This window comes from Oncorhynchus kisutch, linkage group LG15, assembly GCF_002021735.2.
Source record: "Oncorhynchus kisutch isolate 150728-3 linkage group LG15, Okis_V2, whole genome shotgun sequence".
In the NCBI taxonomy this organism is placed as follows: Eukaryota; Metazoa; Chordata; class Actinopteri; order Salmoniformes; family Salmonidae; genus Oncorhynchus; species Oncorhynchus kisutch.
In genome coordinates, this window is record NC_034188.2 from 26110805 (window position 1) to 26182893 (window position 72089).

A 72089-nucleotide genomic window follows, 5' to 3' on the forward strand; every position below is an offset into this window, starting at 1 on the left:
ACTACAGGAAAAGGAGGACCGAGCATGCCTCCATTCTCATCGACGAGGCTGTAGTGGAGCAGGTTGAGAGCTTCAAGTTCCTTGGAGTCCACATCACCAGCAAACTAACATGTTCCAAGCACACCAAGACAGTCGTGAAGAGGGCACGACAAAACCTATTCCCCATCAGGAGACTGAAAAGATTTGGCATGGGTTCTCAGATCCTCAAATGGTTCTACAGCTGCACCATCGAGAGCATCCTGACTGTGTGCATTACTCCATGAAATGGCATCTGCTTGGCCTCCGACCGCAAGGCACTACAGAGGGTAGTGCGTAAGGCCCAGTACATCACCAGGGCCAAGCTTCCTGCCATCCAGGACCTCTTTACCAGGCGGTGTCAGAGTAAGTCCCTAAAAATGGTCAGTCTCCACCACCCTTGTCATAGACTGTTCTCTCTGCTACCGCACGGCAAGCGATACCGGAGAGCCAAGTCTTGGTCCAAGAGGCTTCTAAATAGCTTCTACCCCCAAGCCATAAGAGATTCTAATCAATTGTCTACCCCAATTTGCATTTCCCCCCACACTCTTTTATGCTGCTGCTACTCTCTGCTATCTATGCATAGTCACTTTAATAGCTCTACCTACATGTACATATTACCTCAATTACCTCGACTATCCGGTGCCCCCGCACATTGACTCTGTACCGGTATCCCCTGTATATAACTTTGCTATTGTTATTTTACTGCTGCGCTTTAATTTAATGATTTCTAATTATATTTATTATTTATTTTATTATTTCTTCCTTTTATTTCTTCCTTTTTTAAGGTATTTTTCTTAGAACTGCATGGTTGGTTAAGGGCTTGAAAGCAAGCATTTCATTGTAAGGTCTACAACTATTGTGTTTGGCACATGTGACAAATAACATTCGATTTGAATTGAACAGCATTCTAGTTTGCTCAGTTTTTGTTAATTCTTTCTACTTTGTCAAGTAATTCTATTTTTGTTTTCTCATGATTTGGTTCTCTTTCTGTTTCTGTCTGTCTCTATCTCCCCCTCTCTCTCACCACCATCTGTCTCCCCCCATCTCTCTCCCCCATCTCTTCCCCCTCTCTCTCCCCCATCTCTTCCCCCTCTCCTTCTGGCAGGATGGAACAGCTCAGCTACAAAGGACCTTTATGTATTTGAATGTTTTCTTGCTTTTTTCAGTCTTTTTACAGAAACCCAGGCCCCCGCTTTAACGATTATAGGCCAGGCCTAGAGTCTTGTTGAGAAAACATCTCAGGCTCGTCCATCAATGATAACACATTATAACCTTTGACCCGTACTGGTTGTTACAGTGGTTGGAGAATGGCAAGTAGGAAGAAAAGTGGGCTAATTCAGAAAAGGTCTGTTCCATCATCTGCTGTGACCTGATGACACGAACACTGTGAGACGCTGTGAGACCATTGTCGTGGGAAAGCAGAAAAACAAGGCCATGCTACACTCTCATGACGATCCCTACAAACCCTCAAACAAATACACACACTGACCATAGACACACTTTCCCTGACAGACAAATACACACACTGACCATAGACACACTTTCCCTGACAGACAAATACACACACTGACTGTAGATACACTTTCCCTGACAGACAAATACAAATACACACACTGACACACTTTCCCTGACAGACATTATGGACACTGAGCGTAGACACACTTTCCCTGAGTCTCAGAACATGACATGATTATGACATGGATGTTCTTTCTCACACAAACACACGGACACAAACACAAACACACGGACACAAACACAAACACAAACACACGGACACAAACACAAACACAAACACACACACACGGACACAAACACAAACACACTAGACATAAACCAAAGACAAATCACCTCAAATATGTCTCATTGTGAGTGTACTGTATATTGCCACAGGCTCCTCAGCCTTCAGACACTTGTTATCTTCTACCCTGTTCTCTTTCCCCCCTCTCTCTCTATATATCTCCCCCTTTCTCTCTCTCCCTTCTCTCTCTCTCTCACACTCCCCCCTCGCTCTCTATATCTCTCTCTCTCGCTTTTCTCTCTCTATATCTCTCTCCCTCAGTCTCTCTCCATATCTCTCCCTCCTCTCTCTCCCTTCTCTCTCTCCCTCTCCCCTCTCTCTCCCTCTCTCTCTCTCTCTCTCTCTCCCCGCTCTCCCTCTCTCTCTCTCTCTCTCCCCTCTCTCTCTCCCTCTCTCTCTCTCCCTCTCTCTCTCTCTCTCTCCCCTGCTCCCTCTCTCTCTCTCTCCCTCTCTCTCTCTCTCTCTCTCTCTCTCTCTCTCTCTCTCTCTCTCTCCCCCCGCTCCTCTCTCCCTCTCTCCCTGTCCCCCTCCCTCTCTTTCCCTTTCTTAACCAGCCTGTGTAGAATGTACTTAAGCCTGTGTTTCAGACATAAGGAAGTGGATGGCGGCAAATGTTTTTATTTTAAACTTGGACAAAACAGAGATGCTAGTTCTAGGTCCCAAAAAACAGAGATATATTCGGTTGGATCTGACAATGGTTGTACAGTCACCTCAAATAAAACTGTGAAGGACCTTGGCGCTACTCTGGACCCTGACCTCTCTTTTGACGAACATATCAAGACTGTTTCAAGGACAGCTTCTTTCCATCTACATAACATCAGAAACTATATGTCCAAAAATTATGCAGAAAAATGTATCCATGCTTTTGTTACTTCTGGATTAGACTACTGCAATGCTCTACTTTCCGGCTAACCTCAGTTAGCGCTAAAGACGGCTGCTAGAATCTTGAGTAGAACCCATCAATCAACTTTCTGATTTGGTCCTGCTGTACAAAACTACATGTACGCTACGATCACAAGACTCAGGCCTCCTTATTGTCCCTAGAATTTCCAAGAAAACAGCTGGAGGCAGGGCTTTGTCCTACAGAGCTACATTTTTACGGAATATTCTGCCTATCCATGTGAGAGACGCAGACCCGGTCTCAACCTTTAAGTCTTTATTGAAGACTCATCTCTTCAGTAGGTCTTATGATTGAGTGTAGTCTGGCCCAGGGGTGTGAAGGTGAACGGGAAGGCACTGGAGCAAAGAACCGCCCTTGCTGTGTCTGTCTGGCCGCTTCCCCTCTCTCAACTGGGATTATCTGCCTCAAACCCTATTACAGGGGCTGATGTCACTGCCTTATTGGTGCTCTTCCATGCCGTCCCTAGGAGGGGCGCATCTCTTGAGTGGGTTGAGTCATTGATGTGATCTCCCTGTCTGGGTTGGCACCCCACCTCGGGTTCATGCCGTGGGTGAGATCTTTGTGGGCTATACTCGGCCTTGGCTCAGGGTAGTAAGTTGGTGGCTTGAATATATCCTACTAGTGGTGTGGGGGCTGTGTTTTGGCAAAGTGGGTGGGTTATATCCTGCCTGGTTGGTCCTGTCTGGGGGTATCATCAGACGGGGCATCATCAGACGGGGCAACAGTGTCTCCCAACCCCTCCAGTCTCAGCCTCCAGTAATTAAGCTGCAATTGTTACGTTTTTCTTGCGGTGAAGGAGAGTCGGACCAAAATGCAGCGTGGTATTCTTGATACATGTTTAATGACGATGAAAAAACGAACAATACAAAAACAACAAACGTGAAAACATATACAGCCTATCTGGTGCAAACAAACACAGAGACAGGAACAATCACCCACGAAACACTCAAAGAATATGGCTGCCTAAATATGGTTCCCAATCAGAGACAACGATAATCACCTGCCTCTGATTGAGAACCACTTCAGGCAACCATAGACTTGACTAGATAACCCTACTAAGCCACAATCCCAATACCTACTAAAACCCCAAGACAAAACACACCACATAGTAAACCCATGTCACACCCTGGCCTGACCAAAATAATAAAGAAAACACAAAATACTAAGACCAGGGCGTGACAGAACCCCCCCCCCCCCCCCCCCCCAAGGTGCTGACTCCCGGCCGCACACGTAAACCCATAGGGGAGGGTCCGGGTGGGCGTCTGTCCACGGTGGCGGCTCCGGCGCGGGCCGTGGACCCCAATCCAACAAAGTCTTAGTCCCCTTGCATAGCGTCCTTAGATTGGCGACCCTCGCCGCCGACCTTGGCCTAATAACCCTCACCAAGGACCCCACTGGACTGAGGGGCAGATCGGGACTGAGGTAGCTCGGGACTGAGAGGAAGCTCAGCACTGAGAGGAAGCTCAGCACTGAGAGGAAGCTCAGGCAGGTAGTAGGATCTGGCAGATCCTGGCTGGCTGGTGATTCTGGCAGATCCAAGCTGACTGGCGGATCCTGGCTGAATGGCGGATCTGGAAGATCCTGGTTGACTGGCGGATCCTGGCTGACTGGCGGATCTGGAAGATCCTGGCTGACTGGCGGATCCTGGCGGATCCATGCAGACTGGCAGCTCTGGCTGCTCCATGCAGACTGGCAGCTCTGGCTGCTCCATGCAGACTGGCAGCTCTGGCTGCTCCATGCAGACTTGCAGCTCTGGCTGCTCCATGCAGACTGGCAGCTCTGAACAGGCGGGAGACTCCGGCAGCGCAGTAGAGGAGGAAGGCTTTGGCAGCGCTAAACAAGCGGGAGACTCCGGCAGCGCAGAACAGGCGGGAGACTCCGGCAGCGCTGTAGAGGAGGAAGGCTCTGGTAGTGCTGGACAGGCGAGGCGCACTGTAGGCCTGATGCGTGGTGCTGGCACTGGTGGTACTGGGCCGAGGACACGCACAGTAAGCCTGGTGCGGGGAGCTGCAACCGGAGGGCTGGTGCGTGGAGGTGGTACTGGATAGACCGGACCGTGCAGGCGCACTGGAGCTCTTGAGCACCGAGCCTGCCCAACCTTACCTGGCTCGATGCCCACTCTAGCCCGGCTGATACGAGGAGCTGGTATGTACCACACCAGGCTATGCACCCGCACTGGAGACACCGTGCACACCACAGCATAACACGGTGCCTGCCCAGTTTCTCTAGCCCCCCGGTAGGCACAGGAAGTTTGTGCAGGTCTCCTACCTGGCGTAGCCATACTCCCTGTGAGCCCCCCCCCCCCCTGCCTCTGATTGAGAACCACTTCAGGCAACCATAGACTTTACTAGATAACCCTACTAAGCCACAATCCCAATACCTACTAAAACCCCAAGACAAAACACACCACACTAAGACCAGGGCGTGACAGCAATAGTTTATGTGTTGGGGGTCTACGGTCAGTTTGTTATATCTTGAGTATTTCTCCTGTCTTATCTGGTGTCCTGTGTGAATTTAATTATGCTCCCTCTAATTCTGTCTCTCTGACTCTCTCTCTCTCTCTCTCTCTCTCTCTCTCTCTCTCTTTCTTTCTTTCTCTCTTTCTCTCTTTCTCTCTTTCTCTCTTTCTCTCTTCTCTCTGAGAACCTGAGCCCTAGGACCATGCCTCAGGACCTCCTGGCCCGACTCCTTGCTGTCCCCATGCTGCTGCTCCATTTTCAACTGTTCTGCCTGCGGCTAAGGAACCCTGACCTGTTCACCCGACGTGTTACCTTGTCCCGGAACTGCTGTTTTTGACTCTCTCTCTCTCTCTACCACACCTGCTGTCTCTAACTCTGAATGATTGGCTGTGAAAAGCCAACTGACATTTACTCTTGAGGTGCTGACCTGTTGCACCCTCTACAACCACTGTGATTATTATTATTTGACCTTGCTGGTCATTTATGAACATTTGAACATCTTGGCCATGTTCTGTTATAATCTCCACCCGGAACAGCCAGAAGAGAGCTGGCCACCCCTCATAGCCTGGTTCCTCTCTAGGTTTCTTCCTAGATTCTGGCCTTTCTAGGGAGTTTTTCCTAGCCACCGTGCTTCTACATCTGCATTGCTTGCTGTTTGGGGTTTTAGGCTGGGTTTCTGTACAGCACATTGTGTACAGCACACTCAGCTGATGTAAAAAAGGGATTCATAAATAAATTTGATTGATTGAAATTTGATTGAACTAGCTTCCATGAAAAGGAAGTTAGGCTAGCGAGCAAGCATTTTAGCTAGGCAGCCTACATTAGGACAACAAAAATAAAAGTGTGCTGTATGACAGACTGATAGACCGTTTAGGCAACATGAAAGAGGAGGGGGGCATTTGCGTTTCTCTACAAATAGGGTGAGTCAACATGTTTTTCTACTTGCACGAATATGCACGCGCGCACACACACACACACACACACACACACACACACACACACACACACACACACACACACACACACACAGAGAGAGAAATCAGAAATAAGAACCCCCCCACAGACACACACACACAGATCCGAACCCCCCCCACACACATGAATATACACACACACAGGCAAATCAGAACCATGGACAGCCACATCATATTTAACTTACGTTGATTGGACTAAATTGTTTTTGGTATCTTTTAGCTGTCACTGTATAAGACAAAGCAGAGGTGATTTGATGATGTTGAAGTGTAAATGGTGCTGGAATAGTGGAGGCAGTTCCTGTCTTCTTCGTGACTTGCAGTAACTCTCCATGGTTCTAAATCAATAGTTGTCTTGTGGTCTGAAAATGTTGGACACATGAACTTGCTTGGCCATGCTGTAGGTCATGTTACTGTTTGTTACTGTACATGCAATAGGTGTGCTCATTATGGCGCACACCTGTCCCCATTGTTACGCGCACCTGCGCTTCATCCGACTCACCTGGCCTCCATCACTTCCCTAATTATCTTCCCTATATCTGTCACTCCCTTTGGTTCCTCCCCCAGGCGTTATTGTTTCTGTTCCAGTGTCATGTCTGTGAGTTGATTGTGTTACTTGTTTTTTAATGTTTAAAAAAAATGTATTTTAATATACTCACTCCCTGAACTTGCTTCCCGACTCTCAACGCACATCGTTACAGAATAACGCCTCACCTAAGGGAAGCATCAGGCAGTGTATTTCAGGCAGTCATTGTTTCTGTTCCAGTGTCATGTCTGTGTGTTGTTCGTGTTTCTTGTTGTGTATTATGTTGAGTTTATTTATTAAGACACTCACTCCCTGAACTTGTTTCCCGACTCTCAGCGCACATCATTGACATGATCGTATTTGGATCGCAATTGGATATCACAAAATTGGGGGGGAAAAAGAGGGTAAAATACAAAAAATGTTAAATAAAAACAAAAAAGAACAAGGTGTGGTTGAATTTATTCTGCCACTATGTCTTCTTATTGGCTCGACCTTTAGGCCTAGACCTCGACCTTTAGGCCTATACTGTATATCATGGTCGCAAGGCATATTAAGGCTTCCCCAGTGATTTTACCCACACACCACTACAGCTTATACAGTATATACATGTTCTAATGCTATCAGGTATTTTTTTTCTATAATAAAGAAAATTATATGAGCTTAATAAGAGTTCCTGAGTGGCACAGCGGTCTAAGGCACTGCCTCTCAGTGCTAGAGGTGTCACTACAGACCTGGTTTGATTTCAACCTGTATCACAACCAGGCATGATTGGAAGTCCCATAGGGCGGCGCACAATTGGCCCAGCGTCGTCCAGGTTAGGGCTGGGCCGTTATTGTAAATAAGAATTTGTTTTTATCTGACTTGCCTAGTTAAATAAAGGTTAAATAAAAAAAGGTATTTGCATATACGAAGACATTAACATAAAGAGGTGGAACAGGGCTCCAATCACCAACAACTTGCTCTGTCTAAGCCTACCTGCACTCAACTGCTCTGTCTAGACCCCCTCATTAATTACTGTTGTTGTTATGTTCTGTTGCATAATTTAACAAGTGTATCAATAGCAGGATACCCTGAGATTAAAAATCTCAGTTTGGTTCAGTTTAGCAGCAGTGTAAAAATAAAATGGAGGGTGGCCATTTGATTAATTGTTCAGCAGTCTTATGACTTGGGGGTAGAAGCTGCTAAGGAGCCTTTTGGTCCTAGACTTGGCACTCCGGTACCTGTTGCCGTGTGGTGGCAGAGAGAACAGTCTTGGGTGACTGTTGGGCTTCCCTCTGACACCGCCCACATCGCCCATTGCAGGAAGGTTGTCCCCAGGGATGTACTGGGCCGTACGCAATACCCTCTGTACCTCCTTACGGTCAGATACCGAGCAGTTGCCATACCAGGCAGTGATGCAACCGGTCAGGATGCTCTCGATGGTGCAACTGTAGAACTTTTGAAGGATCTGGGGACCCATTCCAAATCTTTTCAGTGTCCTGAGGGGGAAAGGTGTGGGATTCTTCCATGTAAGAATGATGGAGGCCACTGTGATCTTGGGGACCTTCAATGCTGCATAAATTGTTTGGTGCCCTTCCCCAGATCTGTGCCTCGACACAATCCTGTCTCTGAGCTCTACGGACAATTACTTCGACTTCATGCCTAGGTTTTTGCTCTGACATGCACTGTCAACTGTGGGACCCTACATAGAGAGGTGTGTGACTTTCCAAATCATGTCCAATCAATTCAAATTACCACAGGTGGGCTCCAGTCAAGATGTGGAAACATCTCAAGGATGATCAATGGAAACAGGATGCACCTGAGCTGAATTTCGATTTTCATAGCAAAGGATCTGAATACTTATGTAAATATGTTTTTTCTGTTTTTATTTGTAATACATTTGCAAAATTTATAAAAGCCTGTTTTTGCTGTGTCATTCTATGGTATTGTGTGTAGATTGCTGAGGAATTTGTTTTATTTAATCCATTATAGAATCAGGCTGTAACGTAACAAAATATGGAAAAAGTCAAGGGGTCTGAATACTTTCCAAAGGCACTGTATATATACTTTAGTTTTCTTGACCAGGGCCGGCACCATAAGGAATCTTTTGGATGGGCATTTGATTTCCATAGGGGAGCATGTTTTTTACACGGGACCTCCTATGTCTGGTGCCGGCCAAATAGTGGTCCTAAAATTAAAAATCAAAGAGCTAAATGATTCATGGTATGCCTATCTTAAAACAATTCCATAAGTTCCATAAAATTCCATAAATTCCCAAAGTGGTCTGTTCTTGTACTTTAAAGTCTATGACATTTCAGATTTACATATGATAATTTTTCACAAAGTAGTTTGGATGTAGTGAACTACTTTTTACATTTTCTTTTAGTTTAGTTAACTATATTTTCTTAAGCTTTAGTAGATTTAGTGTAGTTTAACTTCTTCCAGTGTGAAGGAATTGGTAGCTTGGTGAATGTAACGATGTGCGCTGAGAGTCGGGAAGCAAGTTCAGGGAGTGAGTACATTTAATAAAGGTACGGAACTTAATACAAAACAATAAACACAAACAAAGCACAGACATGAAGCTGGAACAGAAATAATAATGCCTGGGGAACCAAAGGGTGTGACATTCGTAGGGAAGGTAATCAAGGAAGTGATGGAGTCCAGGTGAGTGTCATGAGGCGCTGGTGTGCGTGACAATGGTGACAGGTGTGCGGGTTAATGAGCAGCCTGATGACCTAGTGGCCGGAGAAGGAGCACATGTGACAGGGAACTATATTTTCAGAGCAGCTATCCCAACATTGCATCCTGCACACAAAACCCCAAATTAATTCATCAAGACCTGACACAAAAGCTGCTCAGGAAAGTGAGTTTGACTGAACCATATTGGAAACATTGCAGGGGTACAATCCACGCACACGCACACGTACACACACACACACACACACACACGTACACACACACACACACACACACACGTACACACACACACACACACACACACACACACACACACACACACACACACACACACACACACACACACACACACACACACACACACACACACACACACACACACACACACACACCAAGGTTGTACGGCTAGCTAGGTCCTCTGCTTCATTGGAAATCACAGCAGGTAGATCCCTCATGCACTGTTGTGCCCATTCCACCAGCAGGACACACAGTGAAACAAGGAGCTGTCAATTAAAAGCGATTCATTCTACTCATTCTATCCCTCTATCTGAGAGAGGAGGAGAGAGGACTGGCAAGAAGATTAGAGGTGGTAATAGCAGAGGAGAAGAGATGCATGAGGGGAGGAGGTGAAAAGAGAGGCTGGGAATAAATAGAATAGGTTAATAGATAGAAGGGGACTAATAAGTAGAATAAGTGAATAGATAGAAGAGGACTAATAAATAGAATAGTTGAATAGATAGGACTAATAAGTAGACTAGGTGAAAAGATAGAAGAGGACTAATAAGTAGACTAGGTGAAAAGATAGAAGAGGACTAATAAGTAGACTAGGTGAAAAGATAGAAGAGGACTAATAAGTAGACTAGGTGAAAAGATAGAAGAGGACTAATAAGTAGACTAGATGAAAAGATAGAAGAGGACTAATAAATAGAATAGTTGAATAGATAGAAGGGGACTAATAAGTAGACTAGGTGAAAAGATAGAAGAGGATTAATAAGTAGACTATGTGAAAAGATAGAAGGGGACTAATAAGTAGACTAGGTGAAAATATAGAAGAGGACTAATAAGTAGACTATGTGAAAAGATAGAAGAGGACTAATAAGTAGACTAGGTCAATATATAGAATATGAGGAATAACGAAGACAAGACAAGAATGAAGAGAAAAGGATAATAAATTAGCACCTATCATCATAAATAAAAAACATATCAGTAACAACATTGCTGTACAGAATGTACTGTGAGGAGAGGAGAGGAGAGGAGAGGAGAGGAGAGGAGAGGAGAGGAGAGGAGAGGAGAGGAGAGGAGAGGAGAGGAGAGGAGAGGAGAGGAGAGGAGAGGAGAGGAGAGGAGAGGAGAGGAGAGGAGAGGAGAGGAGAGGAGAGGGGTTGAGGAGAGGAGAGGAGAGGAGAGGAGAGGAGAGGAGAGGAGAGGAGAGGAGAGGAGAGGAGAGGAGAGGAGAGGAGAGGAGAGGAGAGGAGAGGAGAGGAGAGGAGAGGAGAGGAGAGGAGAGGAGAGGAGAGGAGAGGAGAGAGGAGAGGAGAGGAGAGGGGAGAGCTGAGAAAATGAGGGAAATTACTACTAATGTTACAATGGGTTTACAAATCAGTGTGCTGTTATCACAACATGACTTCCAATGTTACAAGTAATATAGGCCTACCTCTAGTATTGGTTAACCATCTATCAGCACACTGCCACATTTTACTATATAATGTAAACACTGTGAGTCTGCCTATTGTAGTGTTATTGTACTCTCTGGAGTTCAACACAGACACACCGCGACATCCGTGATCTCACAACCTTTCAACTGCTCTACATGCAATGTTGTCACTGTGGATGGCTCTCTCAGGGGTCGTCATGGTAACCTACTGACCTCTCCTCGGGTCTGCAGCATCAAATCATCTCCATAGGAAACAAGTGGGAGAAGGGAGGGTAACAGAAAGTAACAGTCAATGGTGTGTGTGTGGGGGGGGGGGGGGGCATCAACGTTCATTGCATTGTTATGTCAGAAATGGTAGTGGTTGCAAGGGGGAATGTATGGCAGGATCTTTTCCTATATGGAAAATCTGTGTACTTACGGTTGAACAAGTGAGTGGGTCGGGGGTCGGGGGTTGTGAGTTGGGGATTTCTACCAATGCAATTCTCCTGTACAAGAAACATCATCGATCTCTATCTTCCTCTATACTAATGCGAGTAGATAGGGTTTCAGTTGTTGTGTGCTGTGATTGGATATGTTATGATGCAATACACAGAAGGGTTAAGGCATGCTGAAAACGTTGGCCTTATCTTTATGAACACAACCACTTTAGGTACTTCCTCATGGTTCTATGCCTCCCACACTGGTTCTGTACACTTGCACTTCTTCTAATCTTCTTCTTTGGTCCATAACACGCATACTGCCACAAGAGACACACGTCCACTGGTCTATTTGCATGCAAAGTGGTCTGGTGGAAAATGTGATGTCGAACAACAAACAGCTATTGGACTCTGCATACGTTATCTGTCATCTCTGCGGAAAGTGCCTCGGAGCTCTGGGAGTTTCATCTTAGTCAGGGAACAAATAGGCAAACAAAGCTTTCTTATCGTATCTCTTACAAACGTTTTGAAAAACGTTTATTCCCCAAAAATATATGTTTCAACTTTCAATGATGTAGCTATGAAACCAAACAATAGGTCTGGATTTTTTATACATTTGAAACTTGCTGGGTTAAGGTGTCATTCATTGGGTGATTGTTCTTTCATATCAAAAGGATATATTTACAGCAGGAGACTATTCATTTCAGGCCCAGCGCATCACGTTAAGGTGAGTACCAAAGGAAAGCTAACATTAATGTTATCCGGGCCACTTTTCATAGGAGTAATTGATTAAATTGCCTGATCATTAAGACAAGCTAACAAACTTCCACAGTCTTTGATGACAAAGGGGAGAGGGAGACCAAAACAAAACAGGAACATCTTTATGCTGAATCAAACTCCCACTGCGTTCAACCTGTATGAACATTAGATATGGAATCCCAGACAAACTTGGACAGGCCTCCACCAAGGCCTCTCTGGCCAGGATTCAAGCCAAGGTCTGTTGTAGGGAAGCGCATTGCACTTGACATTTAAAAGGTCATTTAAAAGTCGACACACAGACATCCTCTGCGCCAAAATCTGCAGTGCTGACATCCACAGTATTTACCGTTAATGTGATTTCTGCAAACGTCGGGAACATTTTCGAAAAGTCGCCTTGGATTGAAACCCGATCTCAATCTCTTCACTTCTGTCTTCTTTCTGAGTGACAGATAGCAGCTGATGAAAGGGATGAAGTGAGATGATGTAACACCACTTTAAACACACACACTGATTCAACCCAATGACAGAATAATCAAGAGCCAATCAACAGTTCTACTTTGAATAATATTTTCATTACTTTCTTGACTTTCTTGACATTTCTTGACAGAGAGCATACAAACACAGGAGATTTGACAAATGTTCACCGCACACTAGAATCCCTTCACTTACTGAGCAATGCAACCAAATCAATGTACTGTATTGGACTTTAATGGTTATCCATCTCCTGCTGCACATTGCTCAGCCTCTGTCTCTCTTCCATCCTCTATCTGGAAGTAATTATCGCGTGTGTGTGTGTCTGTGTGTGTGTGTGTGTGTGTGTGTGAGAGAGAGAGAGAGTCAGGGAGGATTGTGATAGAGTGGCCACTTATTTCTATTATCAGATCCTAGAGATAAACAAACATGGTGTCCAACTTCTCCTTCAGCAATTTGATGGATCATTCAGTGAGTGTGTATATGTGTATGTGTGTGCGGGAGTGTAAGCCTGCTCACACTAGCTCATGCAATTGTGACTGAGTGTGTGTGTGCATGCATACCCACCCACCTAGACACCCACCAACACACCTAGACTCCCACCCACCCACCCACCTACTCCAACCCAGCCGCCCACCTAGACTCCCACTTACCCACCTATACTCCCACCCACCCACCTAGACGCCCACCCATATCACCCACCCACCTTTACTCCCACCCCCCTAGCCATTAACCTAGCCATCCACCCACCTAGCATCTACCTAGCCATGTACCTATCCATCCACCCACCTAGGTACCCACCCACCCACCTTGACATACACCCACCCCCCTAGCCACCCACCTAGCCACCCACCTAGCCATCTATCCACCCATTTATCAATCCATCCACCCACCCACCCACCCACTTAGCCACACATCCACCTAGCCACCCACCCACCCACCTAGCCATCCATCCATTCCCCACCTAGCCATCCACCCACCCACTTAGCCACACATCCAGCTCGCCATCCACCCGTCCCCCCAGCCATCCACCCAACCAGATAGCCATCTACCCACAAAACCATCTATCCACCCACCTAGCCATCCATCCACCCAGCCATCTTTTGTTATATCTCATATTGTAAAATATGTTCTATGTGCTGGGAAATACCAGTTATAATAGGATAACAGTGGGATAATAGTTGCTATCAGCATTAACAGCTGTAAGTGAACGAACCCTCTGTCGGTTGGTGTTGCTTCCCATCGTTCACAAAGATTTTAGTTAGGTTTAGGTCTTAGTCTAGTTTGATGAATCTCAGCCTCATCTCCCTGGATCAATCCCTGGTTCAATACAGCACTTTAATGAATTACTGCCTGATGAGGATGAAGATACTGGAATCTATTTGAGCAAGCAGCTAACTGTGTCTCTCTGTGTAGGGGATGCTGCTTATGGAAGTTAGGAGGGTATGTTATTACATGTGAACCTGGAGTCACGCACTCTCTTTGTTTCCTAGAAGTCGTCGAGTTAGATCAATGCGAGTTAGAGTCATTACAAGTCATAACTAGCCTCCTCTCTCCTCTATTACATAATCTGGTATTACCTCTTACCCTTTATCTGTTCTTTCTCTATCTGTTCCCTCTCTCTACCAGCCCTGCTCCTGGGCTGATGTGAGACATTCAGTAGCAGTGTGTTTCTGCTGCTGGGGGTGGAGGTAATCAACAGCTGAAGAGAGAAACACCAGACAGCAGAGACCAACATTGACTTTGAGGGACCTTATCAGAGCCAGTGAAGGACCAGGGAAGTGAACAAGAGGGAGAGGTGGAGAGGCAGACAGAGAGACATTCAAAACAGGCTGTGAATTCTGTTGTGTGTGCTCTCATTGTACTGTACTACATTGTCTTTCGAATGAAAGCCTATCCCTCTTGTTCACTGCATGACCAATTAAAACGACCTTCCAGCAGTGGTTGACATATTTGCACCACCACATACCTTGGTTGTCAAAGCACCTTCACGTGCTTTCGCGCTGCCCAACTCTCGCAGAGAGGGGTTTCACATTACCATTACCACTTCCTCCATAAGCAAGATGGCGCCGACAGAGATGGTAACCTCGCTTTTAGTCCTTAGGAAACTATGCAGTGTTTTGTTTTTTTACGTATTATTTCTACGTTATTACATACAGCCGGGATAACTATTGGATATCAGAGCGACGTCAATTTACCAGGAATGCGACTAATCCCAGAGGCCGACCCAAAACAATGTCGCCACAGATGAGGTAGATGGAGTGGCCTCATGGTCAGACTTCGAAGGCGTGCACACCACCCACCGCTTCCAAGTATATTACTCGCCAACGTCAAGTCTCCAGACGAGAAGGTAGACGGAATTAGGGAAAAGGTTGCTGTCCAGAGAGATTCTCTGTTTCACAGAAACATGTCTCTCTCGGGATATGGAGTCGGTAGAGCCACCGGGATTCTTCATGCGTCGCGCCTACAGAAATAAACTTCTCTGGGAAGAAGAAGGGCATGGATTTATGCTTCACAACTCATTGTGTAATCGTAACAACATAAAGGAACTCAAGTCCTGTTGTTCACCTGACCTAGAATTCCTTACAATCAAATGCAGATCATATTATCTCCCAGGAGAATACTCGACGGTGATTGTATATCCCCCCTCAAGCCGATACCATGACGACCCTCAAGAAACTTCATTGGACTCTATGCAAACTGGAAATCATATATCCTGAGGAAACATTTATTGTAGCTTGGGATTTTAGCAAAGCAAATTTGAGAACAAGACTAACAAATTCTACCAGCATATTGATTGTAGCACACGTGCAGTAATACACTGGATCACTGCTACTCTAACTTCTGCGATGCATACAAGGCCCTACCCCGCCCTGCCTTCGGCAAATCCGACCATGACTCCACTACCTTCCTATAGGCAGAAACTCAAACAGGATATACTCATGACAAGAACCATTCATCGTTGGTCTGACCAATCGAAATCCAGGCTTCAAAATTGTTTTGATCACGCGTACTTGGAAATGTTCCTGATAGCCTCGAAGAATAACATCGATATATATGCTGATTTGGTGAGTGAGTTTATAAGGAAGTGCGTTGGAGATGTTGTACCCACTGTGACTATTAAAACCTACCCTAACCAGAAACCGTGGATAGATGGTGGCATTTGCGCAAAATTGAAAATGCGAACCACCGCATTTAACCATGGAAAGACCAGCTGGCTCTTGTGTTTACGGACATATTCAATCTCTCCCTATCCCAGTCTGCTGTCCCCACATGCTTCAAGATGGTGCCACCATTGTCCCTGTACCCAAGAAGGCAAAGATAACTGAACTAAATGACTATCGCCCCATAGCACTCACTTCTGTTATCATGAAGTGCTTTGAGAGACCAGACAAAGATCATATCACCTCCACCTTACCGGCCACCCTAGACCCACTTCAATTTGCTTACCGCCCCAATAGGTCCACAGACGATGCAATCACCATCACACTGCACACTACCCTATCCCATCTGGACAAGAAGAATACCTATGTAAGAATGCTGTTCATTGACTACAACTCAGCATTCAACCCCATAGTAACCTCCAAGCTCATCATTAAGCTTGAGGCCCTGTACAATTGGGTCCTGGACTTCCTGACGGGCCGCCCCCAGGTGGTGAAGGAAAGAAACAACATCTCCACTTTGCTGATCCTCAACACTGGGGCCCCACAAGGATGCGTGCTCCGCCCCTTCCTGTACTTCCTGTTCACCCATGACTGCATGGCCATGCACGCCTCCAATTCAATCATCATGTTTGCAGACGACACAACAGTGGTGGGCTTGATTACCAACAACAAGACAGCCTACAGGAAGGAGGTGAAGGCACTCGGAGTGTGGTGTCAGGAAAATAACAAAGGAGATGATGGTGTACTTCAGGAAACAGCAGAGGGAGCAACCCCCCCATGTATCCACGTAAATGGGACAGCAGTGGAAAATGTGGAGAGTGTTAAGTTCCTTGGCATACACATCATGGACAAACAGAAATGGTCCACCCACACAGACAGTGTGGTGAAGAAGGCGCAACAGCCTGTTCACCCCGCTATCATCCAGAAGGCGAGGTGATTACAGGTGCATCAAAGTTGGGACCGAGAGCCTGAAAAACTACTTCTAGCTCAAGGCCATCAGACTGTTAAACAGCCATCACTAACACAGAGAGGCTGCTGCCTACATACATGTACTACATATACTGGAAATCATTGTCCATTTTAATAAATGGATCACTAGTCACTTTAATAATGTTTACATATCTTCCATACTAATTTCATAAGTATATACTGTATTTTATACCATCTATTGTATCTTGCCTATGCCGCTCGGTCATCGCTCATCCATATATTTATATTTACATGTACATATTCTTATTCCATCCCTTTAGATTTGTGTGTATTAGTTAATTGTTGTGGAATTTTTAGATTACTTGTTAGATATTACTGCACTGTCGGAACTAGAAGCATAAGCATTTTGCTACACTCGCATTAACATCTGCTAACCATGTGTATGTCACCAATACAATTTGATTTGATTTGATACATCACACCAAATCCCCAACTCCTTTGATTGGCGTCTTCAAACAGACATCGGATTTATCCTGTATAGAGCTCCACAGTGGAGGTGTCATAATACCCCTAAAACCTAGAGATCAAACAGGGCAATGGTTTCAATAATTTTCCCACCATTAATTTTAGAAATACTTAAAATAAGGTCTGTGTTTTGTGAAGGCTTACCCTGGCGTTTTGATAACCATGTAAATCTATCTAGGACAAGGTGACTTTTATCAATATATTCGGCTCTATTTAATCTCAGATTCAAAAATGCTAAAGTAGACGTCAAAGTAGACATAATGCAAAACTACAAATCCCTGCAAGCTCCTGCACGTTATCTGTAGCTGACACCTTTGCTAACAGGTATTGTGTCAATTTAAAACTTTTACAAGACAGATCACAGAAATGTCAATTTAATTAAATGTAGGCAATTTATTCATTACTATGTTTAACTAACATTAGATAGTTACTCCAGAGAATCTTACCTTTGCCTCGATTCGGCAGTCTCGTCCAGATCATAATGGCATTTGTAGTTCGTTATGATAGCCACATTAGCAGCTAATTAGCCATTCATTTTGGGGGGATTAATCCGGGCAAACATAATGATAAAAGTCACCTTGTCCTAGAGAGATTTACATGGTTATCAAAATGTCGCACCAGGGTAAGCCTACACAAAACACAGCCCTTATTGTAATTGTTTTTAAAATCCCCCATGGGAAAAATGTATGGTGGAAAACGATTGGAACCATTTCCCTGTTTCACCACTAGGTTTTATGGGTATTATGACTCATCCGGTGGTACTCTATTGACATGTGCTAGCATGCTGATCCTTCACAGTGAGAGAAACAGCCCAGCCGTCAGAGGTTCACACTAGCATGGCCTACCCTCTCACTAGGACTAGCCTCACCTCCAACCAAGCACATTAGTGATGGAATGTGAGCACATTTAACAAGGATTATTACAACGTACAATACAAGCACAACTCTCACTCATTTTGACAAGTCATGTTGATTTCTAATAAGAATCATTGACGCTGCAACCCAATGACCTTGGCACAGGAGTATAGCATTTAGACGACATAATATGTTTATTAGACTCCCACAGGGTTAACAGGGTCACCCAGTACTACTCTGTTAATGAATAGCAGTCATCGCAGGTCATCAGGTTTATAGTTTGCTGGCTGAACCTTATGAGAAGAGAGTGTCGCGTCATCTATTTTTATTTAACAATTTCTTCTTTACAATGACAGCCTACCCCGGCCAAACCCTAACAATATATATATATATTTGATTTTTCTATTGTGTTATTGACTGTATGTTTGTTTACTCCATGTGTAACTCTGTGTTGTTTGTGTCACACCACTTTGCTTTATCTTGGCCAGGTCGCAGTTGTAAATGAGAACTTGTTCTCAACTGGTCTACCTGGTTAAATAAAGGTGAAATAAAAAAACAAAATAAAACAACGCTGGGCCAATTGTGCTCCGCCCTTTGGGTTTCCCAATCACGGCCGGTTGTGATACAGCCTGGAATCAAACCAGGTTCTGTAGTGACTCATCTAGAACTGAGATGCAGTGCCTATGACCACTGCACCACTCGGGAGCCCAAAATCTATATTCAGCTATATTTCTTGTCTTTGATAGTTAATTTTATTCTGCCTTTTAGATCAGCAGTTAAAGTGTCTTAATAATGACCAAAGGTTTCTCTCCTAGTAGATTATTGATGTACTGTAGAGATCAGTTATTTGTGAGAAGAAATGCCATGGAAGCAGAAATTAACAGGTTCAAAAGCATTTGGGGCTAAGGTTTGTAAGTTTGTGGAATTAGTTATTGAGGCATGTGGCATGCTCCTGAGACACACAGGGGATTTACAAGTAGGCAATTTGTACTCAAGCCGAATGTTCTAACTTCATACTGTATTGTCCACTTGTACAACAAACCTCTTTATACTGTATCATCCACTTGTGCAATACACCTCTGTATACTGTATGGTCCACCTCTACCATAAACCTCTGTATACTGTATGGTCCATCTCTACCATAAACCTATTTATACTGTATGGTCCACCTCTACCATAAACCTCTGTATACTGTATGGTCCACCTCTACCATAAACCTCTTTGTACTGTATGGTCCATCTCTACCATAAACCTCTTTATACTGTATGGTCCACCTCTACCATAAACCTCTTTATACTGTATGGTCCACCTCTACCATAAACCTCTGTATACTGTATGGTCCATCTCTACCATAAACCTCTTTATACTGTATGGTCCACCTCTACCATAAACCTCTGTATACTGTATGGTCCACCTCTACCATAAACCTCTTTGTACTGTATGGTCCACCTCTACCATAAACCTCTTTATACTGTATGATCCACCTCTACCATAAACCTCTTTATACTGTATGGTCCATCTCTACCATAAACCTCTTTATACTGTATGGTCCATCTCTACCATAAACCTCTTTATACTGTATGGTCCATCTCTACCATAAACCTCTTTATACTGTATGGTCCATCTCTACCATAAACCTCTTTATACTGTATGGTCCATCTCTACCATAAACCTCTTTATACTGTATGGTCCATCTCTACCATAAACCTCTTTATACTGTATGGTCCATCTCTACCATAAACCTCTTTATACTGTATGGTCCATCTCTACCATAAACCTCTTTGTACTGTATGGTCCACCTCTACCATAAACCTCTGTATACTGTATGGTCCATCTCTACCATAAACCTCTTTGTACTGTATGGTCCACCTCTACCATAAACCTCTGTATACTGTATGGTCCATCTCTACCATAAACCTCTGTATACTGTATGGTCCATCTCTACCATAAACCTCTTTATACTGTATCATCCACTTGTACAATACACCTCTGTATACTGTATGGTCCACCTCTACCATAAACCTCTGTATACTGTATGGTCCACCTCCACCATAAACCTCTTTATACTGTATGGTCCACCTCTACCATTAACCTCTTTATACTGTATGGTCCACCTCTACCATAAACCTCTGTATACTGTATGGTCCACCTCCACCATAAACCTCTTTATACTGTATGGTCCACCTCTACCATTAACCTCTTTATACTGTATGGTCCACCTCTACCATAAACCTCTTTATACTGTATGGTCCACCTCTACCATAAACCTCTTTATACTGAATGGTCCATCTCTACCATAAACCTCTTTATACTGTATGGTCCACCTCTACCATAAACCTCTTTATACTGTATGGTCCACCTCTACCATAAACCTCTTTATACTGTATGGTCCACCTCTACCATAAACCCCTTTTATACTGTATGGTCCACCTCTACCATAAACCTCTTTATACTGTATGGACCACCTCTACCATAAACCTCTTTATACTGTATGGTCCATCTCTACCATAAACCTCTTTATACTGTATGGTCCACCTCCACAATTAACCTCCTCTGCATAGTACCAACATCTTCTCATGTCCTCCCACTCACAAAGTACATAAAGAGCCTGTCATCACAGCGGTGTGTGTATTTGTATAGTCCTCCTGTATACATCAGTATGTGAGTCAGACGTTAGTGAAGACATCAGTCTGTATCGATTCATTCATTAGGGTCATCTCCTGTTCTTCCTGGCTGCAATGCTGACAAACTCCAGGCTGTCGGTTAAGTCCGTGATGGAGGAGGGAGACCAGCAGTTCTGTGGCCCCTACAAGTGGACTGTGGAGGAGAAGTCCGTCACTGGCGCAGGCATCATTTGGTAAGCTAACACACCCACACTCCTCTCCCCTACCCTGCTCCGTTTTTAGTTATGGTGCCAATGTGGGTCGACATACAAGTTAACTTACCGATCTCAGTTCATACATTACACACATAGTTCTTACCTCCCGTCAGTAACAGTTTGGTATGGTATAAGGAATACGCAGACAAGCCTTCATGTTTAACTTAAGTGACGTTTATTGTACTTATCAATGTTTTGGATGAGCGCTCTGTATTTGTTTGTGTTCCTCTCTTTCCATATCTGTAGCTTCCGGATATGCCCCGAATAAGGACCCCAGCTAGATAATCGGGCTGGGTTTGTAGTGCCTGTCCCAAATCGCGCGTTCATGTGATTGGCGTATTGGAAGACACCATGACAGTAGCGATGGGTTTCTGTAAATGTGTTATATTGTGCTATATTGTGTTATGATAAACCAATTGCAAAGGTTCAATGAAGATAATTCATGATAAATTTAGCTGAGTGGAAAATCTATGTTTTGATATTTGTAATGGCTTAATTAATAAATGAATGAGTTTATTATGTTCTGATGTGAGGGGCTTCCCCTACAAAAGGAGCCTCAAGGGGGACCTTTTTCATTGAACTGTTGATTGGGCAACACTGTTTAGCTGTCCCTATAATACCATAGAATCATCCGGTGAAGAAGAGGTCAATTATGAGAAACTACGAGCCCGACCAAGGAGCCAAACAGAACTGCTTGAGCTGCTGATAGAACCACCATATATACAGCCATAGAAGGGCAGCGGGAGCAGCCAAGCGAAGGAGGGGGATCAATCAGAATGACACCCAACCATGGTAGCCCTTTTCCAGCAGCTTCTCACCTGCCTTGAGAGGAGGGACGAAGACCTCAAGCAGGAGTTCCGGGGCCTACGACAATCTATCCTCACATCTCCTCATGATGCAGAACTCAGTGAGAGCCCAAGATTGGGTCTGCCAACACCAGGACAACGGAGGATTGACGCAGCAGGGACTTCAACTCCACAGCATGGTCCCCAGCACCAGGAGACCAGTCCAGTCACGCTAACGTCCACCCTCTAGCATTCCTGAGGAAGGAGCCGAAGATGCCTTCATACCAGCAGGGAGAGGGCATTGATAACCTCCTACTGAGGTTTGAGCAAATGGCCAAGATGTGGCGTTAGCCAGAGGTGGAGTGGGCCTACAGGCTTGTACCATTTCTCATGGGCAAGGCCTTAGAGGCTTACACAGCAAAGGATGAGGGGTTGTCCAACGTCTACAAGGACCTGAAGGAAGCGGTGCTGGAGAAGTTTGACATCTCCCCAGAGAACCTACCCTCAAAGCATCAGAGCTGCATCGATGCCATTGGGTGAGTCACCAACGGAGACGTATCGGGTTCGACGATGGGTTTGACCGGAGGGGAAGACAGGATGAGATTGGTGAAGTCGTCATCCTCGAGCAACTTCTACAAGTTTTCCCAAACGACACTCGGACCTGGGTCCGAGAGCACGAGCCCAAGGATGGGCTTATGGCGACCATGTTGGCGCTGCAGGACCTTAACTCACGTAAAAGGAGCCCACCACGACCTTGCAGCAACCCTAAGGCGCTACAGAGGGTAGTGCGTATGGTCCAGTACATCACTGGGGCCAAGCTTCCTGCCATCCAGGACCTATATAATAGGCAGCGTCAGAGGAAAGCCCATAAAATTGTCAGAGACTTCAGTCACCCAAGTCATAGACTGTTTTCTCTGCTACCGCACGGCGAGCGGTACCAGAGCACCAAGTCTAGAACCAAAAGGCTCCATAACAGCTTCCAGGCTGACCCAGACATCCTCATGAGGAGGGAAACCAGTAAGTCTATGGTTCCTCCAGTCTGACCCAGACAGTATCATGAGGAGAGAAACCAGCAGGTCTATGGTCCCTTCAGTCCGACCCAGACAGTATCATGAGGAGGGAGACCAGCAGGTCTATGGCCCCTCCAGGCTGACCCAGACAGTATCATGAGGAGGAAGACCAGCAGGTCTGTGGTCTCTCCAGTCTGACCCAGACAGTATCATGAGGAGAGAGACCAGCAGGTCTATGGTCCCTACAGTCTGACCCAGACAGTATCATGAGGAGGGAGACCAGCAGGTCTATGGTCCCTCCAGTCTGACCCAGACAGTATCATGAAGGTAGGGGACTGACAGGGTGGAGGGTGGAGTGTAGGGGAATGACAGGTTGGAGTGTAGGGGACTGACAGGGTGGAGGTTGCAGGCTAGGGGACAGACAGGGTGGAGGTTGGAGGCTAGGGGACTTAAAGGGTGGAGGTTGGAGGGTAGGAGACCGACAGGGTGGAGGTTGGAGGGTAGGGACTGACAGGGTGGAGGTTGGAGGCTAGGGGACAGACAGGGTGGAGGTTGGAGGGTAGGGGACTGACAGGGTGGAGGTTGGAGGCTAGGGGACAGACAGGGTGGAGGTTGGAGGGTAGGGGACAGACAGGGTGGAGGTTGGAGGGTAGGGGACCGACAGGGTGGAGGTTGGAGGGTAGGGGACTGATGGGGTGGAGGGTAGGGGAATGACAGGTGGAGTGTAAGGGACTGACAGGGTGGAGGGTAGGGGACCGACAGGGTGGAGGTTGGAGGGTAGGTGACCGACAGGGTGGAGGTTTGGAGCGTAGGGGACTGACAAGGCGGAGGTTGGAGGGTAAGGGACTGACGGGTGGAGGGTAGGGGAATGACAGAGTGGAGAGTAGGGGACTGACAGGGTGGAGGTTGGAGGGTAGGGGACTGACAGGGTGGAGGTTGGAGGGTAGGGGACTAACAGGGTGGAAGTTGGAGGGTAGGGGACTGACAGGGTGGAGGTTGGAGGGTAGGGGACTGATAGGGTGGAGGTTGGAGGGTAGGGGACTGAACAGGGTGGAGGTTGGAGGGTAGGGGACTGACAGGGTGAGGGTAGGGGACTGACAGGGTGGAGGTTAGAGGGTAGGGGACAGGGGACAGGGTGGAAAGTAACTCACTGCCGGCGTGGAGTGGAGGGCTACTGATTGAATGATCGACAGGGTGACAGGGTGGAGGGCTGCTGATTGAATGATTGACGGGGTGGCAGGGTGGAGGGCTGCTGATTGAATGATTGACGGGGTGGCAGGGTGGAGGGCTGCTGATTGAATGATTGACGGGGTGGCAGGGTGGAGGGCTGCTGATTGAATGATCGACGGGGTGGCAGGGTGGAGGGCTGCTGATTGAATGATCGACGGGGTGGCAGGGTGGAGGGCTGCTGATTGAATGACCGATGGGGTGAAAGGGTGGAGGGATCCTGAGGGGGGATGGATGATGTGGAGGAGTCTAGGGTCATGTTGAGTAGCCAGAAATAAAGTAGATGTTCTAAATGGAAAATGATCTTCTGTGTTCTTATTGGGAAGTTTAAGTAGCATAACCTTTTAGAAACTGTTCTACTGTTTTGCCCACTAAAATACAACACAGGTTTGTAGCTATATGATGCGATAATGACTTAGCTATGACTTCAGACATGGCACGACAAAGACAGTGTTTTTCTCTTGATTTTTGTTGCTTATGATTGCTTTTTTTATTTGAAAGGACTGGCTACCGATATATAAATCAAATGTATGTACACAATGTTTGACAAGATATCATTGTTTTATATAAATGTGGCTATATCAATAGATAGACACTTGTCAAGGAAACGATCAATGGCATATACAGAGAGCTGTATTATACAGTAGCAAGCACTTTATTAGTATCTTTCAATTTCTTCTAAATATTTTTTCCACCCTTGTCTGACAAACACGTTCCTTTTAGTGTTTCATATCATTGCACACTCTGCACTCTGTTTTGTTCATGGAGCAAAGAGAGACCCTGTTAATCTGAACATTTCATTCTGTTCCCAAAGTGCAAGTAAAGTATTTCTTCCCTACAGGGAACAGCATCATCAAGGGGCTTGAAGCATGATCTTCTTCTGCATAATCAACTGACTTCTGTGAAGCTACATTTGCTAGAGTAGGTGCACGCGTGTGTGACGAACACATAAGCAAACCCACAAACAGACACATTTACACAGACTTATAAAAACACACCTACGATGAATATTCTAACCCACACAGTACACATTCATTTCATGTACGCCCATGTGGTTTATATTATCTGTGAAGTGAGCCCTCGTTGATTCCACTGGGATGTCTTGGAGTGCTTATCCATCCCAACCCCACTTAGGGAACTAGATACTGGCTAGGTCGAAAATATACTGGTTAGGACAATAGAATAATTCCATGTGACAGCGTTCGAAAATAAACAAATTCATTGGACCAGCACCGATGTTAACTAACATAGCTGGTCCCATTTTTGCAAAGAGTTATGAGATATTAGAATCTGTTGTCTTAACCTCTGTTATCTTCAATCTAGACTACTGGATCCAGTCTGGTTCACTATGATAATAAAACATATTCACAGAAGAGGGTGAACAACTCCAGTACTCAAGGACTATAAGATCTCCTTCTGGGCTTTATACTGTACAGTAATCTCCCAGGCACTTCATTTATCAATTTGTGTCATTGATTGGCTATAGAGAGACTGCACAGCTGGCAGAAATCAATCATAGATTATAAGCCAAGGACCAGAACACTCTATGGCCTTTGAGGCCCAGAGCAGTGCACTCCTGAGATTAAATAGAAAATATTAAACCAACCCTTCCCATGTCAGACCAAGACCCATCTCCTTTAGAGGGGTGTGCTGTTACACCTCTCCAGACCCTTCAGTTTAAACACAGGTACACCTGACTTCGTCTCATCCAGGAACTCAAAGACGGGGTGATCATACGCCAGGTCAGCCTTCCTCTCGGCGGATGCAATCTTGGGGTCAACATGGGTCGTTACCGCGTTAATGGGCGCCGCCTGGTCGTCTCCGGATGCTTGGCCAGTGCTGCAGCAGCCAGTTGCCTTGGTGATGACCCTGTCAAGGGGTTTGAGGGAGCGCATCCAGCGAGGCAGGAAGTCCCAGCTCTGGAGACGGGCGGGCAGGTGGCCGGGGCTGTGAGCCTGCAGCACAGAGAAATGTTGTTACCAACCAACCATAGACCAATCAAATTTGATACATCTGAACTATTCAACCACTCTTGGATGACAATGAAAGTTGCATAGAAAATCTTCGTAAAAATGTACAGTCTCCATTATCAATTTGACTTCCAATGTTCTCCAAGAATGGCTGATTACAGTATGTCTAACCCACCTGCATCAGGTTCACCAAGGCAATGAAAACAGTCACACCCACAAATGGTGCGCCCACTCCCACCATCACTCTCCAGCCAGCCAATGAGAGGCCTAAGACCAGGGACGGGAGGAGCAGGAAACAGACGAGGAGGTAGAGGACAGCGAACCAGCGGTACTTGGCGGTGCGTTCACCCAGGGCACGAGCCATGCGGATAGGGACACGTGTCACAGGGATGGGGTACCACAGCAGGATTCCCAGGATGTTGAAGAAGAAGTGACACAGAGCAATCTGGAGACAAGATGGTCAGTATTAGGTGGACATTTGAGAGGAAAGTCAAGATGGACGGTATTAGATGGACATTTGAGAGGAAAGACAAGATGGACGGTATTAGATGGACATTTGAGAGGAAAGACAAGATGGACGGTATTAGATGGACATTTGAGAGGAAAGACAAGATGGACAGTATTAGATGGACATTTGAGAAGAAAGAAGATGGTCAGTATTAGATGGACATTTGAGAGAAAGACAAGATGGACAGTATTAAATGGACATTTGAGAGGAAAGACAAGATGGACGGTATTAGATGGACATTTGAGAGAAAGACAAGATGGTCAGTATTAGATGGACATTTGAGAGGAAAGACAAGATGGTCAGTATTAGATGGACATTTGAGAGGAAAGACAAGATGGACAGTATTAGATGGACATTTGAGAGGAAAGACAAGATGGACGGTATTAGATGGACATTTGAGAGGAAAGACAAGATGGACGGTATTAGATGGACATTTGAGAGGAAAGACAAGATGGTCAGTATTAGATGGACATTTGAGAGGAAAGACAAGATGGACGGTATTAGATGGACATTTGAGAGGAAAGACAAGATGGACGGTATTAGATGGACATTTGAGAGGAAAGACAAGATGGAGGGTATTAGATGGACATTTGAGAGGAAAGACAAGATGGACGGTATTAGATGGACATTTGAGAAGAAAGAAGATGGTCAGTATTAGATGGACATTTGAGAGAAAGACAAGATGCACAGTATTAGATGGACATTTGAGAGGAAAGACAAGATGGACAGTATTAGATGGACATTTGAGAAGAAAGAGGATGGTCAGTATTAGATGGACATTTGAGAAGAAAGAAGATGGTCAGTATTAGATGGACATTTGAGAGGAAAGACAAGATGGACGGTATTAGATGGACATTTGAGAGGAAAGACAAGATGGACGGTATTAGATGGACATTTGAGAAGAAAGAAGATAGTCAGTATTTGATGGACATTTGAGAGAGAAGACAAGATGCACAGTATTAGATGGACATTTGAGAGGAAAGACAAGATGGATGGTATTAGATGGACATTTGAGAGGAAAGACAAGATGGACAGTATTAGATGGACATTTGAGAGGAAAGACAAGATGGACAGTATTAGATGGACATTTGAGAGGAAAGACAAGATGGACGGTATTAGATGGACATTTGAGAAGAAAGAAGATGGTCAGTATTAGATGGACATTTGAGAGAAAGACAAGATGGACAGTATTAGATGGACATTTGAGAGGAAAGACAAGATGGACAGTATTAGATGGACATTTGAGAGGAAAGACAAGATGGACGGTATTAGATGGACATTTGAGAAGAAAGAAGATGGTCAGTATTAGATGGACATTTGAGAGGAAAGACAAGATGGACGGTATTAGATGGACATTTGAGAGGAAAGACAAGATGGACAGTATTAGGTGGACATTGGGGGAAAGGTATCTTTTGCTGTTTCTCAGCCCTTTTATTTGAATATAAGTTACTCTGAATAAAGCCTTTTACGAAATAAGTGATTCCCAAACGGTCCATACCTGTATGGCAGCAGCCAGTTTGTCCCCAGGGCTGGCCAGGGCTGCCAGCAGGGCTGTGGTTGTGGTGCCGATGTTAGAGCCTAGAGTCAGTGGATAGGCCCTCTCCAGACTGATCACACCAATACCTGCAAACCAGGAGCAGGGTTCATCATTGTTCATGTGGCACACAGAAAAGCGTGTCTGCTGTAAGATGATAGTGATTATGCTAATTACTTTGTAGAGGGGCTAACTCACCCCTTACATTGTTGTGGGTAATATTTGTAGAGGGGCTAACCTACCCCTTACATTGTTGTGGGTAATATTTGTAGAGGGGCTAACTCACCCCTTACATTGTTGTGGGTAATATTTGTAGAGGGGGTAACTCACCCCTTACAATGTTGTGGGTAATATTTGTAGAGGGGCTAACTCACCCCTTACATTGTTGTGGGTAATATTTGTAGTGGGGCTAACTCACCCCTACATTGTAGTGGGGTAATATTTGTAGAGGGGCTAACCCACCCCTTACATTGTTGTGGGTAATATTTGTAGAGGGGCTAACTCACCCCTTACATTGTTGTGGGTAATATTTGTAGAGGGGCTAACTCACCCCTTACATTGTTGTGGGTAATATTTGTAGTGGGGCTAACTCACCCCTTACATTGTTGTGGGTAATATTTGTAGTGGGGCTAACTCACCCCTTACATTGTTGTGGGTAATATTTGTAGAGGGGCTAACCCACCCCTTACATTGTTGTGGGTAATATTTGTAGAGGGGCTAACTCACCCCTTACATTGTAGTGGTGTAATATCTGTAGAGGGGCTAACTCACCCCGTACATTGTAGTGGTGTAATATTTGTAGAGGGGCTAACTCACCCCTTACATTGTAGTGGGTAATATTTGTAGAGGGGCTAACTCACCCCTTACATTGTAGTGGGTAATATTTGTAGAGGGGCTAACTCACCCCTTACATTGTTGTGGGTAATATTTGTAGAGGGGCTAACTCACCCCTTACATTGTTGTGGGTAATATTTGTAGTGGGGCTAACTCACCCCTTACATTGTTGTGGGTAATATTTGTAGAGGGGCTAACTCACCCCTTACATTGTTGTGGGTAATATTTGTAGAGGGGCTAACTCACCCCTTACATTGTTGTGGGTAATATTTGTAGAGGGGCTAACTCACCCCTTACATTGTTGTGGGTAATATTTGTAGTGGGGCTAACTCACCCCTACATTGTAGTGGGGTAATATTTGTAGAGGGGCTAACCCACCCCTTACATTGTTGTGGGTAATATTTGTAGAGGGGCTAACTCACCCCTTACATTGTTGTGGGTAATATTTGTAGAGGGGGTAACTCACCCCTTACATTGTTGTGGGTAATATTTGTAGAGGGGCTAACCCACCACTTACATTGTTGTGGGTAATATTTGTAGAGGGGCTAACTCACCCCTTACATTGTAGTGTGTAATATTTGTAGAGGGGCTTATTCACCCCTTACATTGTAGTGTGTAATATTTGTATAGGGGCTTATTCACCCCTTACATGTAGTGGTGTAATATTTGTAGAGGGGCTTATTCACCCCTTACACTGTAGTGTGTAATATTTGTAGAGGGGCTAACTCACCCCTTACATTGTAGTGGTGTAATATCTGTAGAGGGGCTAACTCACCCCGTACATTGTAGTGGTGTAATATTTGTAGAGGGGCTAACTCACCCCTTACATTGTAGTGGGTAATATTTGTAGAGGGGCTAACTCACCCCTTACATTGTAGTGGGTAATATTTGTAGAGGGGCTAACTCACCCCTTACATTGTAGTGGGTAATATTTGTAGAGGGGCTAACTCACCCCTTACATTGTTGTGGGTAATATTTGTAGAGGGGCTTATTCACCCCTTACATTGTAGTGGTGTAATATTTGTAGAGGGGCTAACTCACCCCTTACATTGTTGTGGGTAATATTTGTAGAGGGGGTAACTCACCCCTTACATTGTTGTGGGTAATATTTGTAGAGGGGCTAACCCACCCCTTACATTGTTGTGGGTAATATTTGTAGAGGGGCTAACTCACCCCTTACATTGTAGTGTGTAATATTTGTAGAGGGGCTTATTCACCCCTTACATTGTAGTGTGTATTATTTGTATAGGGGCTTATTCACCCCTTACATGTAGTGGTGTAATATTTGTAGAGGGGCTTATTCACCCCTTACACTGTAGTGTGTAATATTTGTAGAGGGGCTAACTCACCCCTTACATTGTAGTGGTGTAATATCTGTAGAGGGGCTAACTCACCCCTTACATTGTAGTGGTGTAATATTTGTAGAGGGGCTAACTCACCCCTTACATTGTAGTGGGTAATATTTGTAGAGGGGCTAACTCACCCCTTACATTGTAGTGGGTAATATTTGTAGAGGGGCTAACTCACCCCTTACATTGTAGTGGGTAATATTTGTAGAGGGGCTAACTCACCCCTTACATTGTTGTGGGTAATATTTGTAGAGGGGCTTATTCACCCCTTACATTGTAGTGGTGTAATATTTGTAGAGGGGCTAACTCACCCCTTACATTGTTGTGGGTAATATTTGTAGAGGGGGTAACTCACCCCTTACATTGTTGTGGGTAATATTTGTAGAGGGGCTTATTCACCCCTTACATTGTAGTGGGGTAATATTTGTAGAGGGGCTAACTCACCCCTACATTGTAGTGTGTAATATTTGTAGAGGGGCTAACTCACCCCTTACATTGTAGTGTGTAATATTTGTAGAGGGGCTTATTCACCCCTTACATTGTAGTGGTGTAATATTTGTAGAGGGGCTTATTCACCCCTTACATTGTAGTGGGGTAATATTTGTAGAGGGGCTAACTCACCCCTACATTGTAGTGTGTAATATTTGTAGAGGGGCTAACTCACCCCTTACAATTGTAGTGTGTAATATTTGTAGAGGGGCTAACTCACCCCTTACATTGTAGTGGTGTAATATTTGTAGTGGGGCTTATTCACCCCTTACATTGTAGTGGGGTAATATTTGTAGAGGGGCTAACTCACCCCTTACATTGTAGTGGGTAATATTTGTAGAGGGGCTAACTCACCCCTTACATTGTAGTGGGTAATATTTGTAGAGGGGCTAACTCACCCCTACATTGTAGTGGTGTAATATTTGTAGAGGGGCTAACTCACCCCTACATTGTAGTGGGTAATATTTGTAGAGGGGTTAACTCACCCCTACATTGTAGTGGGGTAATATTTGTAGTGGGGCTAACTCACCCCTTACATTGTAGTGTGTAATATTTGTAGTGGGGCTAACTCACCCCTACATTGTAGTGGGGTAATATTTGTAGTGGGGCTTATTCACCCCTTACATTGTAGTGGGTAATATTTGTAGAGGGGCTAACTCACCCCTACATTGTAGTGGTGTAATATTTGTAGAGGGGCTAACTCACCCCTACATTGTAGTGGTGTAATATTTGTAGAGGGGCTAACTCACCCCTTACATTGTAGTGGGTAATATTTGTAGAGGGGCTAACTCACCCCTTACATTGTAGTGGGTAATATTTGTAGAGGGGCTAACTCACCCCTTACATTGTAGTGGTGTAATATTTGTAGTGGGGCTAACTCACCCCTTACATTGTAGTGGGGTAATATTTGTAGAGGGGCTAACTCACCCCTTACATTGTAGTGGTGTAATATTTGTAGTGGGGCTAACTCACCCCTTACATTGTAGTGGGGTAATATTTGTAGAGGGGCTAACTCACCCCTTACATTGTAGTGGTGTAATATTTGTAGAGGGGCTAACTCACCCCTACATTGTAGTGGTGTAATATTTGTAGAGGGGCTAACTCACCCCTACATTGTAGTGGGTAATATTTGTAGAGGGGCTAACTCACCCCTACATTGTAGTGGGGTAATATTTGTAGTGGGGCTAACTCACCCCTTACATTGTAGTGGGTAATATTTGTAGAGGGGCTAACTCACCCCTTACATTGTAGTGGGTAATATTTGTAGAGGGGCTAACTCACCCCTTACATTGTAGTGGGGTAATATTTGTAGAGGGGCTAACTCACCCCTTACATTGTAGTGGGGTAATATTTGTAGTGGGGCTTATTCACCCCTTACATTGTAGTGGGGTAATATTTGTAGAGGGGCTAACTCACCCCTACATTGTAGTGTGTAATATTTGTAGAGGGGCTTATTCACCCCTTACATTGTAGTGGGTAATATTTGTAGTGGGGCTAACTCACCCCTTACATTGTAGTGGGGTAATATTTGTAGAGGGGCTAACTCACCCCTTACATTGTAGTGGGGTAATATTTGTAGTGGGGCTTATTCACCCCTTACATTGTAGTGGGGTAATATTTGTAGAGGGGCTAACTCACCCCTTACATTGTAGTGGGGTAATATTTGTAGAGGGGCTAACTCACCCCTTACATTGTAGTGGGGTAATATTTGTAGTGGGGCTAACTCACCCCTACATTGTAGTGGGGTAATATTTGTAGTGGGGCTAACTCACCCCTACATTGTAGTGGGGTAATATTTGTAGTGGGGCTAACTCACCCCTTACATTGTAGTGGAGTAATATTTGATACAGTATGTGTATATTATATACTTCTTACATGCAACCTATAATAAGACTATGAGATGAATGGACAAAGTCTATTAAGAGGTCTATCTGACTCCATAAAGATAAAGGATGAATAGGAATATGCAACCAATACTCTTAAAGGTGCACTATACAGAAGTCGCTTCGCCATTTCCTGGTTGCTAAAATTGTACGTTTGCCTAATTTCAGTGTATGTGACAAAACAAGCAATTATAGTGTACAGAATCATTATACCATCTAAACCACTGTGAAATATAACCAAACATATTGCATGGGAAGCATAGAAATAGGGGACATATTACATACATTATATACCGCCTCTTTTACTTGCTTTCAATGAGAATGACAGATCTATTAACTCACATTTACATTTCAATATGGTTGGGTCACCCAAAAAGTGACATATTGCAGCATTAAAGAGCTAGAGGAATAGACTATCAAAGTACTGAATAAGAATTGTCTACATCAAAGTCAGAGACTTAATATCATTGTAAAATGAGTGAAATCACATACAAGGCATAAGCTTAATTTACAAAGCATTCAGAAGCATTACAAGGCATTATTCTAGGCATCATCTTCATCAGAGAGTGAGTGAGAGAGTGTGAGAGAGAGAGAGAGAGAGAGAGAGAGAAGTCATAGCCTGAAAAGCCATGCTGCAAGAGCCCCTGGGGTGGAGAGAGAAAGAAAGAGAGAGTGTATTTCATCAGCATAGGTCAGGAACAAGTAGAAAGAGACAATGAATCTGGTACCCCTTTTTAACATCTGACTGTTTGGATTCAAATCTGAGTTTTTGACCAATAGCATTACTGTTAAGTTAACCTCCAATCACACACCAGACCTAGAGCACAAGTGGTTCTAAACCAGGTGTAATTGAGAAGATTCACGAGACCATAGGCTTACAGGTAAAATGCACATAAAAAGGTACATATTGGTGATACTGGTACAGTTTGAGAACCACTGGCTTACACCACCAACGTGTAGCCCATCATCTGAACAAGTATAACAACACTCATCCACCCAATATGTTTCAAGTTAGAATAGGAACCCACATTCCTGTCCAAAGGTTGTCCAAGATTCTAACTAGAAAATTCAAGATGAACTGACAACCAAGATAATCAGTGGTGTCATGAGTTCAGTATATTCAGATGTCCCATGAAAATACATATTGACACACAACATCCAACCAGAGCTTTTCCCAAACCACCACTTCACTGAGACTGTATTTGAATAGGAAATATTCACATGACAGAAAACCAGCTGTTCTAAAAACTGTTTGATGTCATTAACTCAGTACCACCTCTGGTAGAGCAGAGGTCTAAACATGGAGCTGACTTCGTCCCAGTCAACCAGTCCGTTTATCTCTCTGTTAGAAATGGAGCGACTTGTCCACCTTAAACTATTCCACCTCCAACACTTCCTTCCTCAGTCCTTCAGCCTTCTCCTGGAACTGTGGACATCTAGCCTCTAGCGTGGTCCTGTCTCTCTACTTCCTTCCTCAGTCCTTCAGCCTTCTCCTGGAACTGTGGACATCTAGCCTCTAGCGTGGTCCTGTCTCTCTACTTCCTTCCTCAGTCCTTCAGCCTTCTCCTGGAACTGTGGACATCTAGCCTCTAGCGTGGTCCTGTCTCTCTACTTCCTTCCTCAGTCCTTCAGCCTTCTCCTGGAACTGTGGACATCTAGCCTCTAGCGTGGTCCTGTCTCTCTACTTCCTTCCTCAGTCCTTCAGCCTTCTCCTGGAACTGTGGACATCTAGCCTCTAGCGTGGTCCTGTCTCTCTACTTCCTTCCTCAGTCCTTCAGCCTTCTCCTGGAACTGTGGACATCTAGCCTCTAGCGTTGTCCTGTCTCTCTACTTCCTTACTCAGTCCTTCAGCCTTCTCCTGGAACTGTGGACATCTAGCCTCTAGCGTGGTCCTGTCTCTCTACTTCCTTCCTCAGTCCTTCAGCCTTCTCCTGGAACTGTGGACATCTAGCCTCTAGCTTGGTCCTGTCTCTCTACTTCCTTCCTCAGTCCTTCAGCCTTCTCCTGGAACTGTGGACATCTAGCCTCTAGCGTGGTCCTGTCTCTCTACTTCCTGATCGGAGTTCCAGGGAACATCGCAGTGATATTCAACCTTCGTTAAAACCACAATCGTTCCAGTTTGAGCCGGAGACTGAGTTTATCAACTTTCAAAGCAGAATTACTTTCCCATTGTTCCTCAACTATAGTGTATGATGTACAATTTTCTAGCTCTGAGTCTCTACTTACTGTATATCCAATGTAAAAAACACAATTTCAAATGTTGCTAGTCAAATGGCTACCCAGACTATTTGCATTGCTCCTCACCACTGCCACTCTCTGTTGTCATCTATGCATAATTACTTTAAATAACTCTACCTAGATGTACATACTACCTCAACTAACCAGTGCCCCCGCAAATTGACACTGTACCCACACCCCCCTGTATATATTGTTATTTTTTACAGCTGCTCTTTAATTTCTTGTTACTTTTATCTCTTATTCTTATCCGTATTTTTTAAAACTGCACTGTTGGTTAGGGGCTCGTAAGTAAGCATTTCACTGTATGGTGAAATACCTGTTGTATTCGGCGCATGTGACTAATTTGATTTGATTTGCTACGTAAGACCGAATCGATCCGGTCAGTCACATTTTAGCAATTACTGTAAAGGTCCTGTGTGTAGCTGGTGTAGAGAGTCAGGCGCAGGACAGCAGATATGAGTAATCAACGTCTTTTACTCAAAAATACATAAATACAAAGCAATATAGCGAGCCCACAAAAACGGACCGATTTACAACGAACAATTACTCACAAACAAACATGGGGGAACAGAGGGTAAATAATGAACAAGTGCGGGATTGAAATCAGGTGTGTAAGACAAAGACAAAACAAATGGAAAATGAAAAGTGGATCGGCGATGGCTAGAAGGCCGGTGACGTCAACTGCCGAACGCCGCCTGAACAAGTAGTGACAATTACATTTACTTTTGATACTTAAGTATATTTAAAACCAAATACTTTTAGATTTTTACTGAAGTAGTATTTTACTGTGTGACATTTTCTACTAAGGTACCTCTACTTTTACTCAAGTATGACAGGTGTGTACTTTTTCCACCACTGACCAGTCATCCGAAAGCCACAATCTTGTAGAATTTCCAGACACTCATTGGTTATTTCAACAGTGTAATATATGAATGTACGATTACTTAAGTATTTGTATTTGATATACTTATTTGCTGTGTATTTGAGTATTTTCAAATACACAGCCCACTACAACTACTTAATTAGAAGTAGGTTTAAATACATGCCAATACTTTCCAAATGTATTTGCAAATACATTCCAATATTCAACTATTTTCAAACAAACTTTGGCTAAATACTTATTTAAGAATGTATTTGAAGGTAATTGAAATATAAGAAGAGAGAGATCTGCACACCGTCAAAATGAGGAATAATGTGTCTTAGACTGAGTCTTAGATGCAAATATAAGTATGAAATATTGGGCAGTGGAGGCTGCTGAGGGGAGGACGGCTCATAACAATGGCTGGAACGGAGCAAATGGAATGGCATTTGAATAGATAGAAAGCGTGTGTTTGAAGTATTTCATACCATTCCACCAATTCCGCTCCAGCCATTACCACGAGCCCACCCTCCACAATTAAGGTGCCACCAACCTTCTGTGATATTGGGATAATGTATATTGTTTACATTATAAATGAAAGAACATTTCCATTTCCATTTCCTAAAATTCTCCAGAGATCAGATATGAAATCGATATGAGGGGTTGATTTTACTTTCCATGTGTTAGAGCAGAAAGAACTCTGATAGTTCATTGGTTGCTTGGTTATCCAACATTCTCCAGGTAAATTAAAATAAACACATCGTCATCTGTGGTTTCACATAAGAAGTTCAGGATATTCAGAGGCCCCATGCAAAGTCCCACTGACACACAACATCTAACCAGGGCCTTTCCATAACTACCAACTCACTAAGACTATATTTGGATAGCAAATTCACTGGACAGAAAAACAGCTCTTCAGAGTACTGTACCTCCTGTCAGATGAGAACAGTACTTTATATGACAGCCTAGCACGGCCATGTCTCTCTGCTGCCTAATCAGCATTCCCAAGAACATCCCAGTGATTGGTTGTCCTTCGCTAAAACCAAGATATAGCCAGTTTGAGCCAGATGCTGACTGTTTCTGATCTACTTTACCTCATCACCCTGCTTGTATGGGTCCATGAACTGTGGTTTATCTGGATGAAACCCTGTCTCTTTGTATGTTCATATAGAATATATGCAATTTAGCAAAATGTTTTATTCTAAGCGACATAGTCATGCTTGCGTACGGGTGGTCCCAGGAATCAAACCCACTATTCTGGCATTGCAAGCTCCATGCTCTAGTTTCTGAGCTACAGAGGATCATATTTCCATGCTATTCTTCAGTAGTTTCTAAGCCAGCCTGCTTACTGTGACACTACTGAGCATTCAATGCTACCTCCTGTTTCTCTACCCCCACAGCTGGGTCAGACTGGCAGAGTCAGGGGCAGGGAAGACAGGTCTGCTGGCTGTCCTTTGGGGACTAACAGGCGTTGTGAATATGTCTTCTAGGGTGATGTTACCGGATTTGAAGCCAGATGAGAGTGGACAGGTACAGTGTCAGTATGTTTTCACATCAGACACTCAGGAAATGGCCGGTATACTCCTCAATACTGTCCTGGGATTTGTTGTTCCCTTCTCGTGGCCACCGCCTATATCCACCTCCACAGAAAGGTGAACCAAACAGCCTTCTTCAGGAGCCCCAGGATGACTAGGTTAGTGACCAGCATCATTGTGACCTTCATCATTCAATGCACTCCTCACCATGTCATGAATGTGCTGGGACTGGCAGCCATCTTTGTGGGGGATAAGGCTATGAGAGGGTTCTGGGAATCCAATTGGATAATTGTTGGATCTCTGACCTACAGCTGCTTGGATCCATTCCTCTACACCTTCACATCCAGAAACATCCAGCCAGAGAACAGTATGATTCCAATGTGACTTACAAGTCACTGATCAACTGAAGATTTACACCCATTTATTGTTATATCAGCCAATGAAATATTCCCTTTGATTTAAGAAACGTGATTTATGCTGTGCCTTACTGAGATTTGCATAACTGGTTAACCTGATGATAACCCCCCAAAATACCTATTAATCCATTGTTCATGTTTTTGTAAATATTCAAACCATACATCAAATGAAGATGCATGAGGAAGTTTTACTCTGGCTTCATCAAACTATGTGATGTGGGTCAATGTTTATCTGATTGTACTTGTTTACCTGCCTGCTGTCTTTCTAAGGTATATTAACATGCTATCTCACAAAGCACAGGGGTTTTAGTCTGGACCAGCATGTCAGCAATGAGATAAAACTAGAATGTATGTCTCTGTGTGAGTTCATAGATTGTGTTTGTAGGCTAGGTATTTCAGGTATACATCAATGATTTTTCTAAGAATAGATTTCATAACCCATGTGAATCTGTTTGTCTTGTCCAAACTATTGACCTTCTCTTCTCCCCCTGAACAACTGATTTGAATAAACCAAATTGATAAATGGCCTTTATCTATGATTATTCTGTCTATAACAATCTCAATCATTATAGAAAACCTACAAATGTTGTTTTAATTGTTATTCATGCAAGAATGGGGTAGGTAGATGTTCCCCTGGCCAGAGGTCACTCACCTATAAGTGGTGTCAGGGCAGAGGTGAACACAGAGCTGCTCTGCACTACAAAGGTCATCCCTGCTCCCACAAACATGGCCAGGTAGCCCGCCAGCCAGCCAAATGGATACGGCAAGTCTACATTGAAATGGATTAGAGCAAGATCCTGATTAGGTCTACCTGTCTGTCTTTCTTGTCTGTCTGTAAATCTTGCTAGTGGATTTCAGAAGTAGGCTGGATTTAGACATAATTAAGACTTTGTTGCTGTGGTAACTAGTGACGACCCTGATGAGGTCTGTCCGTCCGTCTGTCCATCTGTCCGCCTGTCTGTCTGTCTGTCTGTCTGTCTGTCTGTCCGTCTGTCCGTCTGTCTGTCCATCCGTCTACTCTGTCTGTCCGTCTACTCTGTCTGTCCGTCTACTCTGTCTGTCCGTCTACTCTGTCTGTCTGTCTGTCCGTCTGTCCGTCTGTCTGTCCGTCTGTCCGTCTACCTGTCTGTCTGTCTGTCTGTCTGTCTGTCTGTCTGTCTGTCTGTCTGTCTGTCTGTCTGTCTGTCTGTCTGTCTGTCTGTCTGTCTGTCTGTCTGTCTGTCTGTCTGTCTGTCTGTCTGTCTGTCCATCTACTCTGTCTGTCTGTGTCTGTCTGTGTCTGTCTGTCTGTCTGTCTGTCTGTCTGTCTGTCTGTCTGTCTGTCTGTCTGTCTGTCTGTCTGTCTGTCTGTGTCTGTCTTGTCCATCTAAAATGTATTGCTAGTGGAGGTTATATTTAGTATGTTCAGACTTGGACATATATTGTATGTAAAAAATGTTGCAATCTATCTCCGACCGGCGCCCACCTGTGTTGATGACCTTTTGGATGACCTTTGCCACTTGACCTTGGAGAAGCGAGTTGAGCAGCTTTACCAGGAGCACCAGGCAGGTGCAGAGCAGGGCCAGGGAGCCGGCCAGGAGGATCAGCCCCACCGTCAGGTCTGACAGATGGGCATCAGCAAACAGATGCCTACCTGGAGAAAACCAGGAGCACCCGACAAATAACACAACAATGTTCTTGTCTGTAGTTCGATTGGTAGAGCATGGCATTTGCAACACTAGGATAGTGGGTTCGACTCCCGGGACCACCCATATGTAAAAAATGTATGCACGCATGACTGTGAGTCTCTTTGGAGATAAGTGTCTGCTAAATGGCATTATTTTCTTTAAGATGTAGGATCTTAACTTGAGCACTCTTTTTTGCTGAAAATGTTCCTGCACAGCAGGAAATGCAAACGTGTAGTGTATTCAAGGTTATACAATTCTTCTAAAGTTTGTAATTTCCATTTAAAAAATGTCAGATTTGATTTGCCCCAACAAAAAAATGCGCTACAAAAAATATCCATGAAATATAGTTCACATAATAATTCACATTTCTTGTTGCTGCAGGATTCTTGTCCTGCTGTAGCAAACTAACTGAAATTGAGATTCTACATATGTATAAAGTTCAAATTCTGCTAAAACAATGAAAAATAACTATAAATAACCCAAATCTAATAACCTCTAAAGAAATAATAAGTAAAATAAGTGTGATGTCAAAAATAGTATATAAAACTATACGTATGTCAGTTTAATGTAAGTCATTTATGTTGGATTTACATTTCTGGATGTTAACCTCGGAGGGGAGATTCTGAGTGGTCCAGGTGATGTCACCTTCCTGCAAGCAGAGGTGGGCGGAGCTACAGTTGTCAGAACCAGCGATGCTGATATTCATAGAGGACTGATAGAAAAGAGAATGGGAGAGAGTTTAGAAGCATATAAGATAGATAGGAGAGAGAGTGCGAGGTAGAGAGAAGATAAACATAGCAAACAGTATGCCTTATGTCTTATCATTCACAGACAGTATATTCATAAATCACTGTGATAGTGACAGAGAAAGTCTCATCAGCGACAGAGCTTATCGCACCAAAGCCTTAACAGCTGGTGGGGGTGACAGGCTCAAGAGTGACGGTGGTGACAGTCATGATAATGACGGTGTTGGCCGTGACAGTGTTGAGACCGTGATGTGGTGAGGCAGAGGGTCTGGGAGTGACAGTGATGACAATGATGACAGTGTTGAGACATTGATGGTGTTGAGGGTCTGTACCGTAACTAGCCCGGTGTGGCACCACTTCTTCACTAGGCTCCTGTTCCTCATCCTCTCATCTCCCATGGCGATGCCGGTGATCACCTGCCTATCCAACTGATGGAGACAAGACAGATTGGTTGTTTACTTTTATTTTATTTGAGTCATTTAGCAGATGTTCTTATCCAGATAGACGTACAGTTAGTGCATCCATCTTAAGATAGCTAGGTGGGACAACCACATATCACAGTCACAGTAAATATATTTTTGTAGCGGATGCGAGCTTCGAGTGAAAGCCATTGGAGTGTATTCGGAGGAGTGGGTTGACATGGGAGAACTTGGGAAGGTTGAACACCAGGCCGGAAGCAACATTCGGGATAAGTTGCAGGAGTTTGATGGCATAAGCAGGGAGCACAGCCAACAGGGGGAGCCCAGCCAACAGGGGGAGCCCAGCCAACAGGGGGAGCCCAGCCAACATGTTCATGACAGGTATTCATTAGGTGTTATATTGACAGTTTTTTATATTGTATTATGAGTTTAATGACTGGTTAATACATGTATGATACGTTTAATAACTGGTTAACTTCTTTGGGGCTGGGGGGCAGTATTGAGTAGCTTGGATAAAAAGGTGCCCAGAGTAAACTGCCTACTACTCAGGCCCAAAAGCTAGAATATGCATATAATTAGTATATTTGGATAGAAAACACTCTGAAGTTTCTAAAACTGTTTGAATGATGTCTGTGTATAACAGAACTCATATGGCAGGCAAGAACCTTGTTTGAGGCTTCTACTGTAAAGGAGGAGAGAATGAGAGCTGTTTGAGCCAGAGGTCTGGCAGAGTGCCATGAGCTGATCACGTGTGCGCCCGTGAGAGGTAGCTGTATTCCATTGCATTTCTAAAGACAAAGGAATTCTCTGGTTGGAACATTATTGAAGATTTATGTTCAAAACATCCTAAAGATTGATTCTATAAATCGTTTGACATGTTTCTACGTACTGTTACATAACTTTGTCTACATTTCGTCTGAACAAGTGATCATACATTATGCATTTGGATTACTGGGTTAAATGTGTGAACAAAAAGGAGGTATTTGGACATAAATGATGGATTTATCGAACAAAACAAACATTTATTGTGGAACTGGAATTCCTGGGAGTGCATTCCGATCAAGATCATCAAAGGAAAGTGAATATTTATAACGCTATTTCTGACTTTTCTGACACCTCTCCTTCTTTGGAAAATGGCTGGATGTTTTTCTGTGACTAACGCTGACCTAACATAATCGCAAGGTGTGCGTTCGCCTTAAAGCCATTTTGAAATCTGACAAAGCGGTTGCATGAAGGAGAAGTTTATCTATGTTTCCATGCATAACATTTGTATCTTTTATCAAGGTTTATTATGAGTATTTCTGTATTTTGATGTGGCTCACTGCACTTTCACCAGATGTTTGTTTGAGACAATGCATTTCTGATCATGACACTCTAGACCCAAACTGCTACAGACCTATATCTATTCTACCCTGTCTTTCTAAGGTCTTCGAAAGCCAAGTTAACAAACAGATTACTGACCATTTCAAATCCCACCATACCTTCTCAGCTATGCAATCTGGTCATGGGTGCACCTCAGCCACGCTCAAGGTTCTAAACGACATCATAACCGCCATCGATAAGAGACATTACTGTGCAGCAGTATTCATCGACCTGGCCAAGGCTTTCGACTCTGTCAATCACAGCATTCTTATTGGCAGACTCGACAGCCTTGTTTTCTCAAATAATTGCCTCGCCTGGTTCACCAACTACTTCTCTGATAGAGTTCAGTGTGTCAAATCAAAGGGCCTGTTGTCTGGACCTCTGACAGTCTTTATGGGTGTGCCACAGGGTTCAATTCTCGGGCCGACTCTCTTTTCTGTATACATCAATGATGTTGCTCTTGCTGCTGGTGATTCTCTGATCCACCTTTACGCAGACGACACCATTCTGTATACTGCTTTTCAATCGATCGCTGCCCACACCTGCTCGCCCGTCCAGCATCACTACTCTGGACGTCTCTGACTTAGAATACGTGGACAACTACAAATACCTGGGTGTCTGGTTATACTGTAAACTCTCCTTCCAGACGCACATTAAGCATCCCCAATCCAAAATTAAACATAGAATCGGCTTCCTATATCGTAACAAAGCAACCGTCACTCATGCTGCCAAACATACCCTCATAAAACTGACCATCCTACCGATCGTCGACTTCGGTGATGTCATCTATAAAATAACCTCCAACACTCTACTCAACAAACTGGATGCAGTCTATCACAGTGCCATCCGTTTTGTCACCAAAGCTCCATACACTACCCACCATTGCGACCTGTACGCTCTCGTTGATTGGCCCTCGCTTCATACTCGTCGCCAAACCCACTGGCTACAGGTTATCTACAAGTCTCTGCTAGGTAAAGCCCCACCTTATCTCAGCTCACTGGTCACCATAGCAGCACCCACTCGTAGCACGGGCTCCAGCAGGTATAACTCACTGGTCACCCCCAAAGCCAATTCCTCCTTTGGTCGTCTTTCCTTTCAGTTCTCTGCTGCCCATGACTGGAACGAATTGCAAAAATCCCTCATTAGCTTTAAGCACCAGCTGTCAGAGCAGTTTACAGATCACTGCACCTGTACTTAGCCTATCTGTAAACCACCCATCTATCCACCTACCTCATCCCCATACTGGTATTTATTTATTTATTTTGCTCCTTTTCCCCAGTATCTCTACCTGCACATTCATCTTTTGCCGATCTACAATTCCAGTGTTTAATTGCTATATTGAAATTATATTGTAATATATTGTAATTGTAATGAATATATTCTAATTACTTCCTCACCATGGACTATGGCCTATATTCCTCACCATGGCCTATATTTGTATATAGACCTTTTGTTTTCTTTTGTTCTACTGTATTATTGACTGTATGTTTTGTTTATTCCATGTGTAACTGTGTTGTTGTATGTGTCGAATTGCTACGCTTTATCTTGGCCAGGTTGCAGTTGCAAATGAGAACTTGTTCTCAACTAGCCTACCTGGTTAAATAAAGGGGAAATAAAAATATAACACCTATTTCAAATGAGGTTTTTGGACATAAAGATGAACTTTGTTGAACAAAACACACATTCATTGTGTAACATGAAGTCCTGTGAGTGCCATCTGATGAAGATCATCAAAGGTTAGTGATTAATTTAATCGCAATTTCTGATTTTTGTGAGCCCTCTCCTTGGCTGGAAAATGGCTGTATGTTTTTCTGTGACTAGGTGCTGACCTAACATAATCGTTTGGTGTGCTTTCGCCGTAAAGCCTTTTTGAGATCGGACACTGTGGCTGGATTTAGAAGAAGTTTTTCTTTAAAATGGTGTAAAATATAAAGGAATTTTAATTATGGGATTTCTGTTGTTTTGAATTTGGCTCCCTGCAATTTCACTGGCTGTTGGCGAGGTGGGACGCTACCGTCCAACATATCCCAGAGAAGTTAACACCTGTATGATGTGTTTAATGACTGGTTAACACCTGTATGATGTGTTTAATGACTGGTTAACACCTGTATGGTGAGTTTAATGAATGGTTAACACCTGTATGATACGTTTAATGACTGGTTAATACCTGTATGATGAGTTTAATGACTGGTTAACACTTGTATGACATGTTTAATGACTGGTTAACACCTGTATGATGTGTTTAATGACTGGTTAACACCTGTATGGTGAGTTTAATGACTGGTTAACACCTGTATGGTGAGTTTAATGACTGGTTAACACCTGTATGATGAGTTTAATGACTGGTTAACACCTGTATGGTGAGTTTAATGACTGGTTAACACCTGTATGACACGTTTAATGACTGGTTAACACCTGTATGATACGTTTAATGACTGTTTAACACCTGTATGATACATTTAATGACTGGTTAACACCTGTATGATGAGTTTAATGACTGGTTAACACCTGTATGACACGTTTAATGACTGGTTAACACCTGTATGATATGTTTAATGACTGGTTAACACCTGTATGATACGTTTAATGACTGGTTAATACCTGTATGATACGTTTAATGACTGGTTAACACCTGTATGATGTGTTTAATGACTGGTTAACACCTGTATGATACGTTTAATGACTGGTTAACACCTGTATGATGTGTTTAATGACTGGTTAACACCTGTATGATACGTTTAATGACTGGTGAATACCTGTATGATAAGTTTAATGACTGGTTAACACCTGTATGATGTGTTTAATGACTGGTTAACACCTGTATGATGTGTTTAATGACTGGTTAACACCTGTATGATGTGTTTAATGACTGGTTAACACCTGTATGATGAGTTTAATGACTGGTTAATACCTGTATGATAAGTTTAGTGACTGGTTCAGTGATGACCTTCAGTAGCTCAGGGGCGTCCTCTCCAGTCTGGATGTTGAAGCTGGTGACTACGATGTGGGCCAGGTGGGTCATCAGCCCTGTAGCCACCTCCATCGGCAGCAGCACCAGCACAGACAGCCAGTTGAAACAGTCATGGATGGTAGCCCCAGCAAACGCACTGAACACAGAGACAGAACCCAGTTGTGGGTTGGTTAATTGTGTGTTTGATCTCCTCCAATAATTTACCTTAGCAGTGTTATGGGTAATTGTACTGATGACTTTTAATAATATGCCCTTACACATTACTTGTTTCGTCATGTACTTATGTGACTGAGTTATGTGACTGAGTTGTTTAAGTTAGTTTAGTGAAAGTGTCCATTTCACTTTAAATGGACAATAAAGTGTTTTAACTCGGAGCAGAAAGGTCATTGTGATACTCATCCCCAGAAGATAAGATATGCATATTATTAGTAGATTTGGACAGAAAACACTCTGAAGTATCTAAAACTGTTTGAATCATGTCTGTGAGTATAACAGAACTTAGCAGGCGAAACCCCGAAGACAAACCATTCAGATGTATTTTTTTGAGGTCACTCTTTTTCAATTGGTTTTGGTTGGGTTGGTTGGGGTTTTTCCTTTGTGGAATGAAGAAGTACGGCCATCTTGAACGAGGGTAACTTGAAGTGTACTGTTAGATAAAAGCGTGTGACCAGAAAGCTAGCTACAGTTTGTTTTCCTCCTGTATTGAACACAGATCATCCCGTCTTCAATTTTATTGATTATTTACGTATAAAAATACCTAAAGTTGTATTACAAAAGTAGTTTGAAATGTTTTGGCAAAGTTTACAGGTAACTTTTGAGATGTTTTGTAGTCACGTTGCGCAAGTTGGAACCGGTGTTTTTCTGGATCAAACGCGACAAATTAATGGACATTTTGGATATATATCGACGGAATTAATCGAACAAAATGATAATTTTTGATGTTTATGGGACATATTGGAGTGCCAACAAAAGAAGCTCGTCAAAGGTAATGCATGAATTATATTTTTATTTCTGATTTTTGTGTCGCGCTTGCAGGGTTGAAATATGCTTCTCTCTCTTTATTTACTATGGTGCAGTCCTCAGATAATAGCATTGTTTGCTTTCGCCGAAAAGCCTTTTTGAAATCTGACATGTTGGCTGGATTCAAAACAAATGTAGCTTTAATTTGGTATCTTGCATGTGTGATTTCATGAAAGTTTGATTTTTATAGTAATTTATTTGAATTTGGCGCTCTGCATTTTCCCTGGCTTTTGGATAGGTGGGATGCTAGCATCCCACATATCCCAGAGAGGTTAATAAGGTTAGTGATATGGGGTCAACAAGCTTGAGAAATGTCATTGATGCTGTTGCTAGGCTTATATATGGTTAGATGATGTTATACTGTTAACATGACAGCACATGGACTGGAGAGAAGTACAGTTGTACAGTTCACTGCACAGCCTCTCTCGTCCTCTCCTCTCCTCTCCTCTCCTCTCCTCTCCTCTCCTCTCCTCTCCTCTCCTCTCCTCTCCTCTCCTCTCCTCTCCTCTCCTCTCCTCTCCTCTCCTCTCCTCTCCTCTCCTCTCCTCTCCTCTCCTCTCCTCTCCTCTCCTCTCCTCTCCTCTCCTCTCCTCTCCTCTCCTCCCCTCCCCTCCCATCCCCTTGTACCGTTTGAAGTCATTTCTCTCCCCTGCCTGCATCATGGCTACAATGGTGTTGGTAACCGATGTCCCAATGTTGGTCCCCATGATGATAGGAACGGCAGACCGGACCTCCAGCACTGTCAGAAGGAAACAGACAGACAGACAGACAGACACACAGACACACAGACAGACACACACACAGACACACACACACACACACAGACAGACACACACACACACACACATAGTTACACAACCTCCCATATTTATGTAATGACTTTGGCTTCTTCTCAAAGACTGCATAAAGTGCCATAATTATGGTAATGCTCGGGCTTAAATATTATCAAACCTGACCCTTCCTATTTCAAAATGCTCTTAATGGAGGAAAAACTGTAGGTAATTTGCAGGTGAGTGGAGGCATCTCAGTTTTTAACTGAAGAACTGGTTTTATTTTTGCTGGGGCCTATTATGCAGATGATGACCCTTTGCGCATTCACACATACATACAGCTCACAGACAGACAGGAGGCACAGGGAAGCTGGGCGGTTGTAATTGCCCATAATTCCCCTGGTGTCCTCTCTGAGATTGGCTGCTGAGACAGAGACAGTCCTGGCATACTGATGTACCATAGCCACTGGTCACATACACACAGTGAATGAGAGGTCTCTGTGGATAACCCCTATTGGCAGCAGACAGCCCACCCCAAGAGACTGTTATACATAAATAAGCACTGACAATGATGAGAGAGCTCCACCACTTTGTTTCAAATTCATAAGCATCTTGTTTCACTGGTCCCTTTAATCCTATTCACTCAGTTCAGATTTACAAGCCATGTTTTCACCCTCATGGTCTGCACCAACACAAGCCCAAAAACATGTATGCACACACCCACAAGACTGCAGGCACACACACACACACACACACACGCCTGCACGAACACACACGCAGACGCAGAATCTCTCTCTCCAAGTACTCACATCCTGAGGAGACGAGGCTGACGATGATGGAGGTGGATGTGGAGGAGCTCTGGACCAATACAGTGACCAGTATCCCCACCACCAGCCCTGCTACTGGGTTAGACAGCACCGCATTGTCTTTGAAGATGTCCCCTGCTACCTTACCTTCAGTCACACACATACAGGATGTACAGCTCTTAACACATCTCCTACACCATGACAATAGACAGGGTTTCCACCTAGTTCAGAGTTAGCGTAAACACACAGTTTACAGTACCATATCATGAATCAGTTTGTACCAATAGTATCCGTTTAGTTATGTCTAGTTATAGAATAGTAATTGTCATCGACTCAACAGGTTTCCACAGGTTTTCTCATCATAGTCATCAAAATGCACGAGTCAGTTAATCTGACAAAGCACACCCAGAGAGGACAGGACAGAGTGCAAAACATCCTAATTATAGTGAGACATAAAATCCCTCATTACCTAATTCATCTCGGAGGGACAGTTGAGTGTAATCTACTCACCCCCAGCCAGCTGGAACGCTGAACTTAGTGTGTCTAATGAACAGACAAAGAAGAAGAGGAGGAGGAGGAGGAGAGGGATCTTGGAGCAGTTGATGAAGAGTTCTCTGACTCTGTTGGTACTGAGCTCCATGTCAGGTTCTGCGGTGGCTACTGATCAAAACAAGAGAAACAACCAGAGAACGAAAGAACAAGAAAGAAAAAGATAGAAAGAACAAATGCATTATTACAATGTTTCTTCCTGAAGAACAAACCAACAATTGTCCTAGTTAAGAAACAGTATCGCTTTGACAAGACAAGGCAACAACGTAATGACAAAATAAGCAAAGCCTCTCCCCATTGTGACCTAATTTTTGTGTGTATGTACTGACATGTACTGTACATATAAGAGATCGATGCACACACACTCTTAACACACACTCATTAGTAATCTTTAGTTGTATTGTTTCTTTATTATTAATTGTGTACATTTGTGACCTTAGTTGTAGTTTTAGATATATACACAGTATATACACTAAGTGGCCAGTTTATCATGAAAATTAATTGCTTGTACCAAAAGTGAGTCACATGGCCGGGGCTTGCTATATAAAGCAGGCAGACAGGCATCGAGGCATTCAGTTACTGTTCGATTGAACGTTAGAATGGCCAAACGAGTGATCTAAACGACTTGGTATGATCGTTAGTGCCAGACACACCGGATCCAGTATCTCAGAAACAGCTGCCCTGCTGGGCTTTTCAGAAGTTGAAGGAGAATGGCAAGAATTGTGCAAGCTAACAGGCAGGCCACAAACAGACAAATAACAGCGCAGTACAACAGTAGTGTGCAGAATGGCATCTAGGAACGCACAACTCGTTGATCCTTGTCACGGATGGGCTATTGCAGCAGACAACAACACCAGGTTCCACTCGTATCAACTGAAAACAAGAAGAAAGCGGCTCCTAGACAATTGAGGAGAGAAAAAATCTATGCCAAGGCACATTGAAGCTGTTCTGGCAAGTCATGGTGGCCAACGCCCTATTAAGACACTTTATGTTGGTGTTTCTTTTATTTTTGTAAGGTTCTGTATTTATTTTCTTAGTCAACCTTGTGTTCTGTTTTGTTGTGTTCTTGAAAGTAGCCCTGTCTTTCATTTTTGTTCATTGATTTCACCTGTGTGAGTTACTCACCCGGTCTCATCAGCTCCTTATTTAGTTCAGTTCATTCTGTTTGTGCCTTTGTGAGGTATTGTTCGTTTTGACTCTACTTAGCCTTTTCCTAGCTCGTTTGTGAGAACCAGTTATAGTCTTCAGTCCTAGTTTTGATTAACCTGCCCGTTTGCCTACCTGTGTATGACCATTGCCTGCCTGTGACCACGATTCCTGCCTTCTTTGAAGGCGAAATAAAACACCTGCCACGCTCTGTGCGTGAATCTACACCTTTTTCTCCCTGAGTATTCATTACAATTGTGGCAGTTACCTGTAGCAGCAGGCTACACAGAGAATGGAACAGCTGGAAAGGGGAAACGGCTTATATTGCGGATAAAATTTGGATGATCACTTCACTGAGAGCTTGGCTGTTTCTAAAAGGACGAATTAGGGTGTTTTTGGAGCCTTTGTTCATGTATTTTCGGGGGGGGCATAGTACACAAGGAGGATGAGGAAGTGATTTGCTGTTTGGGATAAGTTTCTCAAAAACATGAAATCACAAAAAAGGTGTCTTGACCCTTCTATAATATACCATTTACATAAATGTGTTTGTAAAAAAAGGAACATTTTCCTTTCATGTTTTAATGCATGTAAATTGTAAAGTATTTTTGTCTGTAATGTATTATTCACTGTGTCAGATCCCAGGAAAACTAGCTGTCAGCTTTGGTGTGGGCCCATTGGGAGCCTAATAAAATAAAATGACTGACTAATAGGTTATCACAATGACTCTCTTCCACATTCACTACACAGTATCTCCTCTTGTAGGAGTGTTGACGTAAATATAGTATAATTGCATGCAGGGGGAAAATGTGTCTGGAACTTCAGAGTGCTGTACCTTGCTCTTTGGGGGGGCTGTTCCCTGCCCTTGGTTTGGGGGAGGAGGTGGGTGAGGTTGGTTCATCCTCCTGGCTGTACCCCTCCAAGCTGCTGATGAGGTCCAGAGTGGACCCAAGGCCTGACTCCCTGTCCTCCTCCAGGAGACGTTTGGGACGCAGGGAAGAGGGAGCGCCATGGGTCCGTCCCCCTAAAACCACAGTTTATATTTGACTGAATTCAAACAATTAATTCTGAATTTGAGGTTGAAGACAAAGTATTTATTGACAAAGTGCCTTGAAGTCTCTGGGCACACTTTTTAATACGATAAAATATCACTCTTGGAATTTACCGTTGTAGTTGATCATAGGTTCCACGCTGGATGAAAGTATTGTGATTAGACGAGAGGACATGATGACTTCACTGTATAGGGCTGTAGAGAAAGAGTATTTTATTTTATTTGGCCATTTAAAAAAAAAATGCTACACCTAGCAACAAATATACATAGTACCAGTGAAAAGTTTGGAGACACCTACTCATTCAAGGGTTTTTCTTTATTTTTACTATTTTGTGCATTGTTGAACAATAGTGAAGACATATGAAAAAACACATATGGAATCATGTAGTAACCAAAAAAGTGTTAAACAAATCTAAATATATTTTATATTTGAGATTCTTCAAAGTAGCAACCCTTTGCATTGCATTGATGACAGCTTTGCACACTCTTGGCATTCTCTCAACCAGCTTCACCTGGAAGGCTTTACCAACAGAATTGAAGGAGTTTCCACATATGCTGAGCACTTATTGGCTGCTTGTCCTTCACTCTGTGGTCAAACTCATCTCAAATAATCTCAATTGGGTGTAAACGGGGGATTGTGAAGGCCAGGACATCTGATGGAGCACTCCACCACTCTCCTTCTTGGTCAAATAGCCCTTACACAGCCTGGAGGTGTATTGGGTCATTGTCCTGTTGAAAAATAAATGATAGTCCCACTAAGCGCAAACCAGATGGGATGGCATATCGCTGCAGAATGCTGTGGTAGCCATGCTGGTTAAGTGTGCCTTGAATTCTAAATAAATCACTGGCAGTGTCACCAGAAAAGCACCCCCACACCATCACACCTCTTCCTCCATGCTTCACGTTGGGAACCACACATGCAGAGATCATCCGTTCACCTATTCTGAATATCATAAGACACTTTGGTTGGAACCAAAAAACTCAAATTTGGACTCATCAGACCAAAGACGTATTTCCACCAGTTTAATGTCCATTGCTCGTGTTTCTTGGCCCAAGCAAGTCTCTTCTTATTATTTGTGTCCTTTAGTAGTGGTTTCTTTGCAGCAATTTGACCATGAAGGCCTGATTCACACAGTCTCCTCTGAACAGTTGAGGTTGAGATGTGTCTGTTACTTAAACTCTGTGAAGAATTTATTTGTGTTGCAATTTCTGGAGGCGTGTAACTCTCATGAACATATACTCTGCAGCAGAGGTAACTGGGTAGTCTTTTCAAGTCCTTTCAAGTCTTAAAGTAATGATGGATTGTCGTTTCTCTTTGCTTATTTGAGCTCTTCTTGCCATAATATGGACTTGGCTTTTGCCAAATAGGGCTATCTCCTGTATACCACCCCTACCTTGTCACAACACAACTAATTGGCTCAAACACATTAAGAAGGAAAGAAATTCCACAAATGAACTTTTAACAAGGCACACTTGCATTCCAGGTGACTACCTCATGAAGCTGGTTGAGAGAATGCTAAGAGTGTGCAAAGCTGTCATCAAGGCAAAGGCTGGCTACTTTGAAGAATCTAACATTTAAAATACATTTTTATTTATTTAACACTTTTTTGGTTATTAAATGATTCCATACGTGATATTTCATAGTTTTGATGTCTTCACTATTATTCTACAATGTAGAAAATAGTAAAAATTAAGAAAAACCCTGGAATGAGTAGGTGTGTCTAAACTTTTGACTGGTACTGTATACCAACAACTGTCTATAGCCATTGTGGTCCTCTTTTGTGGGCAAGGGTAGCAGGGAAAAAATAATTGACATGGTCGCTATTTGCCAAACATTCAATTCGAACTCAAGATGGGAGCAGTTAAATAATGAAACCATAAGGCCAACCCTCTGTTATTCCAGATGAGTCCTTCATTTATTGCAAATATGCCAATTTTAGTCACTAGCTATAAGAGGAAAAAAGTCAACACTAGCTTTAATTCCAAGGTTGAGACAGACTGCAATACCTACATATCAGAGAGACATGGAACAGAGACAAACACTGCCCTTACCTTTCGTAACCCTCTCTGCTTTCACTGTGCTCATCCTTTCACCAGCTAGCTAAAGAGAAGGTGCGATAGCAGCCAATTAAATGTGAACAAAGGAAGACTACATTGTATTAACTGACAGCAGTCCTTGATGTAAGGGGTCAACAGTCCTCTGCTCTCTGGCAGTACTCAGATAAACTTGTCTTGTAGACATCATCCCTACCAGTAAAGGCCTTGTCAGATGAAGAGAACACCTCTGTCCTCAGAAACATCACTGTCCTCAGAAACATCTCTGTTCTCTCAGAAACATCACTCCTCAGAAACATAAATGTAACATCACTGTCCTCAGAAACATCTCTTTCCTCATTTTCCCCTCTAAATTTCCTGTGCTTATGGTCGTCAGACTGCCGGCCGACACTTTCTACAGAAATCAGACTCCCTTCCTTCAAAGTTGTCTTGTTCTCTCTGTAGGGGAAAGCTTTTTTCATGTCTAAGCTGTCACTTAGAGGTTTTCAGATTGGGTACACCTGCGGAGTTGTTACAGTTAATGTGTTCTTAAAAGCCTAGAACCTTTTCTGTGACTGTGAGTTGAGTACTTATTTTAGAGTGACGGTAGCACTTCTGTGCCATCTTGCTAGTTGGGCTGTTTTCTGAGTGTGTGAGGAATCCAGGCACCAACAGAGTTACTGCAGGCTAATATATAAATCTACAGAAAGAAGTGAGTGCAACTCTGAATTCCTTTATGTGAGTGTGTGTGTGTGTGTGTGTGTGTGCGTGTGTGATCGTGTGCGAGTGCTTGCGCGACTGCGGGTGTGTGTGTGTGTCTGTGTGTGCCTTCTCATTCTACCTACATGATGTACCTCTCCAAGATGAGAATTATTTTGTGGTTTGTATTCATTGTAAATAATGATGAATGAGAAAGTTACAGACGATCAAAGATAATAGCCCCAAGACACGCTAACCTCTCCTGTTATTGGTAATGGTGAGAGATTGGCATGTCTTGGCATGCACATTATTGTAGAAGTGTTTCAAAACATATTATATTATTTTTTACGTTAAAAGTTACTCCAAAATGACAATACATTATTTATCATCCATTTCTATTGGGCAAAGAATCTTCTGAAACACAACCAAAATGAACTGCAAATGCATCCAACATTTTTGCAAAGTCACAAGCTAGGAATTTGGGTGTGTGTATGCGTGCGCGTGTGTGCACGTGTGTAAGTGCGTGTGAGTATGTGCGATTGCCTTCTAATCCTATCTACATGGTGTACCTCTCCAAGATGAGTAATATTGTGAGGGTTTCTTGAAGCACAGCAAATCCCTTGAATCAATTATTAATAGGATATAATTAAGCAAGCATCCTGATGGATGGGAGCTCTCCAAAGACAAAGCAATATGTATTCATTGGAATGGAGTTATGCATTTACATTTTAGTCATTCAAAATTGAATCGTTTATTCAACTCATGTAATGTCTTCTGTATAAAGGTTGAACAGCTTCGAAACACAGGGGTTGCATCCATGGTAAAGTAATGTGATGATCATTATCCTTAGTTTGTAGACTTACCTTTGGGCTTATCATAAAATTATACTATCACAACCCTACATAGACCTTATAAGGTAGATCTCACATCACTACATAGACCTTGTAAAGTAGATCTCACATCACTACATAGATCTTATAAAGTAGATCTCACATCACTACATAGATCTTATAAAGTAGATCTCACATCACTACATAGATCTTATAAAGTAGATCTCACATCACTACATAGACCTTATAAAGTAGATCTCACATCACTACATAGATCTTATAAAGTAGATCTCACGTCACTACATAGATCTTATAAAGTAGATCTCACATCACTACATAGATCTTATAAAGTAGATCTCACAACACTACATAGATCTTATAAAGTAGATCTCACATCACTACAGAGATCTTATAAAGTAGATCTCACATCACTACATAGATCTTATAAAGTAGATCTAACATCACTACATAGACCTTATAAAGTAGATCTCACAACACTACATAGATCTTATAAAGTAGATCTCACAACACTACATAGATCTTATAAAGTAGATCTCACAACAGTGCATAGATCTTATAAAGTATATCTCACATCACTACATAGACCTTATAAAGTAGATCTCACATCACTACATAGATCTTATAGTAGATCTCACCTTGGTTTGTCCCTTAGCGTAATGTTCCTTTGATGAAGTGTATCACCTAAAGTCACTCTCAAAGAAGAGACTCTTCATGAGGAAAATGAAAAACCAGTCGTATTATATACCAGCTGACTGAGTTTAACGTTTAAAAAGGGACACCACTTGTCTTACTGATTAACTGGTCACATCATTGGGCCTCACACCATTAATCAATAACAACAATTGAGAACATTAATATCACATAAACTGAGGTATTCAGAATAGTGGCTGTTAAGTTGTACCATGTTAGTTTAAGTCATGGTTGAGCTGAGGTGGTTGTTCAATAGGGCATCATTTAATATAGACCCTCTGAGTGTAGATTAGAAACTGCATGGGAGGAGGATTTTTTCTATTTAATTAATAACTCAAATTATGTGCGTCTAAAAGCAGGGTAAATCTGACACCTACTGGTGAGAGTGGAATATTCTAAAAATTCTCCATTACAGACTGTCTGGTAATTCAAGGTGAGGTTCTCTCCACATTATGAATCTAGAGTGCTTATTATGTATTTCTCTTCAAACAGCACTGGTGACCTGAGAAGACTCTGTAGAATGAATGCTTTAATGGAATAAGATGGCTTACTTACTTATCTTCTGAACACACAGCAAGCGAGTGAGAGAGAAACAGAGAACATTCAGGGCCTCCCGTAAGTTCCCCAGGGTAAAGGCCTCCAGAGAGTGGGAGTTGTGGGTTGTTAATTATTACTCTGTTCACGGAACTTTCATATCAGCAGTATTTTCACCCAGATCTTCTGAACCCAGGCCAGTAATAACCCCTGACAAACAAGAGAAAACTGACACAGTGTCTCCATTCCTCCTCAGGGGAGATGGGAAGGTCCACCATGGAAGATACAGGATCGTGATATTTGTAGGTCTTCAGCTGGTATTGAAAAGAGATTAACATGGAGGTTAGCAGGTGGGAGAGAAATCCTGGAGTTTACCATCACATACACAAACCTGTGATAGAGGCAGGTCCAGGATCACCAGGTAAATCCTGGGTAATGTTGCTAATTCAGGCCAACTGTGCCAGTGCCAGGGCATTGTCTCTGCTGCCCAGCGTGGCACGGGGAGAAACAACACAGAGCACTAGTGGGCCAGCCATAACACATGTCAGCCATAACACATGCCAGCCAAACTACTGCTACCTTCAAACATGCCAGTGTAACACTGAAAACAGTACCAAGAGAACAGTGAAACATGCCAATTGACATTGCAACAACTTAAGGTAAATGAAAACATGACTTGATTAAACTTGATTAAAATCAAAGATGCGCCATATACTGTACACCTAGTGTGGAAGTACATTCGAGTCCGCAATGATTGACACCCTTAAATAAATCAATAAAAACTATATAAAATAATTAACATACTGAGCTGTACTGTAATTGTTTATTTTTTACTAATACAGTTGCAGAGAGAAAGAGGTTTTGTTTAAGAACACTTTTTTCCCCAAAAATAAGGGGGGTCAAAATGATTAACACCTCTAAAGATTCTTACAATTAGTCAAAAGTTCAGTGTTTGGTCCCGTACTCCTTGCACGCAATGACTACATCAAGCTTGTGACTCTACAAACTTGTTGGATGCATTTGCAGTTCGTTTTCGTTGCGTTTCAAATCTTGTGCTTGATATAAATTAATGGTAAATAATGTGTAATTTTGGAGTCCCTTTTTATTGTAAATAAGAATGTTTCTAAACACTTCTACATTAATGTGCATGCTACCATGATTATGGATAATCCTGGATTAACCATGAATAATAATGTGTGAGCAAGTTAGAGGGTCAAAGATCATACCCAAGACATGCTAACCTCCCCTGTTATTGGTAGTGGTGAGAGCATTTACAATAAAAGGTACTCCAAAATGACATTCTTTATATCTGGGGAAAAAATCTGAAATAAACTGCAAATGCATCCAACAAGTTTGTCAAGTCACAAACTTGATGTTGTCATTGCATGCAAGGAATATGGGAACAAATACTAAAACGTTGGACTACTTTTTTTATAAGAATGTTTAGGGGTTTCAATTTTGACACCTACCTTTCAAAAATATATATTTTAAAATAAAATCCCTTTCTCTGAGTAATTGTATTGGTACAGAACAAGCTCTTTCCATGACAGACTGACCTGGTGAAATGAATCTGAAAGTGGATAATCTGTCATACTGGTGACCACTGGAGAATAAACTGCATGAGCTCCGTTCGTGACTATCCTACCAATGGGACATTAAAAAACTGTATGTTATGTTATGTTTCACTGAGTTGTGGCTGAACGAGGACATGGATAATATACACAGTTGGCTGGGTCTTCCGTGCGTCGGCAACACAGAACAGCTACATCCGGTAAGACAAGGGATGGTGGTCTATGTCTATTTGTCAACAACAGCTGGTGTGTGATCTCTAATATTAAGGAAGTCTCAAGATTTTGCTCACCTGAGGTAGAATACCTAATGATAAGCTGCAGACCATGCTATTTACCAAGAGAGTTTTACTATATTTTCTGTAGCTCTCCATTTACCACCACAAACCAATTCAGGTACTAAGACCACACTCCACAAGCTGTAAAGGTCATAAGCAAACAAGACAATGCTCACCCAGAAGCAGCATTAAAAGGGAAACCCAGACGCGAGCTCCCCAGTGAGCCTATGCAAGCCTACCAGAAGAGGTAAATGCCTTCTATGCTTGCTTCGAGGCAAGCAACACTGAACCATGCATGAGAGCACTAGCTGTTCTGGACAACTGTGTGATCATGCTCTCTATGTCAGATGTGCGTAAGACCTTTAAACAGGTCAACATTCACAAGGCCAGAGGGTCAGATAGATTACCAAGAAGTGTACTCAGAGCATGTGCTGACCAACTGGCGAGTGTCTTGACTGACATTTTCAACCGCTTCCTGACCAAGTCTATAATACCTACATGTCTCAAGCAGACCACCACAGTCCCTGTGCCCAAGAACTCCAAAGTAACCTGCCTAAATGACTACCACCCCCGCAGGACTCACGTATGTAGCCATTAAGTGCTTTGAAAAGGCTGGTCATGGCTCACATCAACACCATCCTCCCAGAAACCCTAGACCCACTACAATTTCTATACCTCCCAAACAGATCCACCGATGACCCAATCTCCATTACACTCCACACTGCCCTTTCCCACTTGGACAAGAAAACCTATTGGGAGAATGATGTTGACTACAGTGCAGCTTTCAACACCATAGTGTCCTCAAGGTGCAGCACTAAGCTAAGGACCCTGGGACTAAACATCTCCCTCTGCAACTGGATCCTGGACTTCCTGATGGACCAACCACAGGTGGTGAGGGTGGGCAACAACACATCTGCCACGCTGATGCACCATTGATTGCATCACCGCTTGGTATGGCAACTGCTCGGCATCTGACCGCAAGGCGTGACAGTGGGTAGTGCGTACAGCCCAGTACATCAATGGGGCCAAACTTCCTGCCATCCAGGACCTCTATACCAGGCGATGTCAGAGGAATACCCTAAAAATTGTCAAAGACTACAGCCACCTTAGTCAAAGACGTTTTCTTCTACTGCACAGCCAGCGGTACCGGATCGCCAACCCTATGTCCAAAAGACTCCTTAACAGCTTCTACCCACAAGCCATTTGACTGCTAAACAGTTAATCAAATGGCTGACCAGACTATTTACATTGGCCCCCTTAACACTGCTGCTACTCGCTGTTAATTATCGATGCAGTCACTTTACCCCTACCTACAGATTACCTTAACTAACCTGTACATGCATACCAGTAGCCCCAGTACATAAGGAATCATAGCTTTCACCTGGATTCAAATCCAATTTTGTCACATGCGTCAAATACCACAGGTGCAGACCTTACAGTGAAATGCTTACTTACAAGCCCTTAACCAATGCTTTATTTTTTATAAAGAAGATATTTTTAAATAACTGCAGTAAGAAAAGTAACAACAAAATGAGGCTATGTACAGGGGCTACTCATTTGTTACTTTTATTACTGCAGTTATTTTATATTTTCTTTAAAAAGAAATCTGCAATTCTTGGTTAAGGGCTTGAAAGTAAGCGTTTCACTGTACCTGTTGCATTGGACGCATGTGACAAATAATTTTGGATTTGAATCCAGGTGAAAGCTATGATCCCTTACTGAAGTCACTTGTTAAATCCACTTCAAATTCATTTAGATGAAGGGGAGGAAACTGGTTAAAGAATTATTATTTTGTTAGCATTGAGACAATTGCAACATGGTTTGTGTGCGTGTTCCATTCAAAGGGTAAATGGGCAAGACAAAACATGTACGTGTCTTTGAACTAGTAGGTGTTGGTGGTGTGGTAGTAGGTGTCAGGCGCATTAGTTTGCATTAAGAATTGCAACGCTGCTGGGTTTCGCCACACTGAATTTTCCAACACATCACAACTGTGGGAAGCATTGGAGTCAACATGGGCCAGCATCCTTGTGGAATGCTTTCGAGACATTGAAGAGTCCATACCTCGGCTGTTCTGAGGGCAAGTGTAGTCATTATTGCTTATCTTTATCAAGGGCTTCAATTTTAGACCCCACTGTACAGACACACAGCGCTGAGACTAATAAAATACAAAATTACACTTCTCCCCAGCCCAACTTTGTCCCTCTTGTGAACCATGTTGACAAACTTTCTTGCTTAACTCAGAAAATGTCATAATTCTTACTGATAAAACATTGGTGTGATTATCTTCAGTATTTTGATCAGTTCTAAGGGAAAAGACTGGGCCACTCGACAGAATAGCTTTATTGTGAAGAATACACATTCAGTTTGGTAAGTACAGAACCATCATAGGTACCCCTGTGTGTTTCTCTAATTACTCACCAACTCAGTGTTTGCTTTAAAGTAAATGTGGAAAGGCAAGTGACTGTATGCATAAATAATGAGCAGATGGAAGGCTCATGGCCCGATATTCCTGCAGGGCCAAGCCGTCGTCACTTCAGCTCCGCTGTGGAGGACAAGGGCGTCTCAGAACCTTCTGGGCCCTCCTAAAAAGGGGCACACAGTTTGGGACGTCACGGTATAAAATAACAATTAAATCTTGCATTAGTGACTATTGATTTGGGTAATGCTGTTAGTAAATAAGGATTCCAAACCACACACACCTAGACTTTGTCCAGGTCCAGCCCACCTGGAAGGGATTCCTGCGAGGCAAAATAGATAATAGGTTAGAGATGTGTCACGGAGAAGGAGAGGGATAAGGCAAGGGAAGGCTGCTCACCCCCCTAGTAGGCTGGATTTGGACCTGTTCTTCAACTGTTTGAGGGGGAAGACAGACACACAGAGAGAGACAGACAGAGACGGGATATAACATACAGGGAGAGTGGCTCAATCAGAATCACACCAGTGAATAAAGCCTGGAGGCAGCAGCACAGCCAAGTGCTGAATGAAACCGGATTTATGTGGCCTGTTCAAATGCCAGCCAGGAGTTACGATGAAACGGCTGGAACAATCTTTGATCTTGTGCTCCATGGCTGCGCAATCCTCCGTTAGGTCCACAATTATATCAAATCTAGGGTTGGCTGTACACAAATTACTTAACTCCTGTGGCCAATCGGAGGATAAGCTCGTTAGTGCATATATGTCAATGAACCAAGTGGCGACACTCACCAAGGGAGAGTATTCAAATCAGATTTTATTTGGTCACAGGCACCGAATAGACCTTACAGTGAAATGCCTACTCACAAACCCTAAATCAACAAGGCAATTAAGATATGCAAATAAAAGCTGGTACTCACTTCACTGGAAGAAAAAGAGCAGCAGTAAAATAACAGTAGCAAGTCTATGTACTGGGGGTACCAGTACATAGTCAATGTGCTGGGGCACAGGTTGGTCAAGGTAATATGTACATGTAGGTAGAGTTACCCTGACTATGCATAGATAATAAACAGGCAGTAGCAGCAGCAGAGAAGGGGGGGGGGGGCAATGCAAATAGTCTGGGTAGCCATTTGATTAGATGTTCACGTGTGGCTTTAAGCTGTTTAGAAGCGTCTTGGTCCTAGACTTGGCGCAACGGTAGTGCTTGCCATGTGGTAGCAGAGAGAACAGTGACTACTGCTGGAGTCTTTGACCAGTTTTAGCGCCTTCCTCTGACAGGTATATAGGTCCTGGATGCCAGGAAGCATGACCCCGGTGATGTACTGGTAGTACGCATTACCCGCTGTAGTGCTTTGCGGTTGGACTCCGAGCAGCTGCCAGGCAGTGATGCAACAGGTCAGGATGCTCTCGATGGTACAGCTTTGAAGATCTGAGAACCCATGCCAAATCTTCTCAGTCTGAGGGGGAATAGCCTTTGTCATGCCGTCTTGGTGTGTTTGGACAATGATTGTTTATTGGTGATGAGATATTCAAGTTCCATGGTGTCCACAACCTGCTCCACTACAGCCCTGTCGATAAGAATGGGGGCGTGCTTGGTCCTCCTTTTCCTGTAGTTCACAATCATCTTTGCTACGATCACGTTGAGGGAGAGGTTGTTATCCTGGCACCACACAGCCAGGTCTCTGACCTCTTCCCTATAGGAGACCAGAGTCTAGTCCTGTGAATGGTGTTTTTCAAATCATGCTGTGGTAGAGTGACAAGCGATTGAGCCTGTATAGGTGAAGGCACCCTGTGGATGAGGGTTTAGAATCCAACTTCCTGCTCCCTGTAGGATTCAGCCCCATCTCATTAACTATGGATGAGGTGGTATAAATTGACTCCTTATTACCATGACGGCAAACATTAGCCACAATCACCACATGTACCGTTCCATGCAGCATCTAACCGTTAATCTGGTCTAATAAAATAAAAACATATCCCTAGCCCAGCAATAGATTAACACTTTTTTTTCCCAAAGAGCTGCACCCCAACACCTGCGTCAGCTTGAACAGTTAGTATACCCTTACAAATACATGGGCCACAATACGCTGAGCCACACTACAGTTGATGCCTCATTACTCTTAAGGGGCAATGTATAGTACATCATAGTATTGAAATGTATAATGCATCATACTGTAACGTATCGCAACAAAGAGTTCCTGGCATGAGCATCTCTCCCTCAAAGGTGGTTCTGCGGTAGTCTGTCAGTCTGAGGCAATTGATCTAGATGTTGATTTCAGGCCTGACTGGACTCTTTCCTCCTCATCCCAGAATCCCTTGTGTTATAGAAGTGCTATTTAAAATGAGGACCTGTAGAATAAAGTTGCCCCAGTGGAACACCGACTCAGAAAACACTGCCTATCGATTAGTCCACATGACTGACTCCGTAACAGCCAAGGTGACAGATCCAAATTGGACACTTAGGTGTGTGTACTATCCACACAGCATCATAGGCACACAAACACAACATGAGGAATGTCCCCACAGACTTCAGCTAGATTAGCAAAAAATAAAAAATAATTCACCCTGGCTACAACTCAAGTTTCTTCCCCCCACCATGAGACAGAAAAGGGTAGCTAGGTTTCCATCCAATTGGCGACAGATTCATGCAAATATTCTAAATTCTGCTGCATTTTCCCAGGGATAACATTAGCTATGCTAGATGTTAGGGGGTTAAGGTCAGGGTTAGCTAACATGCTAATTAACTAAAATCCTAAAGATCTCCATGAAATTCAAACACGCGTTATAAGCCAGATCATCCTAAATATGTTTTTGCCTCAAGTAACTGTCTGTTTTTTGTAACCACACCAAATGTATCATATACTAATTTGAGCATCTTGGATTTACATTTACTACGTTAAGTTTAGTCTGAGCCCAGGCTGACTGATGGTGTTTCTACCAAATATATATATATTTTTTTTAAGTCAGTACGTGATGTAGTGCACACAACATTTACTTCTGCCACGTAGGTGTTCATGTACCGAATAAAAATCAAAAGTTCAATGTGTTTCCATTATATTTCACTCTACCGATAGTGGTGACAAAAAGACCATTTGTGTTTGATCCAAAAATGTGGTCTGGGCCTTCGTATGGACAGTGTGGTGTGACAATTGTAGAGCCTCTGGAGGAATGCAGAGGTCAAATTGAGCACCGTTGTGTGCCTCCGAAATATTGTAACAATGCTGAGGGCTCCGTATTGACAATGATTGGTTAACGGTAGGTGGGGTGGTGGGGTCCTGTATAAACAAACTTTTTTGACAACAGCTCTGCTCAAAAGCTCTGTGCTGCTCAGCAAAGCACAAGTTGCCCTGAGGCTATATCACCGTAACTGCAGATTTTGGATTGACCATGCAGCGCCTACCCACACAGCATCTGTTGGCTCAAGTCTGTGTGCCAAGGCCAGAGTAGGCACATTTAACAGTTATAGATGCTGCATGGTCAAATCTACAGTACGCATTCACCACCTGCTGTTCTGACTGAAGACAGCCTGCCAGCCACTCTTACACAGATATGACCTGATATTTACCTCAGTATTATTCCCACAACCACATGGTCTTTTCAAACTCATTCGACCCCCCCCCCCCCGCCCAAAAAAGGACATTTAACACCCCTCCTCCACAAAGTAGTAACTGTCAGAGGCACATTATCACTTGAGACAACCCATTGGGTGTCATTTAGCTACAGCAGCAGAGTATTAGAGTGGGTAGAAAACCCCACAGTTCGGTCTGTCACTCAGGTGGTTCCAAACACCTATTAGGCAGTTCCCCAATGTCATAGTCAATTCATACCTAATAAAAGAAACTGACAAGCAGAAACGTGGAGGGCCGAGTGTCACCCCCTAGCTAGCATCGGTGCTGGTGACAATTCTATCAGAGATTCACTATTACAGCCTATGAACACATACGAAGTCATGAGAATCACATAACCACCCCACTGATTCCAAGGACGTGTCCTACACAGTACATGATCACTGGCCATCAGCTTTACTACACAGTTATATCCACCCTTTCTACGGATCCTGAAAGAGTTATCAATGCTGCCTCACTCTCCCTGGCATTTAGTCACAGCTCAGCCATAAACTGCTCACCCGATCCTGATATCAGTTCCTTACAGTTGCCACCATGTCAGTGTTACCATAGAACAGTCTCCACCCCCCACTGGCCAAGCACACAGCCTGCCGCTGTGTTGAGCCTATAGCCATTAACTCACCAACTGTTTCTACAAGACATTACTGTCTAATGGATGGGTCTAGTTTTACACAAGCCATGCATTCCAATGCATAGCCTAATGCCTGCCGGAGTATCTCAGCACCCGTTAAATTAAAAGGATCGAGTTAAGAGGTAGGACAAATATGCCACAACCCGATTTATATTCTACACATACATAGACCGGGATAATGTACATTACCGCAAATATGGAACACATTTTAACTACAGTGAGTACCATTTTCAAATGACAAAGCGCTCACACCCACCACGCTTACCTTGTCCCCTGCCTGGTCTTATGGCACTACATGTGGGTCTACATGAGATAAGGCAATTTGGTCTAGATAGCTGACAGCATCAATTACAGCTAAGCATCATCCGAGAGAGAGATAAAACAGACAGGATGAGAGTACACAGAGCACCGATGACTGAACACGTCCAGAAATCGCCGGAGGAAAATTACAGATTGCAAACCACTAGATGTGCATCCTCTGATCAGTCCGGTGTGTTTAATATAAAAAGGTGAAGTCACTACTCCATTAACTTTTACATTTCTCTGAAGGATGGTCTTTCTTTGACTGAACAAAAATGAAGTGTAATAACTAATGCTTTCAAAACTATTTCACACTATTCCCATCCAGAGACACACACCCCATAAAAGGGAAGTGGCTTCAGAGGGGCACCGTCAAGCAACAAGTTTATGGAGATGAAGCCAAGCTGCGATTGGCTCCTAAACAGGTGACGAACCAATCACAGTGCAGTCCAAGTGGCATGTTGAATTCAGATGACGTCACTCAGATCAGAGAACTAAAATAGTGTGTAATTACATTGGATGCGCGTAGTCTGTCCTTGAGACATTACACTGACGGACATGAGTGTAACCAGTCAGCTAGAGGTACATAGATCAATGATACCTGATTTAATCATGTGCAATGAATTGAAAGGTAAGTTAATACTGAAGTTAGACCCTGAATGGCACTCTGATAACAGACAGAAGGTTTGACCATCACAGAGGAGCTGGCATTCAAAGGATTTCTCATCACAGAGGACCTGGCATTCAAAGGATTGCCCATCACAGAGGACCTGGCATTCAAAGGATTGACCATCACAGAGGACCTGGCATTCAAAGGATTTCTCATCACAGAGGACCTGGCATTCAAAGGATTGACCATCACAGAGGACCTGGCATTCAAAGGATTGACCATCACAGAGGACCTGGCATTCAAAGGATTGACCATCACAGAGGACCTGGCATTCAAAGGATTGACCATCACAGAGGACCTGGCATTCAAAGGATTGACCATCACAGAGGACCTGGCATTCAAAGTGCAAACACAGCAAACAATGTGCTCAAAAGTATTAAATGCCAGATAGTCAATTAAATAAACTCACAAGAGAAAAGTGCTCAAATAAAACCAGTTAAATCTCAAATCACATGTACTCAAAGTGCTTAGTTAAATATAAAGTTCAACTTAGAGATGCAAGACCCTCATGAATGAAGTCAGGAAATGGAACCTATAAAATACTCTGCATTTCATTACATTTTGTACAAAAGTATGATAAGACATGCCTCAGAGCTTAGACAATCATAGGCAAATGTGCTAGACTATTGCCCTCTTAATAGTTGGGTTCTTCATGTATACAGTTTGTTTAAATTTTAAACCCCCCCCCCCCACACACACGTTTCCTGTGAGCCTGTGCATTTGGAACCTGATGAGTGACAGACTCCAACAGGGGTGGGAGTAGAGTTGGGATGGTTCTCTGACTCCTCAGTGTCTGTGGGTGCTCCATCCCCCTGTCACCTCTCCAGCCTCCCCCTGTTGAGTCTCCTGGTCGTGGACAGGTGGTTTCAGGAGGAACTGGGGCAGCTCCAGGTGTTCCTTGGTCAGCAGGCCTCTCTGGTCATCCACCCTACAGGCCTGGGCCCTGGACAACAGCTCTATCATCACTGAGAGACGGGAGGGAGGAGGCAAGGAGAAAGAGAAATACATGAAGTTTCTCAGACTAGGGCTAACAGCTACTAGGTCATCTATAGGTTTTAGTCCCATTACAGCTACTAGGTCATCTATAGGGTTTAGTGCCATTACAGCTACTAGGTCATCTATAGGGTTTAGTCCCATTACAGCTACTAGGTCGTCTATAGGGTTTAGTCCCATTACAGCTACTAGGTAGTCTATAGGGTTTAGTCCCATTACAGCTACTAGGTCATCTATAGGGTTTAGTCCCATTACAGCTACTAGGTAGTCTATAGGGTTTAGTCCCATTACAGCTACTAGGTAGTCTATAGGGTTTAGTCCGGTGACAGGTGCAGTAAATAAGCCATGACCCCATGGTTCTGACTCTTACCCTCCATCTCATGGTTTTTCCTGACCCTGGGCTTGGCTCCGGGTCCGTCTGCCTGAGGAGACACATGGACCTCTGGGCCTACTGGAGATCTACCGCTCTCCTGAAAAGTGTTTAGAACACCACACACATTTTACTTTAAGCTTTGGACTCCCAAACAAACTGGTTGTCAACAGTGCACCTGTCAACAGACTCACCTGTGCGACTGGAGTTTGGCCACTGATCCTGGGACTGCCAACTGGAATGACAAGACAGTAGTAAGTTATAGATAGGCTACTGTACAAATTATGGGGTTTGATACCTGGGAAAATCCCAAGTGTCACAGAGAAGAATAAAACATGACACACAACCAAGTATCTCCCAGTAATGAGTAGTCCTCAGGGAGTGACCACTTATCCAAAGTGAAGGCAGTTGTGGTTACAGAGTTTAAAAAAGGTCTGGAACACCAGTTAGGATACACAACACCAGAACAATGCCCGGTCCTGGCAACCAGCGGGACAAATCACTAGTTAACATGTGTGCTAATCTGTATGTATTCACCTTTGTCCAGCTGCAGCTTCTTATTAGCCAGTTTGAACACACTAGTGCTCATGCTCAGTGGCACATCACTCCCACTCTGCAAAACAGGATATGTTTACACGAACCTCTCACACTCAAAATCTTATTTTCCCTAACACTAAACCCCCTAGAAATAGCATTTGACCTTAAGGGGATGAACAAAATGTACCCTGTTGGTCAAATGTGTTTTACCATTCATGGGGACTTCTCGCCCCTACAAGTACAGGTAAACACGTCCATACACACCCACCATGGTGACCCGGGCCTGGTGTGATGCGAGTTGGTGTTTCTGTAGTACCACAGACAGGGCATCCTGTAGAGTCTTACTGGACTTCACCATGATGCCCACTGTCTTACCAGTGAACACCACCTCCAACCTGAAACACACAAACACACATCAACACAGCACACAAGCACTGAGGGTCAGTAAGACAGAAAGAGGAAGTGACAGATGACTCACGCAAAAGTCACCCTCAGCTCCAGGGAGACTTGCTGGTGCCTCAGTATTGAGCAGTCCTGCTCCAGAGATAAGGGCTTCTATAGGAGGACATGGGTAACTGTCATTTAGGATGTTGAGAGGTGAAGTGAGCATTGTTGACACCATTTAAACCTCTGGCTGGAAGACAATTCCCATTTTGGCTCACCCTGTCCTTTCCATGGAGGTAGATAATGATGTCTTTGAGGGGGAAGCCTCTCTTCTCACAGAGGCCAGACAGCATTTCTCTGAGGGTGAGGCCGGGCCGTATGGGGGCCAGGGATGCACTGCCATCAGGCAGGTAGACACAGCAGTAACCTCCCTCCACACTACCGCAACCATCACCCTGCCCCTGGTCTGAGGGACCAGAGCGACCATTCTAGACAAGAAGTCAGGGAGAAAGATGGAAAGGAAGTGAGGGAGAAAGGGGAGCAGGTAGAGAGGGAGAAAGGGGAGCAGTAGAGGTAGTGATGGAGAGAGGGGAACAGGAAGAGATAAGGGTGGAGGGGTGTAGTAGGAGGAGAGTGGGTGAGGAGTGAGGGAGAGGGGAGTAAGAGGAGAGAAGGGAGGGTTGAGAATGAATGGTTATACTTAATCTTCCAAGTCATACATACATTTTTTTTTAAACTAATCTCCTCCCACATGACCAAGTATGATGAATTTACCTCTACACTGCTGTTGGACATCCGATAGTCCTTACGAGACACATTCACCTTAGTGTATGACAAGTCTACTGAGAGGGGAGAGTGACGGGGGAGGAGAGAGAAACAGACAGAGGGTAAACATAAACTAGAGAATATCACAGAGAGTTAGACAAGAGGTTTATGGCTGAGGGGAAGCCTACCTCCCCACGATCCCCTCTTCTCCCGCTGCTTATCCCTCTGCTGAACACAGGTTACAAGCTATTACACAACCACACACATCCAAATTGAAAAATTTAAGTGGTCCTCATTAACGGTCAAAACGTTGCTTTCATAGTCATTGTTGAAGTCCATCCATCCCACCTTCTTGTTGTCATTGAGGGAGCGGCTAAAGGTGGCCATGTTCTCCCATGATCCTGTGCTGGTAGGTTCAGCGGGGATGTTGGGTAGTGGCCTGCCCTCCACACTGGCCAGGGTACACTTCTGGTAAAGAGGGGAGCGGACAAAGCGCCTGTAGCTATCCATCTTCATCAACTTTAAAATCTGATTCAGGGAGGGACAAACAGACACCAGTTACTGGAATGGCACTGGAATTTCCACACTATTACACTAGAGTTGGTCATGAGTTTGAGGTGTTCTCCATCGATCGCCTTCAAACAAAACTGAATTCCAAGCGTATAACATGGGCTAGCTGGTCTGTGTGAGCTGTGTATGCGGCAGGCAGATGGCAGCAGAGCTGACCTGTTTCTGGGCCTTGTCAAACATTTCAGCTGTAGGCTTCAGCAGGTCCTTCTCCTCCACGCGAGCCGTGTCGTCGATGTTCACAGCGTAGGGAGCGTGGTCAGACAGGTATGTCTGGAAGATGGCATGAGCCTCCTCACTTAACTATGGGAATAAGACGAGTCCCAAGTGACACCCTATACCCCATTTAGGGCCCTGGTCAAAAGTAGTACACTATCAGAAGTAGTGCACCATATAGGGAATAGGGCCATTACCAGTGATACATCAGTCCAGCTCCACAATATGGTTCAAACAGACACACACAACTCTCCTTCCTCAGTCCCTACTGTAACACATCTATTCAACTGTTAACGTTCAGTTACCTGTTGTGACTAGGGGGCAGTATTTTCATTTTTGGAAAAAACATTCCCGTAGTAAACAGGATATTTTGTCAGGACAAGATGCTAGAATATGCATATAATTGACAGCTAAGGATAGAAAACACTAAAGTTTCCAAAACTGTAAAAATATTGTCTGTGAGTATGACAGAACTGATGTTGCAGGCAAAAGCCTGGAAAAATCCAATCCGGAAGTGCCTCATGTTTTGAAAGCGCTGCGTTCCAATGTGTCCCTATTGAGCAGTGAATGGGCTATCAACCAGATTACCCTTTCTCCGTATTCCCGAAGGTGTCTACAGCATTGTGACGTAGTTTTACGCATTTATGTTGAATACCCATAAGCGGCTACATTGCGCAAGTGGTCACCTGATGCTCCCAGAGAGATTCTCGCGTAAAATACAGAGGTAGCCATTACTCCAATCGGTCCTACTGAAAAACGAATTGTCCCGTCGGATATATTATCGAATAGATATTTGAAAAACACCTTGAGGATTGATTATAAACAACGTTTGCCATGTTTCCGTCGATATTATGGAGCTAATTTGGAATATATGTTTCGCCGTTTTCATGACTGCAATTTCCGTCGCCTCCAAAAACCATATTTTTGAAAAAAAGGAACATTTGCTATCTAACTGGGAGTCTCGTGAGTGAAAACATCCGAAGCTCAAAGGTAAACGATTTAATTTGATTGCTTTTCTGATTTCCGTGACCAAGTTACCTGCTGCTAGCTGGACAAAATGCTATGCTAGGCTAGGCTATCGATAAACTTACACAAATGCTTGTCTAGCTTTGGCCGTAAAGCACATTTTGAAAATCTGAGATGACAGGGTGATTAACAAAAGGCTAAGCTGTGTCAATATATTTCATTTGTGATTTTCATGAATAGGAATATTTATGTCCGTTGCGTTATGCTAATTAGTGTCAGGCGATGATTACGTTCCCGCATGCGGGATGGGGAGTCACTAGAGGTTAAGAGAAGACAAGAATAAGCCCATACCTCTTTCATCCGGGTGGGTGGAATCTCCCGGTACTTCTCACAGGCCTGATAGAACAGGATATTCTCCGCACTCACCTCTGACCTCAGGAAGGCCTGCGTGACAACATAGACCTGATGAACAGATGACCTACCATACAGCGCCCATCAGATCTGATCAACAGATGACCTATTCACTAAATAACATTTAAAAGATGACCGTATGCTCCAAAATATTTAGCTGTACAACCTGGAATAGTATTTGTGAGTTATGATCAAGCGTCGCTGTACCGCTGCCATATCCCGCAGGCCCAGAGAGTAAATCAAATGCACCTATAGGTCTATGGCTAGCCAATCAGATACAGGCATCAGTTCAGTAAAATAACAATTATTTCAATGTATGCTTACTCAGCTGTGGCGCAAATAATATAAGTGATCTGTTACCAGTGTGATCATAAACCTCAAGTTTAGAAATGGTTACTTGTCTGAGAATAACATTGGCTATGCTTGAATTGCCCTGCCAAGACGCAGGGATAATGCATTGGGCCTATAGCCTACTGCAGAAACCTCGGTACACAACTGTTTTAAATAGGTTATTGTTAAATAGGCTTGCGTTTTTTATTTTTTATCTGAACAGTAGAGCTCAGCTAGCAGGTATTTCAACTTTTTTTTTACCCCTTTCTCTCCCCAATTATGAACTTGTTTCATCGCTGCAACTCCACCAATGGGCTCAGGAGGTGAAAGTTGATTCATGAGTTCCCCAAAACAATGACCCGCTAAACCACACTTAACACCCGACCAACAAATAAGACTGATTCTAGTGCTAATAAATGTCATTTTTTATTAAATCCCTGCTGTATGACTCCTCCCGTTGCTTTACTCTGAGAAAAACATGTTTTGCATTTGCTGAGTGGCGACAAAGCAATCATTGTTCTCAATTAAAAGCAATGATTTCTGAAGCTGAGTGCGTGTGGCTCACCTTGAAGTAGCATACTCCCATGGGGTCTTCCAATAGCGTCTCGAAGGACACAGCCCAGCTGACGACACTGCTGGCCTGGGCGTCTCCCCCTTGGGCCTCTGGCAGACTGGTACAACTGCCCCCACAGCCACGACCAGACATGTTCAGCTCTGAGAAAAATCACACACACTAATAAAACCCATCCACACCCTGAAGCCTCAGGGAAGCAGACTGACACTACTACACGCACAGGCATGCTCATATTTGAGAAACAGCTCTGACAGACAGGCACAAACACACAGGCTTACCGCCATCTGACACTGCCTGGCTCTGCAGAGACAAGGGGAAAGTGTGTCAGTCTCAGTCAAATACAATATCACATGATCCATCAATACAACAGTTCCACAGACGTTAAAATCTAAAGTCAGTAATGTAAAAGTGGAGACCAACTTCGTGGAATAGAAATACAGACCAATGTTATAGACCAGAATACCATTCAAAACAGGAACAATCACTCAACCAGGTATTGACAATGAGAAATCTCAGGCAGTGAATGAAGGACAAAAACACACCAATGCGGCATCAGGAAGTGATAGTGAAGACAAACAGCTGCATGTCTTCGATCTGACAGCTCTCCTCTACGTTAGAACACTCAAGCAGGCAAGGCCCCAGCTCACACAGGAAGAGTGGGTGTCACTGTACTGCTCTCATTCAGCTTTCAGGACAGAGAATGTTTGTTTTTTTCAGCTTAGACGTCATGTTCTTTCCCAAGGAAAGGTGAATTCGGGACAGGAATGTGCATGCTGTACTGAATGCAAACAAAAGACAAGCAGACATTCTACATTTCAGAGCACACTAGATGGACCTAAGCAAACCCTACAGCCTCATGCATAAGGTGCTAACTGCTAAGATGAGGAAACATAACTTTATGAGTACACTAGGAGTGTTCTGGTTATGGGGAGGTGTTCATAAAGCATCTTAGAGTAGGAGTGCTGATCTAGGATCAGGTCCACTCTGTCCATGTCTTATTAAGATCCGAAGTTAACTAGTCCTAGATCAGCATTCGTACTCTGAGACACTTTATGAATAAGGTCCCTGATGAAAGACAAGATCCTTGAAAACTCACTGTGTTGGGTACAATAGTGACGCTGCAAATGACAAGATGCGTCCTTCCACGAGACCACCATAAGCATGCATTTCTTTGAGCGTGGGCACTCCAATCACGCCACTCCTCGTATCCACCCGGACTCACTTAAGATGTCTCAACAGCCTCCTGAGGATATGAGTCATTTCCCTGACATCACCACCCAGTGTTGTGTGACTCAGTCATCAGTGATTGCGCCACAGAGGCAGAGGGACGGGTGGGGACACCACCACATGCCATAGAGATTGGATGTGATATCGCTGAGGGCAATCTGTAAACAATGTCTGTATACTTTGACAGTGGCTTAGATGCCTAGTCGGTTTCACTAACAGCCAACATTGTCTTGTAGCAGCTTTGGTATCACACCCCAGTCTACTTGGCAGCAGCTTCATAGTTAATAATAAAAATCACATGGTCTTCGCCTGAAA

General features: G+C 43.6%; 2 protein-coding genes across 23 annotated transcripts in view; both read right to left on the bottom strand.

Moving 5' to 3' along the window:
- Window positions 1-24483: 24483 nt before the first annotated feature.
- slc34a1a (solute carrier family 34 member 1a) lies at window positions 24484-54472 on the bottom strand. Of its 5 annotated transcripts, none has more exons than XM_031789919.1 (15): window positions 54361-54472; window positions 52194-52242; window positions 50256-50336; window positions 49926-50114; window positions 47909-48055; window positions 47402-47545; window positions 46450-46561; window positions 44743-44938; window positions 40383-40478; window positions 39896-40016; window positions 39103-39270; window positions 38290-38406; window positions 27999-28123; window positions 26168-26437; window positions 24484-25977 (listed from the first exon to the last, which is right to left on the bottom strand). In XM_031789919.1, exons 2-15 carry the CDS (start codon window positions 52225-52227, stop codon window positions 25660-25662), a joined length of 2118 nt encoding a protein of 705 aa, XP_031645779.1. In that variant the 5' UTR covers window positions 52228-52242; window positions 54361-54472; the 3' UTR covers window positions 24484-25659. The 5 variants fall into 5 exon arrangements, with proteins under 5 accessions (XP_031645779.1, XP_031645777.1, XP_031645778.1 ...); XM_031789917.1 differs by having other exon boundaries at window positions 47909-48058; XM_031789918.1 differs by having other exon boundaries at window positions 47909-48058; window positions 52194-52238; window positions 54361-54423.
- Window positions 54473-59117: 4645 nt separating this feature from the next.
- Window positions 59118-72089, bottom strand: part of LOC109905066 (regulator of G-protein signaling 14) — a 15917-nt gene continuing 2945 nt past the window's right edge. For 4 of the 18 annotated variants that reach the window (XM_031789924.1, XM_031789922.1, XM_031789923.1 and 1 more), the window contains 16 exons: window positions 70826-70847; window positions 70539-70687; window positions 69584-69676; window positions 68210-68353; window positions 67832-68011; window positions 67672-67711; window positions 67493-67560; window positions 66997-67206; window positions 66813-66889; window positions 66603-66729; window positions 66335-66410; window positions 65992-66032; window positions 65798-65897; window positions 65254-65399; window positions 59495-59533; window positions 59118-59377 (listed from right to left, as the gene is read on the bottom strand). In XM_031789924.1, the coding sequence (XP_031645784.1) occupies window positions 59495-59533; window positions 65254-65399; window positions 65798-65897; window positions 65992-66032; window positions 66335-66410; window positions 66603-66729; window positions 66813-66889; window positions 66997-67206; window positions 67493-67560; window positions 67672-67711; window positions 67832-68011; window positions 68210-68353; window positions 69584-69676; window positions 70539-70687; window positions 70826-70847 (1512 nt within the window). In that variant the 3' untranslated portion in view covers window positions 59118-59377. Of the gene's footprint in view, window positions 59378-59494; window positions 65400-65797; window positions 65898-65991; window positions 66033-66334; window positions 66411-66598; window positions 66730-66812; window positions 66890-66996; window positions 67207-67492; window positions 67561-67671; window positions 67712-67831; window positions 68012-68209; window positions 68354-69583; window positions 69677-70538; window positions 70688-70825; window positions 70848-71089; window positions 71326-71643; window positions 71792-72089 lie in introns of those variants that run through there. The other 14 variants (XM_031789935.1, XM_020502218.2, XM_020502217.2 and 11 more) reach the window with 14 other exon arrangements.

Coding starts and splice junctions, on each gene's coding strand:
- slc34a1a (XM_031789917.1), bottom strand. CDS start 52,227: ATGAGCACAGTGAAAGCAGAGAGGGTTACGAAAG. Junction 39,271..39,895: donor CGAGGTTAACATCCAGAAAT/GTAAATCCAACA, acceptor GGTTTTCTCCAG/GTAGGCATCTGTTTGCTGAT. Junction 38,407..39,102: donor CCAAAAGGTCATCAACACAG/GTGGGCGCCGGT, acceptor ATTTCAATGTAG/ACTTGCCGTATCCATTTGGC.